Raw genomic sequence first — 62,649 nt, 5'->3', positions numbered from 1 at the left:
CTGATTACTCATTGTTCTCTCTTGAAAGACATGGTATTGTTCTTCACATACTCGTGTATGTTGACGACTTGATCATTGCAGGTAATGACTCGGCAGCCATTGCTAATTTCAAAGCTTATCTTAGCACTTGTTTTCACATGAAAGACTTGGGAACGTTGAAATATTTTCTTGGTCTTGAGATTGCTCGTGGACCGGATGGTTTGTTTATCTCTCAACGAAAATATGCGTTGGATATCATCTCTGAAGCTGGTTTGCTTGGTGCAAAACCGTGTGATTTTCCAATGGAACAAAATCACCAATTGGCTCTTGATACAAGTCCCAATCTTGAACATCCTGATTGTTATAGACGACTTGTTGGTCGTTTGATTTATCTCACCATTACTCGCCCAGAACTCTGTTATGATGTTCATACCTTAGCTCAATTTATGCAAAGTCCTAAAGAAGCACATTGGAATTCTGCTCTCCGAATTCTTCATTATTTAAAAGGACATCCAGGGCAAGGTCTTTTCCTCTCTAAGGACAGTTCATTGCAACTTACCGCTTACTGCGACTCTGATTATGCTACATGTCCTTTGACTCGTCGATCTCTTACTGGATACTTTATTATGTTGGGTGTTTCTCCTGTTTCTTGGAAGACTAAGAAGCAGCCGACTGTATCTCGGTCCTCTGCTGAGGCAGAATATCGCTCTATGGCCACAACCAGCTGTGAGCTTATTTGGCTTAAATCGTTACTTAAGTCTCTTGGAGTTCGTCATTCAATGCCTATGCGTTTGTTTTGTGATAGTCAAGCTGCTCTCCACATTGCTGCTAATCCAGTTTTTCATGAACGTACAAAGCATATTGAGGTTGATTGCCATTTTGTTCGAGATCAAATTCAAGCTGGAAACATTGCCACCTTCTATGTTCGGACAAACATGCAACTAGCAGATATCTTTACCAAAGCTCTCGGGAAGCAACAATTTCAGTTCCTACTTAGCAAGTTGGGCATTCGAAATCTTCATGCTCCAACTTGAGAGGGAGTATTGTGATAATAATTAACAGATGTACCTTATCATGTAATTAACATATAGCATAGGTAGCTCCTAGAATATCTCTTGTATTTCATTAGCATATCAGTACATATTTTCCTCATCAATATCTCCTAATATTTAGGCATGTAGTTTGGGAAATTACTTGTATATATTTCTCTATCACTGAATGAGAATAACAGACCATTACCTCATATTCTTTCTTTAAAAGCATTAAAATACTCTCATTGATTCAACCCTCGCCGCTTATTAAGCACTTGAGCTCAATCACTTAGTTTCATTTGAAACTCTTTTAATACTACTATTAGCGACATGAGACTAACATTAATCGACTTCTTAGGCATAGCAAAGCAATGGGAAAACGTCCTAGCTTGATATGTCTTTGTGACCATATATAAGTTGATAGGGCCATTGCATGTAATATGCATGGATCGAAGTTCGAACTCTAATACATTCATTTATTCACCTTAAAAAAAGGTGAAATTCAAGTCACTAGATTGTTTGACAAAAATGTTCGTGATAGAATGACTTACAATTCTTTAACTTGGTCATATGTATAGTTTTAAATTGCGGTCTACAATTGCAATTGCGGCTGCATCAGAAATCATGCAATGTAACTACAACTTAAAGTTTAAATTCTCAACATAAAGGTTTTTGGGATTTATCTAACCGCAATTGCAGCACCATTAATCTAGAACTTATTGTCATATAAAGCCATTGAGGTAACTTTTTTTTTGTTACAGCCATTGAGGTAACTTCAATTGTGACTACAATTAAAAACCATTAATATGTGTCTATGTCTTTTATAAGATTAAATTGTTCACAGATTTTGAAGCTTTTGATTAAAATTAAGAAATAGAATAGAGTGATAGAGAGACTAACCGTTGAATAGAAAAAGCAGGCTTGTGAGTGTGTAAATCATTGGTTTCAAATTCCGAAGAACTTAACTCCAAATTCAAATTCAACTCTTTGTCATGTTCCATGTTATTTCTCCAAAGATATATACCACCAAACTATATAATAATAATAATATAAAAAAAAAAATAAAAAAAAATCAAGAATTGGTAACATTAAAAACGAAAGTTATTTAAAAAAAAAAACCAATTTTAGAGAACACACAAAGGTTAAATTAAAGGCATAATCAAAGAAGAAGTGGAGATTAGGTCAAGTACAAAGAAGTACGGAGGTCACAACTGTATAGTATTTTTTATTATTTATTTCTCTTTCATAATCCAAATAACTGTCAAATCAATTAAGGTTTGTTACTCTTAAGCTATCAGATTTGTTACTCAGCTCTGTTCAACTCAAAGAATTAGGGAGAGTGCGCGCGTCTCACCACACCGGATCAAATATCGTTACATCAACGCTCAATTATATTCCAACGTTTCATGTCGGATGAGCCGGAGATGGTGAAGACTTTGTCTATATAATGACCCAGCATCAAACTTAGGTACAATTCATTTTTTGAACATGTTTGATGCTAACCTTTTTTTTTCATGTACTTCATCTACCGTGAAAGATCAAGTCACGCCATATTTTAAAGCTTTCTCCACCACGCCGAAATCTTCATATGGTGAACTTCACCATGGATTGATCTAAATATAATATACTACGTAGTTTGTGGAAAGATCAATACTTGATTTTCTTAAATTTCTTTAATTCACTGTCGTAACCCTACAAAAATATTCTTGATCTCATGTAACCACTTTTGAGCTCATCCGAAATGTAGTTGCCCTTAAGAGATGGAGGACAACAGATGCCTAAAAAATTATTCTCAATCTCTTGTAATCACTTATTGGTATTATAAAAAGTCCACACCAATTTTTTTTATCCTCTTTATATACATTAACATCATCCACATTAAGATTAAGATGTATTTAAAATACTTTTTAATTATTATATTATAATAACTCATAATTTACTAAGTATAAAATGTATATGTTTTGTTTGTCATAAAATCGAAATCAAGAGCATAAGTTTAGAATAAATAAAAACGGTACATATAAATATATAAATTATTTTTGTTATAAACTATTTCTAAGCATGAACAATAATATGAAAGAATGGAGAGGAAGAAGAGAAAGGGATAAGAGAAAGGAATAGACTCACAAGTGTTGTTCTATTCAAGGTGTGTCTTTTACATTGTGAGATAGTCATATATATAGGAGATTACATGGGCCAAGAATATGGGCCTAGACTAATGGACATCCACGTCTATATTATTCATAACACTCCCCCTTGGATGTTCATCGATGATATGTCTCATTAAAACCTTACTATTAAAAACCCAGTGGGAAAAATCATAGTGAAGGAAAAAGAGTACAACATCCTTTGTGTGTGAACTGCCTCGTTAAAAACCTTACCAGGAAAACCCAGTGGGACAAAACCACGGTGAAGGAAAAAAGAGTGCAGAACATATTTATATCTCCCCCTCATAAAGACAATTATTATACATGAGATGAAAAATCAAATAATCTTCTGTACTAGCTGCTCCAAAGTTTTACTAAAAGTTGACTCTGTAGAAAAATTTGTCATATCTTCTTTATTATAGTCTTCTCTAAATTAGCATTGCGTCTGATATTATCTTCATGTTGAGTTGTTGCAGGAACCATCATTTTGTAATAAAACAACGAATTTCTTGTATGTGTTGAATTACAATCCTCAACAAAAACATCTTCTCAGCTTGCTTGATGTAGTGCTTAAAATCTTCACATGATTGGATGATATTGTTGTTTCTTTAAAGTATAAATAATTGTATGTTTTGCTTTACTTCAACATTTGGGTTGGATGAATAGGCAAAAATAAAATACTACGAAATTATAGCAAATATATTAGTGAGCTTAATTGAATTAAGATATGGTACTTCAGGACCAATTCAAATTGTTCATCATTTTCTTGAGGCATGACGCATCAAATGACATTGCAACCATTTTTAGTATACAACAAATTAGATTTGTCAATGTCAAACTGTTTTAACACTTTTGCTATATAATCTTATTTAAATTATAAATTTAAATGAGAATATCTCATAAGCTCTTCGGGAGTCTAGATGATATTTTATCATTAATATAAGCCTCAGATATAAATAATTCATTGTCAAATATAAACTAAATCCTTCAGGGATCATCATTATCAAGTGAGCCAGTCAAATACGTTAAAACACATATTTCACATGAATTGAGTATTTCAGATGCTACTCAACTTAATTAATTTTTGAATTCACTTCAGGTGAATATGCTTCTTGAAAATCAATGATTGACATTTATCAATATACTTGAATAACAATTCAAACTCTAAACATTTTGTTTTTATTATTTTTCTCTTGAAAACTTATTCATATCGATTTATCTCCATCTGCAGATGAAATGGACTACTGATCCAAAAACATTTCGCTTTGCAAAGCTAGTTTAATTTTGTATCAATTGCGTCTATCTTATTTAGTCAATCATTTCATTGTCTATAATCCTTAATAGACTTTGATTTATGATCCTCATTGTCATTTATCACATATATAGCGCTTTATTATGTGCAAAAATATTGTCAACGTTGACTTCATCTCGGTTCCATCGTATTCCATTCATGACATAGTTTGTCGAGATCTCTATATTTTCGTAAATTACAGGTACCTGATAAGTTCTTCTGGAACTGGAAAATTAATTATGTCAAATACTATTTTCATATCCTCACTCGGGTCATCTTTGTTTTTAGCTCATTTTCTTATTTGAGGATTTTTATCTTTGGAACCGATTTGCTTACCATGCTTCACGCGTGGTTAGGAATCATTTGCAATATTAGATTGTCCAACAGGGACATTCATTTTTATTGGAGCATTAACAGCTGTTGATTGATTTCATAAACTTTGCAAATGAGTTATCTTTTGAACTTCTGGTTCATATTGATTTCTAAGAGGATCAAAATAACAATTATTAATTTATTTCAAAATATTTCAATTGAACTTCTAGTTCATATTTTTAACTGCTTATTATCTCCCCCTAATATTGGGAAAACTAATTCACCAATTGATAATCAGCCCATAAAGCTGTAAAAAATCTCCAATTATTGGCTCACTTTGGAGATTCATATAAAAATTATTTTCCCAATATTCTTTTACTACCCATTTAAATGCATTATATTGGAGCAATTGAGACGTACCCAACACATCCAAAAATGTTTATATGGGAAAATAGGTTTATAAACTAAAATTCAAATAAATTAGGGGAGAGCTTATGTATATAATAATTTGTTGGCATGATGCTATTCAATATCTCAACATACATGTTTGAGTGTTCCCAACTATAACTTAGAATGAATCTTCAGGTCCATTATTTTTTGTTTGTATGAACATATTTCACAAGATGTTTGGTATAAATTTCAATTAATATATGATATTTATCAAATACTTTCTAGAATAATATATATAAAATGATCTCTTAAAAATAATCTCACAAACTTCTGGTTGTGAGTTTATAACAAACATACATGTGACCATTAGGTTGATGCATCAATTCAAATTTTAGAAATCTAATCGGTCCACATGATCGGTGTATTGATTTACAAATATCACCTTATATATATTCTAAAAAAATAAAAGATGTTCATTTACTTAATTTATCAACTTCCTTTGGGAACTAGTAACACATAAAAATTATTAGATTAAATGAACTTCTGGCCATTCAATACATATCCATAGAAATTTTTCGCATCATAATAGACCAGAAATGACCCAACTAATCTTGCCAATGACAAAATTAATATGATTTATTTGTAAACTTCTGGTTTACTTGAACATGTGCTTAAGTTGCACTAATATCATAAGTACACCACAAACTATAGATAAAAGTTGATAATATGTCTCGTAATATAGAGATAAAATATCTCCGTCGTTTCTTGTTTCAATATGATATTCATTTATGTGAATATCCTTCGGTAACAAATTTCTTTAAGACTTAAAATATAAAATACATTAGCAAAGTGCAACTTTGTTTCTCGATATAACAATGCATTGACTCTTCTGGAGTCTTCAATAATTTTCGTACTACCAAATCTAAAATTTAATTTTTCATGAATAGTAGTATCGATGAATATTTTCAAGCTAAACAAATATGTTTCTACAATAAAAAAATCTTTTCGGTGGAACACAATAAAAAAATAGTAATAATTTATTTCTATGAGAATTAAAAGAGTAAAAATAAAGTATAACAAAATTTTTTTTATGTGGATTTAAGTAGAATTAGAAATTAAAATATAGTAACAATTAAAAGATTTTAAAATTAAAATCAATCAATTGATTTAAATATGTAACCGAATAATTAAAATCAATTTATGTTTGCAAGGAATAATTTGTTTTTTTTTTTAAGAGCAAAGAATAATCATTATTATGAGAGGAAGAAAAAAAACGTTTGAACCATGCATTCAATCACGAGTTTAATATATCAATAATATCCATCCAATGTATGTACAACAATGGATATACAAAATATTCTTGAACTTTTTTTTCTTTTCAAAGTTGCTACTTCAAGAGCATATTCAAGAGACATAAATAATTCTTCTATTGATTTTCTTTTAATTTTGGTTCACCTTATACCAAGATCAAATATATCATATAGATTGTAATCATGTTGTAAAATTTTGTAAGTTCTTCAGGAACTTAACAATATATCTCTATCAACAATGGCTATGTAAAATTTTCCAATCCTTCTGGAATACTTGATATTAAACTTTTGCTTATTCAAGAACTATATCTTTAGGGAAATTAAAATATTAGTTCTTCAAGAATTATACCACCAATATTTATAAACATTGATTATGAAAAATTGTTCTTGAGCGATACTACAAGAAATGCTTTAATATTGAATTTTAAGTTCTTTTAGAACTATACAAATAATTTTTCATTAACAATGGTTCGGGAAATTCATATTCTTTGAGTAATCCATCGGAGATCATTATTATTAAAGCATTAGTTCTTCAAGAACTATATCACAAGTGATCTTCATAATGATTAAGAATAATTTATTCCTTGTGCATTCAATTGGATTTTCCCTTTTTCTTCTTTAGTTCTTCAGGAACTAATTTGCCCACTTTTTACTCTTTTTTTTTCATTATTTTTTTCACTTCCAGTGAGAAGCCGAAATTTTAAAATTAACACAGTCATGACTATTACCACGACCATGACCACAATTTTTTTTCATGGTAATCGTGTGTTACTACATTCACTTCTGGGAATGGAGTAACATCAGTGGGTTAGATTTTATTCACTTCTGGGAATGATTTTTCATTCATTTATCATTGATATATACTATCATCAAATAATAAAATTAAGCAAATAATTAGATAAACATAGTAAACACAGTCTAATAAAAGATAATTCCAATTATTTTTATTAATACTAATATAATGTAACGTACTAAATTTTATAATGCAAATTAAATAGTAACATAATGAAATTAATAATAATTATAATGTAACATATGCTATGAATGAGATTAATTAGTATCTTATTGAAAATAAATTGGAATATTTTTATGCTTTAGCTTTACAATATGATGATACATATTAAATTATTATTATTATTATTATTTATTTTTAATCAGCATGATATGCATAGATTATACACTATTATTATTATTATTATTTTATTATTATTATTATTATTATTATAACAATAAATAAAATAAATTCAATAAAAATTATAAATAGCCAAAACTCTAAAAAAAATTGATAAAGCTATCCTTCAGGGATGCATGTATATGTATTTTGAATTCTTCTGGAATTCATAAGAAATAATTTATAACAAGTTCTTCAAGAACTATATAACATCATTATAATGTAAAATTAATCATTTATGCAATTCTTCAGGAATGCATACAAAATCGAGTTCTTCAGGAACTGTATAACATATATTATAATGTAATAGGAATACATATATTGGTACAATCCTTCAGGGATGTGTCCCAATTGAATTCATCAAGATTTCATGGAGAATAAAATTTGGATTTTTAAGTTCTTTAAGAACTATATAATAGATCAAATCAGTTATTTTTTTTCAATCCTTCAGGGATTGATATTTTAGAAGCGTAGGTTTATGAATCTTCAGGATTCATATTTTAAAAATTTCACTACGATACTTCTGGATCGTAGGCTGTGAATCAATATGAAAAAAAAACAAAAAAAATAGAATAAAAAATACAAGAAATAGAATTATCACCTCTCATGGTTGCTATACCTTTCTAGAGAGGGGAGAGAGACTATCGTGCTGATAACGTGTTATAAACTATTTCTAAGCATGAACAATAATATGGAAGAATAGAGAGGAAGAAGAGAAAGGGATAAGAGAAAGGAATAGACTCACAAGTGTTGTTCTATTCAAGGTGTGTCTTTTACATTGTGAGATAGTCATATATATAGGAGATTACATGAGCCAAGAATATGGGCCTAGACTAATGGACATCCACATCTATATTATTCATAACAATTTCAATATAAACTTTTGTTGTATTGACTACACTATTTCCAAGTAAAACTTTCTAAATTTGAATCCTTAACAAGTGCCTCTGGGGCACTATTTAGCATTTGCTTATATATATATATAATTGATTAAAATAAATAAATCAGGTATCCCTCTTTTATCATGTACCAACAAAAATAAATAAATTAAGTATGATAAAAATTTCATACGCATCGTAGATTCGTAGTCATATGACTATAGATAAAATCTATCATAGGCACGGAAAAATAGTTTAACTAATACATAAACATAAAATAAATTTATATAGTAATTAAATACTCATAAACAGTGTCGGCCCTAAGCACAGTTCGAGATGGACAACTGTCCAGAGTTCCATATTTAAAGAGGCGCCAAATACTTTTTATTAAGGAAAATGTTAAATAGTGCACCCGATGTACTGATTAAGCACATAAATAAGGAAATTTTATCTTGAAACTCGTACATTCGATGCATTGAAAGTGTAAAAAGTTATTTTTATCAACATTAACTTTATGTTTTATTTTTATTTTGGGTATGTTTAACAAGTGCACTGGATGCACTGTTTAACATGACCCTTTTATTAATATATACATATAATATGTTTAATATTTTTTTGAACAAGTATAATATGTTTAATATTGGATAAACATAAATTCATTTTAATATTATTGTATATTGTTAGAGAATATATATTTTTATTTTTCTTGTAACAATGTACTTCATAAGTTTACACTATTGTCTTTTATTTTCAGAAATGTACACAAAAACAGGAAAGGAAAGCTAAAGAGAGAACTTAAAAAGAAAATATGAAAAGAAATCATGATGCATGCAATATTACATGAAAAACTTAGGAGAATGAATTCTAATATATTTATGGTGTTAGGCATGTAATAATTGATTGTGAATATTTTTTGTGATTTATATGTACTAGTCCCATACCCGTGCGATGCACAGGTGTTATGTGGTATTTTATATTATGATGTTAAAAAATTATTCGTATAAATTGTAACAATAAGTGTTGTGAAAATGAAAATTATAATAATAATAATAATAATAATAATAATAATAATAATAATAATAATAATAATAATAATAATAATAATAATAATAAAAAAGTGATGTACTTATCACTTCCTCCAACCAATATATTTTCAACCTTATATGTTGACCCTTCTTCAACCAATTTTTTTATCTTTGAAACCAAACTCTTTCCCAAAGTAGCAAGAATCTTATCACACTGGATGATCAAAGTAAAAAAAAAAAGGGAAAAAGTCAATAATAAAAAAAAAACATCAATAGAGATTTTGTGAAAATGTGATAAGTATATCAAGATAGTACATCACCTTTTCATCAACAAACAATATATTCATAGACGTAACCTCAGTTTGTATTTGTCTGTTACATATATATACCTATATGTATAGAGAATGAGTAGGGACCATCAAAATTGAATGAAATATGATAATGATAATGGTTATATATTTCAATCTCATAACCTAACTTTTTGCATAACCTTCACTTTTCTCTACAATTATAATGTGATTAAGTCAATAATGTATACAATCTTCATATTTTTTTGTGTGACTAAATTATAAACTCTTTGTTGTTTCTATGAAAAAAATAGAGATGAGATCTTGTGACATCAACTTTTGGATAATTGGAAAAGCATAATTCTTTATTATTTATTATGAGATTGATATAATATAAAAAAAAATAGAGATGAGAATGATATAATATAAGGAAATGATGTGGCATTATTGTGTGATTTAATTGGATGTAAGTAGGTGATGTGAATTAGGGTTAAGATTGATAGTAGGAGAACTATCTAGGAATTATATATATAGATGACTCCAAGAGTCATATTTAATACATGAGAAAAAATGAAATGCGTATGATTTATTAATAATGTTTTTTTTATATATAATTTAAACTTCATAATTGGTTTGGTGGTGTCATGCATGTAATTGGTTGGTGATGATGTTCTTGATGATTGATATGTAGAACTTCAAGAGTCATATGAAAAGGAGAGGAAAAATAAACCATGTGGTATTTATATAAGGGTTTGTCAAACATGTGTAATATTGCACATGTTAAAGCAACTAAAAAGTAGTATATATATATTTTTTTAAGAAAAACAATTTTATTTATTAAAAAATTATACATATAATATAAAATAAACAAGTTTCAATACAAACTTATTATTTTGAACTTCTTAACATATGCAAATTTACACATTATAGAAAAACGCTTTATCCAATATTTAAGTTTAATAAAGTAAAGTTAGTAAAGGGTAACTTCATTAAGGGTAAAGGGTAAAACCACCATATGGGTAAAATTCCATTGTGGTTGTAATAGCCCGAGCTTCACACCTCACGTATAATAGGTGGCCTTACACTGTACATCACAATCTTCTCCACCCCACCTAGTGAAGTTTTTGCTTTTCGTGTGAATCAAACCATGTACTCGAATTCAAATACATGTTCAATCCATTCTCTAATGACATATCAACCATTCTTTTTTTTTTTCATAGCATACTATTCAATTTATTATAAAAAATTGGAAGGTCGAGATGTACATGGACTATCTCCAATAAAAAAAATAAGTGAAGAGGATCCCGATCCATCACCTTCTAACTATTTCATCAACGAACGCAGAAATATGTAAAAAAAATTAACTGAAACATATTAAATTAGGTAAACATAAATTGAAATTCAAAAAACATATGTTTCAAACATAATAACCATTGTAATGGTTTGTTCCAAAAAAATGTTGGTATAACTACCAATTATTATTTTACTCTTCACTCACTTAGATCCCTAATCATCTTTCACTGCTTCTCTCCATCCACTAATCTTTGCTTTGCTCCTAGCTGAGTTCAGTAACGCCCACTCTGCAACCAAAATGTCAAAACAATTAAATTGGGTTAATTAGCACCAACAATTAAAACCATCATATAGCTACATAAAAAAAAATGGGTCATGTATATTTTTACCCATGTTTTAAATTTCTAATGAGTTTTTTTTTTTTTTTTATAAGCAAAAATTGAATTATAAGGAGTACAATGGGGTACTCAACCCTTACAATTCTAATGAGTAATCAAGTTGCACAATTTTGTAATCGATAGAAAATAAAAAATTGGTGCATAGACTAAAAAATTTATACTATATGTTATAAAGACTAAAATATATTTAATCCAAAAATCGTCATCAAAAGTGCAAGTCATCAAAATCTTAGAATTTTTTATTGTTTGCTTTAAAAAATGTCAAGAAAAAGGACAAAACAAAAAACTGAAAGATTGTATCATTAATAAATTGTACTACCTAGCTAATTATAAAAACTTCTTAAACAAAAATCCCATAAATATATATAGCTATAGACCTATAGTTATTAAACAAAATTACCTCAGGATGAAAAGTGAGAGCCACATGAACCTCTCCACAGTAATTTTGCTGCTTCACAACATTATAAGCAGTTTCTGGTACGCTCCCACACTCAAGAACTGGTCCCAAATGAATTCTGCATATATTTGGGAAAAACACACTATTTATCTATTTCTAATAAATAGTTAAAATTATTACTAACAAAATTAATAAATAGTTAAATTATTACTAACAAAAAAATGATAATTTTTTTGGAATGATATATTATACATAAATATAAGTACAAGAAAAAGTTCAGAAAAACAGAGAGTACCAAAAGTATACTCTAATCTCTACTAGAATCTAAAAATCTATAAGGTAAGACAGTAAAACAAACGGCAAATAAAACTACAAAGAAATCAGAAAGCACACCACCAACAAACTAAAACCGCTCAAAGGTACCACAAGGAGAAGGACAAAATGATAATTAATACTCCCTCTGTGATAATTTATAAACAAATTTCATCTTTTTAGATTCATTGCATGATTAATGTATCTGAACTATGCAATAAATCTATAAAAGTGAAATTTACTTATAAAATATCACGAAGAAAGTATTATATGGAATTTTGATTTTTTTTTTTTTTTTTGTGGTATATGTAACCCTTTGTTTTTCAAAAGAAAATTATCGTGCTAATTCAAAATTAACATAAGATAAGTACTAAAATCTAATAAAAAGTTCTTCTAGTGAAACTCATTTATCATGGAATCCAATGACTTAATTAATTTTGAAAACTATAAATAAATTTAAAAGTAACTGATCTTAACTGTTGATCAGAGTTCTAGTCTAGTCAGAACAGTAACCGAAGGAGGGAGTAACATACTTTGCCTCACCAAGAAAGTCATCCTTGGTAAATGTATCTTCATCCATTAGCCTCAAATTAAGTTCAGCAACATTGTCACAAACTGTGAAGAGGAAACTTTCATTCCAACGAGGATTAGATCCTGCATCTATAACACATAATAATTAATTCAATAATAATATTTGATAGTCATATTTTTATTCAATTGAAATGGTGAAGAATTGAAAATAAATAGTGACACTTACTTTTGGCTACACTACTTTTGTGCTCTTGAGTCCGATACGTGAGGATCACATAGGGGTCCATTTTCTCTGCTTATATAAAAAAAAAATATAAAATTAACTTTTTTTTTGCTTTGATTACAATTTCAGTTATTTTAATTTTAATTGTTAAACTGAAAAAAACTATCAAAATAAAAAGGGGTAAAGACTATCATGAATTGATTTTGACTAAAGTTACTCCTCATAAATTTTGGTCAAACCTACAATGAAAACACTAACAATTGACCATTTTGTATTAAAAAAAGTATTTTTATTTTGGTTTTTACGACGGATTTATGAAAATTAGAATGTTGGATTTTCGATCATGAAGTGATTTTGACCAAAGTTACTTCTCACAAACTTTTGTCAAACTTACATTGAAACAGCAGAAATTGACCGATTTGTGTTGGAAAATGTGTTTTTAGTTTTTTTTCAAAAAAAAAAGTATTTTCATTTTGGTTTTTAGAATCGAATCATGAAAACCAGAATGTGGAGTGTTCGATCTTATAATTTGATGTATATTTTGCATGACTGATTAAAAGAAATTCAAGAACACTCATTTGATGTAATCACATGATTTAAATCATCATATCAAGATTTGACTACCAATATTTTGATTTTTGATATATTGTAGTACAAATGAAAAATTAGAACATTAGTCGTTCAATTTTTATATAAATGCGATTATAATGACTATGTGAATGTACTAAATCCAAACATATGATGTTATAGTCACCCAGTCACCGATATAAACTAAATCAAGGTCGAACAACCATGCCTCTACTTTTATTTTGAAACAACCATGCCTCTACTTTAAAATTGTGGATTTGGTAAAAAGTTGAATCGTAGATAATTTTAAACTATTGAATCAAGGTCGAACATTACGTCTCTACTTAAAACTCTGGATCTGGTTCAAAATCAAACATATACAATCACCTAAACACTAATCAAAATCATTGAATCAAGATCGAACAATCACGTCTTTACTTTAAAAATTTAGATCTCAGTCGAATGAAACCTAAATAATTTTATTTTTATTTGAAAATTCATGTGGCATATCAACATCAAATGCATAATTTGGTGACTAGGAAATTGACATAATAATATGATAATTTAAGCCAATAATTTTTTACACTATACTAAACAGGAAAAGATTTACATGATATCATTCTTATGTTTTTATCAACAATTGTGAAGGCATGAAATGATAATATAATTAAACATTGAGTTTGCAATACTTACTGAAAAAATCAGTGTCACGAAGGCCTTTGGCTCCGATGAGAACAACTTCAAGTGTTCCACGAGGCATCTTTGACTTCAACTTTTTCTTAGAACCTAGAAATGAAAATAAACTCTTTTGATGAATATCAAAACTCCCACAAGCAATTTATATGCAGTGTGAGAATTAAAGGATTTACCAAAAAAAAAAATTGTCTTAAAATTAGTGTTATTTTAAGTTCTAGATGGTTCTTTTTTTCAATTATATTTTATTTTTTCCAAATAATCTAATAACTAGACTCACGCACTTTAAATGTGAAGAAGTGAAAAATTTGTAGTTCCAACTCCGACACCTTTAATAATGTCTCTAGTAGCTACTAACTAATGTCCCCGTAAACGTAGTTCAACAAGTAGGAACATCACATTCACATTATATATGCAGAAGCTTAAATTCAAACTTTGGATACTTCATTTATTCACCTATTAAAGCCGAAATTTTAGTCACTAGTCTACTTGACAAAAGAAAAACTTCTCTAGTCCTTAATATAAGAAAAAATTTACTTTGTAGATTCATGGAATGATCGATGTATTTAGTCTAAAAAATGGACCAAATACATCTATCATTTCATGAATATAAAAAGCAAAAATTTTCTTATATAAAGGAATAAAAAGAGTAATTCATATTTACGAAACTTTTCAATTATATTTTCTACTATAATTGTTCGTGAGATGTTACCTCGATGTGATAAAAGTTGGTTGTAAAAAATTAAAATATATACTCGGAGATAATTATTAAATGACAATAACACTTAGGTCAATTGACAAAATTGATATTAGTAGTGATTTTATTACTTGATCAAAATTAACATAGTCGGTGGTTTGGGGGGGGGGGGGGGGGGGGGGGGATTGTATCTGCAAACACTCTGACGATCAAGTTTATGCGTGAAGTGAATGTTTTTGAGTTAAAAAATAGTTTACTCGATCCTTCAACATGAGAAGGGTTTATATAGTCCATAGCACGAAACCAATGTCATTCACGTGAAGGCAGTTACAACATTTTTGCCCTTAATGAATGTCGGAATAATGGCCGAGAAGCCATTAATATTGAAAGTAAATGTCAATTATTCTGATGTTGGTCTTTACTGAATGCTCACTTCCTTGGCCGTTGGGCAAGAGGATACGACCTTGGGCCTGCGTCCAGTTGGACCGAGTTTGACACATGAGAGGACGAGCTCCCGGTTGTTGGACCTTAGGTCCAGTCCAAAACATATAAAGTTCGAACCTAGAATGATGCATTTATGTGTGAGTTTCAACAATACTTACCACTTCGCGTACACGTCCAAACTTTTCTTTTAATAAAATAAAATTATAATATCAATTTGGTTTGTAAAAAAATAATAATAATAATATTAATTTGGTAAAATTGTTATTTTCTTCTTTTTATTAATATTTTCTTCTTATTTTATATATTTTTAAGATATTCCTTAACTTGTCAAAAAAAAAAGAGATATTCCTTAATTTGTTTTAAATAACCTAATATGACACGAAATTAGTATCCCCACACATAGACCAAATTCTTCTTCTTTTTTTCCCTTCCAAATTTAGTTACTAGGCTCACACATTTTATGCGTGGAAATTCGAGATTTGAACCTCGACTCCTATAAATAAAGTTATTAGAAGTTGGCTACCAATTGAACTACACCTACAAGACTCTCTGATGTACTGAATTCTATACATGTGTCAATAATATTTTGGTGCATCTAAAGATCATGCGGTCGCTCCTTCTATACACCCTTCAGACCGCTCTTAATTGAATCTCTAATTATTTATTTGAGAGACTGAAATATCTTACAATTTTATATGGATCCAGTGTACACTCTTTTTGTGTTTTGTGAGACAAAGAGTACTACTTTGCCAACAAAAAGAAAAGAGGAACTACTTTATGAGAAAAATGAATATATATTGACAGTGTAAAATAATTTTACACTATTAATTAATCATAATTATATTTTTCGTCACATCACTTTACTTAACTCTAATTTTTTTATATAGCATTAAATATTGAACAATTCTTATTAATTGTTAGTGTAAAATTAATTTACACCGTCACTAGTCACTACGTGTCCTTTAATTTTTTTTTTTTTTGTTGACAATATCTAACAAAAGAAAAAAGACAAAACAATCAATAACAAGCAAAAGAAAAAAGTTGGGCTGTTATTTCAACAAAAATAATGGGCCGAGCTCTGTCCAAAAAATCTTCTAAAGACCCAAAGAAAAGAAAAAGAAGAAAATAAAATAAATTTAAAATCAAAATTGTTGAGAGTGGGATTTGAACCCACGCCCTTTCGGACCAGAACCTTAATCTGGCGCCTTAGACCAACTCGGCCATCTCAACGTTTTGTTAAGAGTTTGCTACCTTCGTTAAATAAATATAAATAACACAACGTCATATTACAATGTACATCATGAAAAAGGCTGATACATATTATTATATTAATATAGTTTTAATCAACACAATAGAAACTATCTTTGATATTGTTTATTTGTTTAAATCAGCCGGAAAAATTAAAGGAATAAAATGGTGAATTTACACAATTAAATGACATACATTTACAGTGACACTTTAAAAATTAACCTTCATTCATCAAAGAAGAAGAATAATTTCTTAAAGATTAAATCTCATTATCGGGAAGGAATACACTATCAAGAGGAGGAAGACACCATTATATTTGAATAAATGTTACAGTTGAAGTTCAAAATGGGCTCCAACCTATTTAAATAACCGAGTTATATAGGCGGTATTGTTATGAAGCGGTTAACATACATCACACCTATCAAATAACGAAACCAATTAGCAGAAGGACTATGTTGTCCGAAATTATTCAAAATCGGGTCTTTTTGTTTGTTTGTAAAATTTGGAAGAGAGGAAGATAAATGTTTGCAACATTTATCGCAACGACATGCGGCAAGACAACAACTTCTTTACGGAGAAAAGTAACTTTACCAATAATTTTAAAATTTTCACAATAATAAATGTCGTTGCAAAATATCTTTTATCTTGTAGTGGTAACCCATAAACAATAAGGATGAAATTAAACAAGCTATAAACACAACATTGATTTTTTTTTATTAGTACACAACACAACAATGATCTCAATCTAAAGAAAAGAGAGTTCTAAATAAACATTAAGAACTTTGTTTGTAGGGTATTAACTTGACCCTCACAAGACAATTAAAAACACTTGAAAAAACATAGCTTATCAAATATTCATAAAGTCTCCTATCATAGCAAATAAACAAAATGAAGAACTAATCCCAATGAAATTCATCAGTAGGAAGGTGGCCAGTAATGATCAAGATCCACACAATGATCCATAGTACCTTGCATATTGTACCTATTAGGGTTTGCATTATTCACCTGATCTCCTCCACCATACCCTACATTATGATTATTATTATTATTATTCTCTGCAGCAATCTGAATATTACTATTTGCACCCGCCATCATCATATTGGAGCTAAAATCATGCATAGCATTATGAACAGTTGATGGCATTGGCCTTAAAATGGTTTGTGATGAAGTTGATCCACCAAGATTCAAATTAAGCCCTGAAATAGTGAATCCTCCAACATCTCCAACTCCTAAAGGTGATGTTGATGATGATGATACTGGAAAATTCAAATTGGAATATTGCTGCATCGGTATACCGGCTCGTAGAACTTCTGCAGTGTTGATGTAGTTTCTTCCATAGAGCTGGAAATGAGTTGCAGGATCTAGTCCTAGCTGCATCATTTGTGGTGGTGGCATATTGTGATTGTTGTTGAAGTTAGGATGAGCAACTTCTAGATTGATATTGTAAGGATTCATCATGACTGATCTATTAGGGTTTGATGAAGGGTACTTCTTTGCACCTGCACTTTTGCGGAATACCCTGCTAACCACCCATTCATCTTGCTGCATATATATATATATCAAATTTAAATCTAAGAAATAATGTATCAAATTTAACCCTGAAATAATGTATCAAATTTAAATGCAATCATATATAAGTTTTTTTTAAAAAAAATTCGATATCCAGTCCAAAAATTGACTAATCCGAGAAATCTAATCTACGGCCCATTTAAATCTAAGAGCTAGCCCACCAAAATTGGCATAAGAAAGAACCGTACTTGAGACCTTGAAAAAATGTCACTCTAAATCTCAAACCAACACGATTAGGCCAACCCAAGTGGATTTATACATACCTTGTTGGTTCTGAAGGTTGATTTTGAATGAATACGGTATTCATGCATGACCCAGTTGGATTTTTCTCCTCTAGGAGCCCTACCTTTGTAAAAAACTAAAGTCTTCTTCATACCAACCAACTCAGAAGTAACACTATTGAATATCTCCTTGTCTTTCCCTGTGGTTTTCCAATATCCAGTGTTTGTTGCTCTATTAGTTCTCACACCTGTTGGATATTTACGATCTCTTAGACTGAAGAAGTACCATTCTTTTGTACCCATCTTTGCCTTCCCTATTCCACAAAAATAATAACAAAATTGCAAAGTTAATTTACTAGAGAAAACCAATATATAAATAAGTCATGACAAGTCTCAATTGTAAACAACTCGATTGGTGATGAGCGGTATGGAATGTGTAGCTCAACTAGTTAAAAAAAAAACTCGATTGGTGAGTTGGCAAACACCGAAGCAAATGGGTACTAACTAGGAGATTCTAGGAGATTCAAAGTTAAAATTCTGAAAACTCATTTAACCTATTGATATTTGTCTATAAAAAAATATTCCCTAACAAATTATATAATAATTAATCATGTTCAATTTTCCATATCAATTTTATTTTGAAAAATGAAGAATTTTGAAATAAAAATAACATAAAATTTATATAGCTAGTAAATTTTAACCATATCACGAGAAATTTAAGTCATTAGGTTTGATCTAGTGGTGAGGAGTTTAGGTAGTACGCTATAGGTCTTGTGTTCGATCTCCAACTCATTGTAAACAAAAAAAAAATATCACAAGAAATATGGAGCTACATATATTGGAAGAGCAAACGATTAGTTATGATATTATAAAAGAAAATATTAGCTATGTTATAATGAAATTGGAACAATTTCAAGAAGAAATTGGTGTAGTTTATGAGATAGCTTCTGAATTTTGTAGCTAAATAGTAATTTTTTTATAGTATAAAGAAACCCTAGTTTATTGTTTTATAAAAACATGGATGGAAAATAAATAAATTAAGTAGATGAACAAAACAAATATATAGTATGGATGGATCTATGCTTGATATAGATAGAAATGAGCACACAAAAAAAAAAAAATCAAAATCAAATGATCAATAATAGAAATATATATATATATGATTAATAACTACCAGGAAGCTCCCATGGCTCGCACTTGTTGAGATCTACATCACCTATTGCTTTGCAAGTAAAATGATCAGCATCTGAAATCTTGTTTACAAGATAGTAAGTAATGAGTTCTTCATCGGTTGGATGAAATCGAAATCCAGGAGGTAGGGTTTCTTCTTTCGCACGAGTTCCTTCTTCCGTTTCCATTTCTTTCCCTTCCTTGCTAACAACTTCTTTGTCCTTCTAAAATAAGAAACAAAAAGTTTCATGATGCACAAAATAGTTGTAGTGTTATGAGCTAGCTTAAAAATTGTCCAAACTTAAAAGGATTGAGTAAATTAAATATAAGGCTTTTATAAATTTTTCAAAAAATAAAGTAAGTTATGTACACAAATTTTGAGGATCTATTTGATTGATGACAATTTGCTTACTTGCATGGAGAGACAAACTTTTTCTTTGGTTTAGGTTTTGATGATTTATAGGAGCTATCTTTTTTGCAAGAAACACTAACTTGAGGGTAACTAAAATTTATTTGAAGTATGAAAGAGATGAATCTTTCTAATTAGTAATCACACCATGCATGAGATATGTTGAAGAATTTATATTCAAGTATAAAATCATTGAAGAAAACAAGGTCAAGTGTGTTTGTGAAGTTTTCACCAAATGTGGGTCTTTACATTCAAGTTGAGTCCTACAGCTGTAATTTCCAAGAAAGATACCTAGTGAATTGAATTAAATATTTTAATTATTTTTTAGTAAAAATCATTGTTAAGTTTTTCATGTACAATATACTAGTTCCGTCAGAAAAAAAAAGTCTAACAAATCCTTTTGCCCAAATTAATTGGAAATGGATTTCCTGTTGTAATTGTGTGACGCAATTACAATTGTGGACCGTCCAATTTGAATCAACGAATAAAATTATTGTGTATTTATTCTGAACCGTCCGTCCGATCTGAATTGAATGACTGGAATTGATTATTGTGGAAACATGGAAAAGCAGTGAATCACGATCCATATTAGGCACAAATGACACTTAGTTGGCTGGGTAAATGCTCGTGGTTAAGGATTCATTATATATGATTAGTTTTATGGTGTAAGATAAGTCTTATATTTACACAAATTAATTTTTACCATTTGATTTATAAATAAATTACACTGTTGAATACAATGATATATAATGTAATTTATTGCTACAAAAGTTAAAAACACATTTTTATATATATGGTGGATGAATTGAATATATTACTTCTGCACATTAAACATAACTCATTTCTAGACTCCTTTGTAGCAAAACATGTACTCCCTCCGTCCCAAAATATAAGGGAAAATTGGTCAAAGAAAGTTGATGTATTTAGTCCAAATTTTTAATCAAATTAAATACATCGACTTTCTTTGACCAATTTTTCATTATATTTTGGGACGGATGGAGTATGTTATTTCAACCTAATTATATAGATTTCAATATGTATAACTAATTTGCAAGCATCAGCTAAAAGATACTTTGATATCACCCAAAAATGTTATTTGTTTTAATTATTTTATGAAAAATTGTTAATTTAGTCGATAAAGAATATCACTAGCTTTTTATCACTGAGTTATACTTACAGGAAAATAATATATAAAGTATTTAAATATAATACTCCCTCCGTTTTTCTTAGTGTTCATTTAGAATAGTAACACCAAATTAAAAAAGTGTATTTTTGCACATTATCTTCCTATTATACCCTAATTTTAATCCACCAATATATAAATTTCTATTTTTTTTGCACGTACGCATTTTCTTTTTCCAATACATTTAATATATTACTAACGGCCAGACGGGACGCGTTCTGCGCTTGTCACTGTTGTCAGTGGCTATTATGTAAATTTATGTAAAAAAAAAAGGCATATCTTATGTTATGGTGAGTTTGTTAATAAAAGATTTTTGCTGCTAAAAAAAAAAACATGCTTATGATGAGTTTGTTAATAAAAAAAAATTTGTTGATAAAAAAAAAATCAAAAGTATTGTTGATACTTCACCATCTTCCAAATATATAGCATTAACCACAACATGAGACTAGATGAATGTTTATATACTTTTTTTGAACCAAACAAACTTACTGCATTTCATTAATTATCAAAATTTCATGAATGTTTATATATTTATGAACTAAAGTGTGGAGATATTGATTATTCAAAGATTAGTAGTTTATTCATGACCCCATTATTATGGTTACTTAATGGGTTATTACCCTATATAGGCAACAAGTAGTTTTAATTGTCCGGTGATAATGAGTTTTACTTGCATTATCTTCTTTTAATTGTTGTTTTTTTTTTCAACGGTAGGTTAGTTATAATATGTATCAGAAAGATACTCACGGTTTTCTGGTATTTGAATTATCGAAGTTATGCATATACACACTGTGGTATTTGCATATACACCACAAATGTTACGTACGTACGCATAATTGATTAATTTGATTGCTTACTTTTCTTACACTTCAAAAGATCTTATAATCTCAGTGACTAAACTATCAAATTGATCTATGTTTCTATAACTCGTTCTCAATTAAGTATCTCAATTAAGTATCTGAACTCTTACAATTGATCCTATAATAATATATCTATTTTCTAACACTATTAAATACGTTAATATAAAGTGTTAAGTGTCACGTGGACAAATATATTTTTATCAATTTTTTCTTTGATTCAAACGTAATAATGGGCCTGTTCTTTAAGCTTCAAGGCCCAGACAAAACTATAGGAAGCTATGCTAGCATAACAACTAAATGATGGGAGTTACTTTTATCGTCCTACTAGTTACTCAAACACTGTCCTTAAGTAACATACGACATTTTTTTCTCTAAAATTTATGATTTTATAACATCCGTTACTTAAATAGCGGATGTGTAAAAATAGGATACGCGAGTAACCAGTAGGGTGACAAAAGTATCTCTTAGTTGAGTATTACATATATGATTTCTTTTTTTTTTTAATTTATGTTTAAGGGAAATTGGCTGTCCAAAAGAAAAATGTTTAAAGGAAATTATGTAACTAGGTCCCTATAATTTTGGCTGTCAATTTTGACTTAACTAGGTCCCTAAAATTGGTTCTTATAATTTTTTCAAATTTTGTAAATAGGTTCTATAAAATATTCTCAAATTAATTTTGTAAATTCACCCCTATAAATTTTCAAAAATTTGCAAATTGGTACACCAAATATTGTAAATTTATCTATAATTTTACAAATTGGCCCTTATTTTCATATTTGAAATGGGTTCGTGAAATTTCATAAAAATGAACTACCAAAGTTACGTTTAAGAATGAATAAATTTTTTACTCTATCCATACAAAAAAAAATGGAAATTATAAATGAAGGGAATGCAATTGAAACATTTGAATTTCCTAGAATTTTCATTACGTCATCAAATCGTACTCTAGGCATTGAGTATATCTCCCGAGTCCCGACCCTCGCCTTTCTTTTATACCCCCAAAAATTTCATTTTGCCTCTCGCGATTTGAAAAAATTTGGCCAACTTATTTCGGTTTCTACGAACCGAAATTTTTAAACATGAAAAAAAAATCCGGTTTATATAAACCGAAATAACATAAATTTACCCCCCAAAAAGAAGAAAGATTTATGTGAAAATTCGTGTAGACCTACATGTGGTAAATTTAGCATATCTCTCTGAATATAAGTCGTATGCTAATTATTTTTAATCTAGTGTAAAGAAGACAAAATTTACTACAAGATTGACACCGGAATTGTTAAATTTCATTAAGTATAGTATGCGAAAATCTACCTACAAGTTTGAGAAAAGTTTCTGCAAAATGTTGTAGAGATACTTGTGGTAAATTTATCATAGCTCTCTGAATATAAGTCTTATGCTAATGATTTTTAATCTAGTGTAACGAAGACAAAATTTACTACAGGATTGACACCAGAATTATTAAATTTCATTAAGTATAGTATGAGAAAATCTACCTACAAGTTTGAGAAAAGTTTATGTTCTGTTTCTGTACCAGTACCCATTATTTGGTCATACTGAACCAATTGGATAGTTAACCCTCAAAACAAAAATTATATTTGTATTCTTGATACCCTAAGCTTTCCAACGAGTGATCGTTTACTCAAATCGGACATCGTTTAGTATTTCAAATAAATTGTGGAAGTTGAGGGTCTCAGAATTTATGCAGAAAATCTGGAAAAAAATTTGGAACACAATATTTCGGTTTATATTAACCAAAATTTTTTAGCATGACAAAAAAATTCGGTTCGTATAAACCGCAATATCCCCCAAGGACAAAAACGGAAATTCATGGGGTAGAAAAGAAATACGGAGGGTCGGGAGAGAAAACTTCATTGAGTATATGTGTGTATTGGGCGAGTTCCCCGAGCTAAATGGGCTCATCACACTTGTGGTACGAGAGGCTCAATAGGCCACGGGTCGCCCATCCCAAGTGAATATGGATAAGACTAGGTCATGGACTAACGAGTATGTCCAGAAAGCGAGATCGGAAATGTAACAAGAACACCATAGTTTAGGATTTAGGGTTTTCATCCCAAAAATTGAGCTCATCCCAAAAATTACTAACTCATGAATGACTAAGATATGATGATTTTCTAAATTCTAAAACCAGCTCGAACACTCTTGGCCAACTACTATAAAGATTGTCGAAGTGTTTGTATGTACGTCGGCTCCTCAAAGAAAATATTGTCGTGTCCGGCCACATTTCCGTCCATCAAACATAGATCCAAAGAAACCAAAAAAACATTGATATATTATTGATATAGGAAGGCAAATGCATGGACCATACATCAGCAATAACGCACAATGATTCTAGAAGTAGAGGAAGACAAATGCATGGACGTGTGTATCCTACTTGTTCTTACTTAAAGAATTATGTTCCTTACCTATATAACATACAAAAGAACACATAATAAAATTTTAAAGTGATCGTGTAGACCAGAAAGATGCGACCTCGCCGGCGTTTGACGGTGGTTGAGAGCGTTTGAGACCTCTGTTGGAGCGGAGGGGGGTTGTGTACCTGCAGGCACTCCGACGCTCAAGTCAGTATGTGTGTAAGGTTTTCTCAGCTATAAAATGCGTACCTTGCAAATGAAGTGGAGATGCATATATATAGCCCCCAGCGCTGGGCTAAGGCCCTTGATGGCATTAATGGTCATCAAGTGGCTGCCGGAAAACGGCTAAGGAGCCATGATGTGCAGTTAATGCTTCATCATTCCGGTTTACGGCCGTTACAATACGCAAGGGTATCTGACCGTTGGGACATGTTCGGATGGTATGTGTGTTCGACACCCACTGATGCTCGAGCTAGACGCTCGGCCCAGAACAGGAGCCCCCCAAGTCGTTATGCTCGTAGACGAGGGTAATGACTTGAAGCTTTATCGATTCATCTCGATTTACCGAACACAACAGATCCGAGTTGGGCAGCTGAATCTTCGCAGTGTCCCTGTGGTCAAAGTCAAGCTTTGGAAAGGGAAAATCGTTTATTCCAAGTGGTCAATCCTAGGTTTCTGCAGCCGCCTCTCGCATTTATGGGATGTCAGGTGTGGTGACTGGTCCTTTGGGCGGCAAGTTTTGCTATAAATACTTGCTTATCCTTTGGCTTCCCATATCGTGAGTTTGAAGGCTAGCGATGGATAATAGGGATTCCAAGAAGGTTGTTGCTGATGGCTCTGAGTCTCGAAGAGGAAAAAAGAGAGTGGAGGTTCCTAAACCTGCGCCGGCTCGTTCTCAAAAGGGGAAAGAAGCTAAGGTGATGTTCCCTTCCTCGGATACTTCTGATACCTCAAGTTCCGACGAATCGGCGGATTTTATTGGGGCAGTCGAGGAGTTCCTGAGGGCTCATCAATCTCCCCACCTCTATCCTCCGGGCCCTGCCTCTGGTGAAGGAGGGTCCCAGGTTGGGAAGGAGGCTAAGATATGGCCAGAGGAGGTGCTGTGGACTGATTCGGATTCTGCAATTAGCTCAGGTTCCGAGCACGAGGATTAGGTGCTCGGTTTCCTTGTAATCCTCTTCCCTTTGTAATGGATTATCATTAATAAAATAATTCTCCTTTGATTTTTCCGAGCATAATTTATTTGCACTCATGCTTTATGTATGCTCTTAATTTAATAATGTCGTGGATTTTCCGAATGATTCCGAGCGGACTTTTCGATCGAAAACCGGACTTCTGTTTCGAGCATGTTTTCGACTTTATGAATTTGTCGAGGAGCGCGGTGTTCTTATTCGGTTACTGGGGCCTTCCCCGTATTTTTAGGAAAGAAATAAAGGGAATGGAATCCGAGGATCTTGCATTACCTTTTTTGGTTGCGATTTTCTCGGGATGTGGTGTCTTGGATTTCGCGAGATTTGCGCGAGCAGACGGGTGTGACTTGAAAGGACGAGTCGCTTCGTTTCCTTTCGCCACGTGTAAAGGCTATGAAATAGTACTCGAGTGGCTATTCTTTGAGATTTGAACTTCGAGGTCGTTTTGGACCGTTGGATTTTCGCGCCTTTTCGTTTCTCCTGAGATCGAATCTGGGCCACTTGATCGTGACTGATCCGGACCGTTAGATCGATCCTGTGGTTCAGATGGAAGCGGCGCGAATTTTCCTGTACGGATGCGTTGGCCTATATATAGGAGGGAGGTTTTTTCGTTTGAAACTTTACAGTTTCTTACTCATTTTCTCCATCGTTAGCCTTTCCTTTTCAAGCTTCCTCTGGTGGTTTTGTTCCTCCGGCGTTTTTCTACTACAAACTCCTTTACTCCTATCTTCATTTAACCAACAAGTAAGTGTTTCATCCTTTTAATCTTTGAAGATTTTGTTTGGATTTTGCTTTAGATTGTTGTAGATAGTTCACGCGGTAGGGGGTTGTAGTGTGTGTTTTTCATGTGGTTTGGGTAGTCTTTTTGGAGGTTGTAGATGGTGATTAGCACCCTTTTCCCCCCAAAAGAAAGGTTTTTCGTGGTTTCTAGGCGAAAAATCGCTTGTTTTCACCAACTGACGGTTGGGTTTTATCTTAGAACAGTGTCGAGCACCACATGCGTTTCGTGCTCGGTTGTTTACATGAATTTCGCGTTCGGAGGGATTATTTGTCGCCTTTAGTTTCCGCGTAATCTTTTGTTTGAGACCCTCGCCCTTTCGCTTGATTTGGCGGTGGAAGGGTGGATTTGAATGTCGAATTCATTTTTCCTTCCTCTGCTTTTTCAGGTTTTCTAGATGGCTGAGGGATCTCAAAGTGACTTCACGTTCATAGATCAACAGCCTTCCTCATCAATTCGTATCCGAGCCGACGTTTCGTGGGTGGCGGATGAACCTCGAGAGACGGCGTCAGTTTATCAGGACTGCGAGAGTGACATCCCGGAGACGATGTGCACGGATATACAAACTCCTCCCACCGAAGATTTCGAGGTGCGGATTCCCACTGCTCGCCACCGGATCTGTGGCAACTGGGCTTGGGGGACGATTCCCATGTATGAGATTGCCTTTAAGCATCTGGGAATTCGGTTGCCCTTCACAGATCTGGAGGTGTCCATCTTTCGCCATCTTCACTTGGCCCCTTCTCAACTTCATCCGAACTCGTTGGCCTTTATCAAGGCTTTCGAGAAAACTGCAGAGTATTTGGGTCTGGGCCCCACCTTGCCTTTATTCTTTTACCATTTTGGCCTTCAACGGAGCTGTCCTCGGGGGGAACAGGCGAAAGGGAAGCTCGCGAAGGGAGCCCCAGTACCGAGCACCAAGCATGGATGGGTTTCATTGAGGCAACGGAAACGCCTCTTTGATATGTTCGACGAGTCGGTACGAGGGTTCAAGTCCGTGTTTTATGGAGTTAGGCCAATCACGACGAAAGGTTGGAACAATTTCGTTCGTAGGGGGCATCGCATTGATGAGCTTGGGCAGGAGGTGCTTGATGAGCAGGGTCTCCCTATAGAGGAGGATTTTGCTAGATTCCCGTTCTACTGGCGCAGGGATCATTATTCCATGTCGACCAAAGAATTCGTGTTTACGCTGGGAGCGTTGTCAGCTGAGGAGAGAGCTGATTACAAAAAATTATTAGAGTTTGTGGAGGGCTTGCCTCCGTTCCTTCTGAGTGACTCGAATGGCGAGCCTTTGCTTGGGGAAGATGGTCGAAGGTTGACCTGCCCGAAGGTGATCGCTACGAAAGAGTTGCTCGCTTGCGACACCTCGGAGGAATTGACCGTTTTTTGGAGTATGCTCGTAGCTTTCTTTTATTTATTTTCTACCAACTGTTATTGCTTTTTCTATTCGCTCGCCTTCTGTTTTGCTAACTGATGCTCTGATTTGTGTAGGTACAATGACCAGTGGATCTGCTGCTCTCCGCAAAGCTCGTGCTGCCAAGAACAAGAGGGAGGCGAGCAGCGCTGCTACAACTGTTGGAGTAAGCCCTAAGAGCCAATCTATTTTCATAGTATTTGCTTTAGGAGTTTGAATATAAATATGGCATTTCTTTATTATATTTGTAAGGTTGCAAAATAATGAAGTCCCTAGAATAGAAAGTCCGTTTAATAATTAAGTGTGACTTAATCATGAGATAATATTAAACATAAGGACACTATTCTTAAAGTATCCGTAGTCGAGCTTTAAGGTAAAGGGGATAACCTTAAAGCATAAAGACTATTATGGAGATAGACTGATGATCACATCTCATGGATCATGGGATAAGGAGTTATCAAGTCTTGACGTAGGTATAAATATTAGGAGTAATATTTATACTGGATTGACCCGCTATGAGAGTACTACATGCAAAGTTATGCAAAGTGTCATAAGTTACTCTCATGGTGATAATGGTGTAAACCGCCCTTAGACCTGAAACCACTTTGTACCCTAGATGTGGAGTCAAGTACTTTGTTACTGATCTAACGTTATCCGTAACAGGATAACCATAAAGGCAGTTGATGGGTACTTCACAAAGCATGCTGAGGGACAGTAGTGACCTAGATGGAATTTGCCAATCCTGCATAACAGGATAAATGTCATGGGCCCAATATTGAACTGGACAAAGATGACACCAAGTATGTTTTGTGTTCAATATAGACATAAAGGGCAAAGGGGTAATTATACACACTGATATTATCACAAGAGGTTATGTTTAGATCACATGTTAATTTCTCGTAACTTGAGTAGCAGTGATGTGTTGCTAGATACCGCTCACTGTTTATTGTAATAAATAGTGATTTATTATAATTGTCAATGTTACGGAAACCTACAGGGTCACACACATAAGAACAATCTAGTGAGATTGGAACACCGTAAGGTACGGTGCACCTTGGAGAAATAAGGAAATATGATAAGGGTATTATGGTAATTAAAATGAGCATTACATCATATGGTATGATGTAGCAAGAAGGGGGTCAAATATGTACTAGACATATTTACATGAGAATGGCGCCCACTATAGCCCATTTAGTTAAAAGGGCTTTAGTGTAATTTTGCCATGGCAAGTGGTTCTATAAATAGAACCCTTGTGGTAAGGAGAAACAGTTACACACTTTTGTTACTCATTCTCATGAGCCTTTGTTCTCTCCTCTCTTGAGAAACCCTAATCACCTTTCTAGAGTTTTTGTGAAAAACCCTAATCCTTATTTTGTGCCTCTTTTCTCCTAACCCTTCAAACCATTGGAGCTAGCACTCCATTGAAGGTTGTTGTTCGTGTGGACTGGCTAGAGGCGTTATACCTTTAACGCTTGTGATCAAATTCGTTGGTGACTTGGTGGTGACCTTGTTCGTGACGGTTCGAGGTTCTTGTTCGTGACCTTGTTCGTGATTCGAAGTGTTCGATAGCCGTTCGTGATTTAAAGGGAGTTTTCGAACCAAACGGTAAAACTCTAAACACAATTCATGACCATTCGTAAGGATCACAAAAGGAAAATTTTAAAATTCCGCTGCTTTTATCGTATCAATTTTTCTTCAGTGGTATCAGAGCCACTTACGAAACCATGAATTGATGTTTGTTTAAATTCATGAATTCAGTTTTAATATGATTAAAACAGTTAATAAAAGATTAAAATCGAGTAATTAAAATTTGACGGTTGTTTGTGTATAAATTGGATGATTAACATTGAAACGGCTCCGGAATCCGACACTTGTATGGTGGAGCATGCGATATGTTGATTGTCCTAAGGTTACACGAACAAGAACGGTCAATACTTACATGTGATGTAAGTTTTGTGTATGAATTGGGTAATTAACATTGAAACGGCTTCGGAATCCGACACTTGTATGGTGAAGCATGCGATATGTTAATTGTCCTAAGGTTACACAATCAAGAACGGCCATAAAATTATATATGATATAAGTAACCGTAATGCAAAATGGTGTATGTGATATACCGTTAGTAATTTCGTTAAAATTATTATGAAAGTTATTCAATTAAAGCGAGCCGTGTTCATTTGTTTCGGAATCCGACATTTGTATGGTGAAACAATGACATGTTGATCAATTGGATTGAATTTGGTCATAAGGAATTTTGACGGCATGAAAGGGTTGCACAAATGTTGTGTCATTAAAATTAGGATTTGCAAAACGTATCAAGTGTTGATGCGAAAAGTAGATGATAAATATATTTAATTTTGAAATCGTTTCAAAATTCTAGAAATATCTTTTAAAATTGTTTTAAAAGATAATATCATCAATTTTGGAAATATTTTATTCAAAAGGGTTTTGATTAAATAATTTTCCATATTTGACAAATATATTTAATTATGAAATCGTTTCAAATCTCTAGAAATATCTTTTAAAATTGTTTTAAAAGATAATATTGCCAATTTTGGAAATATTTTATTCAAAAAGGTTTTGATTAAATAATTTTCCATATTTGGAGAATTGTCAAAAGATTTAATTCTACTTTAAAATAATGTTATTTATTTTAGCAAATTTTGATTCGAAATATTTAATTGTGAATTAAATATTTGAATCAAACTTACCTGATTTGATCAATCGCCGGATTTAATTAATTATGAGACTTTAATAATAATAAAGTTTGTTTGTTATTATTATATTTGATGATCGGTTATGGCCTTAGTTTATTTATTTTATTGCATTTGGTTTTTAAATACGGCCTGCGTGTCGTGCCTTATCTCTATTCTCTATATTCTCTTCTCATCCACTCCCTCGTATGTAAAACGAGTATTCTTTTATATTATTATGTAATATTATGAAGAAGAAGAACAATGGAGGTCAACCTTGGAGATCATGCTTGGAGAAGTATAGATCGTTTTAGGTTAGATTAGGTTCTCTCATTGGCTTGGGAGAACAAATGCGCTATGGGCCATAACTGTTTCATTTTATTATATTATGTATGTTGATGCATGTTATGAATGGAGTGACGTCATTGTATGTAAGCCGTGGTAAGGTGAGATCAAATTAATTATAAAAGCCCTCAAAGGAATTAATATTAAGTTTTATTGCTTTCCAACGAATAGCGCCCTTCAAGATCAATATCGATCAATGTAGGTTTTGCCAACGCGAAGTGCATTGTCAATATTGATAAGTTGCGGTGAGGTAATTTATTTATCCGATCGCTATTTAATGGGTCTAACTTAACTAAAGAAAATATAATAAGATTATATGACTTTAGAAGCAAGTATTGGGTCATTCCATGTGATGGATTAGAATAAGTGTTATTCACCCAATAGAAAGGATATGAGAGTTGTATGAGATACAATTGGAAAGGAGTTTCCTACCTAAATAACTAAGTTTTGTGTAATCAGCCCAACGCTGACTTAAAACGAAGTGAAATATGGATCTCATTCTCACTAGAAAATCTTCCAACGGGATTTTCCGAATCAAATGTCGAGGGTCATTTGTTTTGAGTAAAATAGTGAGAGAGCGTATTTAATTAAAGACCAAATTAAATATGATTTAGTCATAATATCTTACATATCTTTGTAATTAGAATTTCGAAATACAATACATATTAAGTTGTCCTTATGAAGGACAAGATTTTCAGAAAGGAGTTTCTGTATTGGTACAAATTGAGAATTGTTCTCAAATGCGAGAAAACTATAAGTCTTGAACTATAAACTGTGAACAACCTACCATAACTAGATTGGAAAAGGGATACTTGTTAGAAGCATCAAGTTGACGTCTAGATATAGAATATATAATAAATGATGTGATCATTTAATCTCAAGTAAGATCCTTTTGAAAGAACTTTAGAGTATGATAAATTTCTCAATGGATCAAAAGGTTGGTCATAGGATCAATCTAACAAATTATAATGGAATAGATATAGACAAAATTGTTTTGAATATCTACCGGAATTTGTTGAGTTGAATGAGAATTAATTTGCACTATCAAAGATTTGAGATATAATATAAATAAGATTTATATTCCTCTTATTTGAATAGTACAAAATGGTTGTCAAAGTAGAACGGCTATGGTTAGACCATTAAATAAAAATGACGTAAATAGTTCTTGGAAGAGTCAAACCAAAAGTATGAAGTGAGACTTCAATAATGCACATATTGTTATAGAAAGTCAAAATTTCTATTTCTACATCAAAAGTATATGATACAAGATGTTGAATCTCAATTTTTCGAAAATAGAGATGCTTAAAGAATTAGAACATTGGCTATAATTTTAAGTCAACCCATATCTAGAATGAAAATTGTTTCATTGATAATGAGAGCTTATGCAATGACTTAAAATCGAGTTTGAAATGGAACACAATAATTGTTATTGAATTCCATCTAGTAATAGAAGTAGCAATTGTATATCTTGTATTGACAATATATGAATTGTAGCCTTAAATAATAAGACAAGTAATGGTCCTATCATTTAAGCAAAGTTTTCTATACTATTACTCCAAGTCAAGTAATGGACTAGGGTTCCATGGTCTTGATAGGGTTATCTATAACAATCGTGATAAGAGCCAAATATGATTTGGACCTTAAATATATCAAGAGCATTGTTGTTTAGTACAAATATTCGATGTGTCAATAAAATAACGCATGACCTATTTGAACAATATACATGAGATGTATGTCGACCACTAAACATATTTTGTATATTGAGTTTATTTTACTTCATTAACATTGATGATTAAAATCATTAGATGTTGGTAGGTGTATGACACCAATTAGAAATCTTTGAATTTGTCAAAGAAATTCAACAATGAAGAAAATAGAACTCGACAAAAGTATTTAAGTTATATGAATGAGTCATATCAGTAAATACTTAATTAAAAGACTATAATAACTATTTTATCACATCATGTTTGACATGATTTAAGGATAGTTTAATTATATATTGACTCTTTCTATAAATCTCTTTACTTATAATTAATCTTCACCCACAATTAGTTCCCTTTTAAAATGATCATAAAGACACCATATGCGATATGGAGGTAAGAGTACCAAGTTTGTCTTTATGAGAATTTTGGATTAAAATTTATTAGATAAATCTAATTCCAAATGAATGAATGAATAAGTGGAAATATCCTAAAGAAAGGGATATTGGTCCTATATCACTCTTAAGGACAAAAGGTTGTTTTGTTGCTAGGTTTGAAACATTCCTCTAGTGGGAGTGTGTCTCTAAAAGAGACAGTGGGAGTGATATAGAACTTGAATAAATTCAAGTACCACAAAACATATTTATTTAAAAGGGAATGCAAACCGGTTCCTCAAGGTTGTTGAAGAACCATTGTTTTAAAGTTGCACAAATCCAAGATAAGTCTAACATATCACATATGGCTACAAGGTATGGTTTTATCATGACTCAGCAATGTGATATGATTCTCATGGAAGATGAGTCTTTGACTTTCTAAAAGGTCGTAAGACGATCTAGATTATGAGAAGTGGCTAAATGCCATGAAATCTCATACAGAATCCATATACACTAACCTTATGTAGATAATGGTTATGTCTTCAAGATGAGTAAGACTCATACGATGAAAGTGAGTATTCTTTTTGAACACTGATATGGATGGTATTAAGAATACCTTATAATATTTGATTGCTTCTGCTAAATGTTGTACTACATGTTTTGGTAGATGGATAACAAAGTTGCATTCCTTAATTGGAATGACCTCATATATATGCGTTGGACATATACGTAAGGGTTTTGTTGATCCAAATGATGCTAGAAAGGTATATAACTTGTAGCTATCTAATTTTGATTAGATAGAGTTCTCAGAAAATTAAATTATTGTTTGTTCCTTTTATGAAGTTTTATGAAAACAAATTAACAAGGACAAACCTATCTAACTTTGATTAGATCGAATAAATTTGAATATTTGTTCCTTTTGAAAGTTTTGTGGAAAACAAATGAAGGACAAATATAAATCTTGTGCATACAAAGTTTTAGTGGGAGTGATAATATCTGATATCATATTAATCATCAAGACATTTTTCTTATACATGTGAGACATGACTAAGAAAATAACTCTTGATGAAACACTTAGGCAAGAATTCCTAAAGAGTTAGGAATAACCTATGTACCAAAATTGAAATTAGTGTTTGACACTAACTTACCTTCAAGAATATCCCTAAGGACCTTAAAGGAACTAAGGCCTATTTCTTGAAATAGATAGGTATGGGAAGGATCATTATAAGGAAGTTATAATGAAGGAAGTTTCCATACCAATGTATTGTATATCATGGCTGAATACAAGCATTGAAAGCTATAAGATAAGCTTCGTAATATGTTTGTTTCAGTTAAATAAGTTGAGTATTTAAGATTGGATCGTTTGGCTCATGATTGAGCTAAAGATATGTTTCCGGTGTTACAAGTCACATTAATCACATTAGTGATGGTAATAGTTTAATCTTGCAAGAACACTTGAAAATAGATCTCACCGACGATTCATGAATATACTTAGACACTTATATATTTCGATAGAGATCGAAATAGAACGTTGGAAGATACGTAAGATACCAACATAGGAAATAGTTCCTTATCCACTAACAAAGCCTCTTGCGCAGTTGAAGCGTGATGGGCATACTAAGTCTATAGGTATTAAGAGAAACCTAGATTGGCTTTAGTGCTAGTGGGAGATTGTTGGAGTAAGCCCTAAGAGCCAATCTATTTTCATAGTATTTGCTTTAGGAGTTTGAATATAAATATGGCATTTCTTTATTATATTTGTAAGGTTGCAAAATAATGAAGTCCCTAGAATAGAAAGTCCGTTTAATAATTAAGTGTGACTTAATCATGAGATAATATTAAACATAAGGACACTATTCTTAAAGTATCCGTAGTCGAGCTTTAAGGTAAAGGGGATAACCTTAAAGCATAAAGACTATTATGGAGATAGACTGATGATCACATCTCATGGATCATGGGATAAGGAGTTATCAAGTCTTGACGTAGGTATAAATATTAGGAGTAATATTTATACTGGATTGACCCGCTATGAGAGTACTACATGCAAAGTTATGCAAAGTGTCATAAGTTACTCTCATGGTGATAATGGTGTAAACCGCCCTTAGACCTGAAACCACTTTGTACCCTAGATGTGGAGTCAAGTACTTTGTTACTGATCTAACGTTATCCGTAACAGGATAACCATAAAGGCAGTTGATGGGTACTTCACAAAGCATGCTGAGGGACAGTAGTGACCTAGATGGAATTTGCCAATCCTGCATAACAGGATAAATGTCATGGGCCCAATATTGAACTGGACAAAGATGACACCAAGTATGTTTTGTGTTCAATATAGACATAAAGGGCAAAGGGGTAATTATACACACTGATATTATCACAAGAGGTTATGTTTAGATCACATGTTAATTTCTCGTAACTTGAGTAGCAGTGATGTGTTGCTAGATACCGCTCACTGTTTATTGTAATAAATAGTGATTTATTATAATTGTCAATGTTACGGAAACCTACAGGGTCACACACATAAGAACAATCTAGTGAGATTGGAACACCGTAAGGTACGGTGCACCTTGGAGAAATAAGGAAATATGATAAGGGTATTATGGTAATTAAAATGAGCATTACATCATATGGTATGATGTAGCAAGAAGGGGGTCAAATATGTACTAGACATATTTACATGAGAATGGCGCCCACTATAGCCCATTTAGTTAAAAGGGCTTTAGTGTAATTTTGCCATGGCAAGTGGTTCTATAAATAGAACCCTTGTGGTAAGGAGAAACAGTTACACACTTTTGTTACTCATTCTCATGAGCCTTTGTTCTCTCCTCTCTTGAGAAACCCTAATCACCTTTCTAGAGTTTTTGTGAAAAACCCTAATCCTTATTTTGTGCCTCTTTTCTCCTAACCCTTCAAACCATTGGAGCTAGCACTCCATTGAAGGTTGTTGTTCGTGTGGACTGGCTAGAGGCGTTATACCTTTAACGCTTGTGATCAAATTCGTTGGTGACTTGGTGGTGACCTTGTTCGTGACGGTTCGAGGTTCTTGTTCGTGACCTTGTTCGTGATTCGAAGTGTTCGATAGCCGTTCGTGATTTAAAGGGAGTTTTCGAACCAAACGGTAAAACTCTAAACACAATTCATGACCATTCGTAAGGATCACAAAAGGAAAATTTTAAAATTCCGCTGCTTTTATCGTATCAATTTTTCTTCAACAACTTCTTCTGCCCCTCAGTCTCCCACGGCTTCCAACGTGGATCGCTCGAAGAGGACTCGACTGGAGGAGGAAACCTCTTCTCGTCAGGATCATGTGGTTGTGGATCTTTCTGGTCAGGATGATCCTCCTCTCCCCGGACCTCACAGGTTGACTGCTGGTGTCTCTGCTGAAAATTTCGTCCTTCCTCCACTTTATGCTCATGAGAGACTGCTGTCCGGAGAGACCAAAGTGAAGGTTGATCCGGCAGATGAGGCCATCCTCTCGGATATGGGTCCCGAGGGTCTCCGGACCGAAATTGCCGCTCAATCGATGGCTCTGCTCAAATTAGTCGGGGTGGCGACTTTTTTGAATGGCCGGGAATGCAAGTATCTGGAGGAAAGGGACGAAGCTCGCAAGGAGTTGCCGTTGTTGCAGCGGAGGTTGGCAGAATCCGAGGCCTCCTGCGAGGTGTTCAGGGAGGAGCGTAAGACCCTCTCGGCCAACCTTAAGGAAGCGGAGGATAGGCTCAAGACAGTTTCGGAGGAGAGGGACAGCGCTGTGCAGAAGGTTGAGGAACAGAAGGCTATGATTGGCGAGTTGACAGGGAAGTTGGAGAGGCTTCAAGTCACCGGGGTCGTTGAAGATCGGGAGAAGGAGCTCGATCCTCAAGGGGAGTATGCTTCCTCCTCTCGTGCTGATCTGCTCGCCAAGATCCAGGAGCTTGAGTCGAACATGGTGGCTGCTGCAGCTTTTAGCTTTAACAACGCAGTGGCTCAGCTTAGGATTCTCAACCCCGGTTTGAACGAGGAGGGTTTAGATGAGGAGAAGGAGGTGAGAGATGGAGCCATTGTCACCCCTCCTGATGATGATGTGTAAATTTGTTTTTCTTCTTTTATTTTGTCCGGGCGTTTGCCCTTCTGATGTAATCGACAATTATGGCCCCTCGGGGTCTTTAACTATCAGTACTTTAATTTATCCACCTGCTCTTTTACCTTTATCTCGTCTAGATTTAGGGTTTGTATGGCGACGTTTTTAATTTCCTCTGAATGTTCGAATCGATCGTTTATATGCTCGACGCTTTTAAGCTTATGCTTTGATTGTCTTTTTGTTTGCGCTCGACCAATTTTGAGGTTTTTAACTTGGTAATTTTCCAAACATTCTATACGCCGAACTATTTGTTTCTTCGCGCTAGTGTGTGTTTGGATGGTGGTCATCGTTGTGGTAGCTGGTACCATTAGATGCCGGGCTTAGAAGGTGCGGGGAACCATTCTAAGTGTTTGGAGATGTTAATCCAAACTAACAACGAGGAGAGGGGCTGTTGTTAAGCTTTCCTCCTCGGGGTGTGAACATCCCATCGCGAGCTGGGGTTCTACCGGGCGTGTACTTCGACGATGGTGCTCCGTGGTCTAGAGCTTTCCTCGCCAACATCATCGAGCTCAGAACGTCTCGACTTTGTTTTAGATTTTAAGATTCATGCCCGTACCTAAGCACTCCTCCGTTGTATAGGCGCGCTTCTCATGGGCGAAGACACAGCCTTCGTTGAGAGACGGTTTTGAACTTCTCTCAACTGTAGTATTGTTTGAGCTTTTCGGCATTCCAAGGTCGAGGAACTTCTTTTCCGTAAAGATCTTCCAAATAATAGGCACCGTTTTCGGTTTTGGCTCGAACACGATAAGGTCCCTCCCAATTTGCCGCGAGTTTACCTTCACGAGAATCTTTTTGATTGCGTCGGAGTACCAGTGTCCCAACGTCAAATTCTCGCTTGATGACCTTTTTGTCATGCCGTTTTGCTATTTTCTGTTTCAAAGTAGCTTCTCGGAGGGCTGCGCCGTCTCGGAGTTCTTCCAAGAGGTCGAGCTCCTCTCTGAGCATTTCGTGGTTGTCTTCCCCTTCGAGGGGTACTTCCGTTCGGAAAGATGATGCTCCGGTTTCTACTGGAATTACGGCCTCTGTTCCGTACGTCAGTCGGAAAGGCGTTTCTCCCGTTGTAGAATGTGGAGTGGTTCGGTAGGACCAGAGTACGCTGTGTAGTTCTTCTGTCCATTTTCCTTTTGCTTCATCCAACCTTCTTTTGAGTCCTCGCAATATAACCCTATTTGCAGCTTCGGCTTGGCCGTTCGTTTGAGGGTGTTCGACAGAGGTGAAGTGTTGGGTTGTACCTATTTTTGCCATGAATTCTCGCACTTTCTTGTCCGTGAATTGAGTCCCGTTATCTGTAACGACAACTTGAGGGATCCCAAACCTCGCAAGTATATTGCGTTTGAAGAATCGCAACACGTTGAATGTTGTGATGTGGGCGAGAGGTTCGGCTTCGATCCATTTCGTGAAGTAGTCGACAGCTACTATTAAGTATTTATTTTGTCCTGCTGCCGTTGGAAACGGTCCTAAGAGGTCCATCCCCCACCAAGAAAACGGCCACGGGGATGATAGCGTCTTTAGCTCGTTTGGAGGGGCCAAGTGCATATCTCCGTGGCGTTGGCATTTGTCGCATTTTTTGACATGCTCTTTTGCGTCTGCTTGCATGGTAGGCCAATAGAATCCTGCTCGCAAGGCCTTTCTGGCCAAGGAGCGTCCACCGATGTGTTGACCGTTTATTCCTTCGTGGATCTCGCCGAGGATCGAGGCTACCTCGCTTTCCTCGACACATCTTAGCAGAGGGATGGAAAATCCTCGGCGGTACATTTTTCCATTTAGGATTACATATGCGCAGGCTCTCCTTTTTACCTTAGCCGCCTCCTTCTTATCAAGTGGGAGGTTTCCAGTGTTCAGAAATTCGAACACGGGTGTCATCCAGCTGTTGGCGTCAATCTCGCATATCAGGAATACCTCGGTGGGTTTTACTATGCTTGGTTTGGATAGCGTTTCCTGAATAAGTGATTGATTTCCGCCCTTCTTTTTCTTTGTGCTTGCGAGCTTTGATAAGATATCTGCTCTTGCATTGTGTTCGCGAGGAACGTGCTTGATTTCGGTTTGTCTGAATTTGGTTAATTTTTCTTTGATCAAGTTTAAATATTCCGTGAGTCGCTCGTCTTTTGTTTGGTATTCCCCGGTTATTTGTGATGCGACGAGCTGTGAGTCCGTGAATATTTTAATTTCCTCAGCTTCCATATCCTGAGCCAACCTTAATCCTGCCAAGAAAGCTTCGTATTCGGCTTGGTTGTTTGTGGTTGGAAAGGCGAGCTCGAGTGAAACTTCTATGAGCGCTCCTTCACCGCTTTCGAGTATGATACCCGCGCCACTCCCTTGTGGATTCGAGGATCCATCTACGAAGATGGTCCATTTGTTTTTGTTCGGGGTAGATGATGTGGTCATCTCGGCTATGAAGTCTGCTAGCACTTGGGCTTTTAAAGCCTTTCTGCTTTCGAAAAAGATTTCGAATTCGGACAACTCGAGCGACCATTTTAGCATTCGTCCTGTCATATCCGGCCTCGCAAGGAGTTGCTTGATCGGTTGATCAGTTCGAACCACGATGGAGTGAGCTAAGAAATAGTGTCTTAGCTTCCTCGCGGCCATGACTACTGCTAAGGCCGTTTTTTCAATCTGTAAGTACCGGAGTTCTGGTCCTTGCAGAGCCTTGCTCACGAAATAGACAGGTTTTTGCCCTTGCTCGGTTTCTCTTATGAGAACGGTGCTGATGGCCTCCGATGCTACGGCGAGATAAAGATATAAGGTTTCCCCTTCGTTGGGTCGCGTTAGGACTGGGGGTTCGGATAATGCTCGTTTTAAATGTTGTAGCGCATCCTCGCATTCCTTTGTCCATTCGAATGCGGATTCTTTTCGAAGTAATTTGAATAAAGGTAGCGCGTGTTGAGCGGATTTTGCGACAAAACGAGATAAGGCGGTGAGCATCCCGTTTAATGATTGGATAGATTTCTTTGAGTCCGGCGTAGGGAATTCAAAGAATGCTCTGCATTTATCGGGGTTAGCTTCGATTCCTCTTTCAGTTAAGTAAAACCCGAGGAATTTCCCAGCTTTTACGCCGAACGTGCATTTTTCAGGATTGAATCTCATGTTATACTTTCTCGCTTGGTCGAATACTCTTTTTAGATGGGCTGTATGATCGACTTCCTCTTCGGATTTGACGATCATATCATCCATGTAGACTTCGAGCATGTCACCGATTTCATTATTGAAGACTTTGTTCATCATCCTTTGGTATGTGGCGCCTGCGTTTTTAAGCCCGAAAGGCATTACGTTGTAATAATAATTACCGGATTCGGTCATAAACGCTGTTTTCTTTTTATCGATTTCAGCCATTTTTATTTGATTATAACCCGAGTACGCATCCATAAACGATAGTAATTTAAATCCTGATGAATTATCTACTAATTTGTCTATGTTAGGTAAAGGGTAAGCGTCTTTAGGGCAAGCCCTATTAAGATCGGTATAGTCAACACACATGCGCCATTTTCCATTCGATTTCTTAACAAGTACAACATTGGATAGCCAGGTGGTATACCTAGCTTCCGAAATGAAATTTGCCTCGAGGAGGTCTTTTACAGCTTTTTCGGCAGCCTCCGCTTTTTCGGGAGACTGCTTCCTACGCCGCTGAACAACGGCACTAGCCCTAGGATCTAAAGTCAGCTGGTGACAAGCGACCTCAGGGTCGATACCAGGCATTTCTGCAGCGCTCCAGGCGAACAGTTCAGCATTGTCCTTAAGGCAGGCGATCAGCTGCTTTTTGACCAAGTCGGGGAGTCCAGTTCCAATCTTGATCCCTTTGAGGGGGTCTTCGCCGAAGGGCACCAGTTCGAAATCTCCGTCCGGGATGGGGCGGTAGATTTTCTTTTCAGCATCGGCGAGGTCCTTCTGTTTTTCTTCTTGATGCTCCTTTTTTGTGAGCCGAGCATCTATGTCGACGGAACCTCCAATAGTGTTTACCCCCGGACTTTTCTTTTCGGTTTTCTTGGGGGTTGCCACGGTGCTCAGATTCTTTGCCGCGGCCTCGAAGCATCTCCTCGCAGCAGCTATGTCGCCGTTGATAGTGGCGACCTGGCCGTCCGGTGTGTAGTATTTCAGCTTCAAGTGAACAGTGGACGACACAGCAAATAGCTCCGCTAAAGTAGTTCTGCCGATGATGCAGTTGTACAGCGAGGGACAGTCGACGACCATGAATTGCGTCCTCACGGATTTCATAGCCTTTTCCTCGCCGAAAGTGACGATGAGGTCCACGTATCCCCAAGGTTTGGTAGTTGACCCATTGAACCCCTGAAGGTCGGGTCCTACATATGGAACCAAGTTCTTCTCCGACAGCTGTAGAGTTTTGAATAGCCCCGAGTACATTACGTCGCACGAGCTCCCCTGATCTACGAGGATGCGGTGGACGTCGAAATTTGCCATGCGAGCCCTCACCAACAGTGGTACCTGATAGTTTGGTGAGCCCCCATGAACTTCTGATTTGTAGAAGGCCAGCGGGTCGGAGTCTCCCTCAGGTTTGGTGACGGTGATGGGAGTCACCGAGCAAACGTTTTCCAGCTCCTCGAACTTTCTTTTTACCGATCCGAGGGTGATTTTGTTTAGCCCTCCACCTGTTATCACCAGTGCTTTTGGGAAATTTTCCCATGAGCCATTCAGGTGGGCGTTGAAATGCCTCAGGAGCGCTCCCTCGTCTGACCCCGGGGATGGAAGTGGAATTTCAGGAGCTGAGATGGCAAGCGCCTGAGGGACGATGCCTCTGTTTTCCTGTTCGGGAACATCAATGGCCATTGCGACCTCTTGAGGCTCCCGCCTTTGTTGTTGTTGTTGTTGTTGTGCTTGTTCGTCGTTCTGAACATATCTTCGGGCATAACCCTTTTGTATCAGAATCTCGATGGCATCTTTTAAATGGACACAGTCCTCAGTGACGTGTCCGTGGCTTTTATGATAGCGACAAAATTTCGTCCTATCAGTATTTGCCTTCATGGGCTGCTGTCTCGGGAAGTGGATCCCAGCCTTTTTGAAGTCCGCAGCGGAGACTTCGGCGAAAATGCGATCTCTTGACGCATTCAGCGGAGTATATGTTGTGAATTTTCCCCGAGGAGGTTTGGAATCTTTGATCCTTTCCTCCCTTTGCTTTTCGTTACCTCTTCGCGAGGTTCCAGCTTCGTCCTTTTCATGGTTCCTGGTTTTTTCTTGACTTTTAGGCCTTCTGACATCTTTGGCCCTTTGTTTCTCCTCGTAAGTTATGTACTTCTTCGCCTTTTCGAAGAATGCATCCAGCGTTTTCGGCTCTTCGATACCGACAGCTTTAGCAAAGTCGCTGTCCGGATGTAATCCCCTATCGAGAAGATACAGCTTCATGCCCTCCTCGACCTTCACTTCTACGGCTGCTTTGTTGAACCGTTCGAGGTAGGCCCTTAGAGGCTCGTTCTCGCCTTGGATAATGGCCTCGAGGGTTGCTTCAGTTTTTGGGTGACGCCTCGAGGAAGTGAAGTGAGCCCGGAAGCGGGCGCACAGGTCCGACCAAGAGTCCACGGATCCTGGCGCCAAGCTCTTGTACCAAGCCATAGCACCTTTCCTCAGAGTTGTGGGAAAGAGCTTACACTTGATAGAGCCTCGTACATTTCTGTACTCGAGGAGAGCTTCAAGATTTTCGATGTGCTCGTCGGGGTCTGTCGAGCCATCGTAGGTATCCATTGCCGGTGGTTTTTCGAGTCCGACCGGCAGGGGGAGTTCTCGGATCCTTCGGGAGAGGGGGCCTTGGTGATTGTCCCTTTCTTCCGGGGATCGGTTCCTTTGGCGGCGAGGAGGGTTGTCCCTTCTAGGGGAATGTCTCCTCGGCGGGGTGGAGTTTCGAGATATAGCCTCGTTTCTCCTTGGGCTCGACCTCCTTTCGCTTCTGTGGCGAGGTGGTGAGCGAGACCTGGAGTAGGTTCTGCTCCTCACAGGTGTGGGTGAACGGCGAGCTGGGCGAGCTTGCGCCGTGACCCTCGACTCAGCAATTGCGTCGATGCGACGGCTTTGTTGCTCGAGCCTTTGATTCTGCTGCTCGTATCGCTGGTTCTGCTGCAACAGTAAGTCCGACTGGCGGTTGATTGCATTGACCAGCGCAGCCATCATTTCTTGCATGGGGACGCCCGGAGGGATAGCCACTGCCGGAGTCGCCTGTGGCGGGGTAGCCACAGGGATCTGCGGTTCTTCTGGGTTGTAGGGCTCGTAATGTGCGTCTTGCCCTCCCTGGCCATCTTCCGTTACGGAGGCGAATTGTCCGTCCTGCGGATGGTACGCCGCGTAGTCCATCGGTGATCCATGGTTCTCCGCCACGTGCTCCGGGATTTGGTGGTTGTTAACGCCAGCCATTGGTCGTGAAGAAGGTGTTTTGAAGAAGTTTTTTAGTTTTTGGTTTGAATAAACAGGGAAACTATGTTCCCACAGACGGCGCCACTGATCGTGTAGACCAGAAAGATGCGACCTCGCCGGCGTTTGACGGTGGTTGAGAGCGTTTGAGACCTCTGTTGGAGCGGAGGGGGGTTGTGTACCTGCAGGCACTCCGACGCTCAAGTCAGTATGTGTGTAAGGTTTTCTCAGCTATAAAATGCGTACCTTGCAAATGAAGTGGAGATGCATATATATAGCCCCCAGCGCTGGGCTAAGGCCCTTGATGGCATTAATGGTCATCAAGTGGCTGCCGGAAAACGGCTAAGGAGCCATGATGTGCAGTTAATGCTTCATCATTCCGGTTTACGGCCGTTACAATACGCAAGGGTATCTGACCGTTGGGACATGTTCGGATGGTATGTGTGTTCGACACCCACTGATGCTCGAGCTAGACGCTCGGCCCAGAACATAAAGCTTCATGCATACTCTATAATTTATTCAATAGTTAATACAACGTACTAAAGTTTGTAATATGCATGATCACAAAAAACGATTTTTGTTATATGGCTACTTTGTCATGTTGTAATTGGAGTTTTTAAGAGTTAGGTTAACCTTTTTTATTTTTTAACTAGGTTAACCTATACAATCAATCATATATATTATTTCTTAATCATATATCAAAATTATTAAGATTTCTTTAAAGCACTATCATCATCTTATCATGAAAACAAATTAGACGAAAGCCATCTATTTGGAAACAGTTATATGTTTCCATTGAAGTATATAAATCAAGGTTATTGAAATGATAGGACATCTTTTCTTTTTCATAGTAAAATATTCATCACACAACAAAGTTACATTTGAATTCTACATTAAATTATATATTAGTAAGATCTATTTGTTGTTTCTTTGAGCATCATTCAGTTGATAGTGACTTGCAATATGCAGGAATTGAGTTCGAATATGAAATTTTCCACTTATTCACGAGTGAAATTCTGACTACTAATAAGCTACTTGACAACAAAAAAATCTATTTGCGTAATTATATATATAATACTATTAATAGACGTGTCTTTTGATATTGATTTCTTTCTCCATCAAGGTTAATTTAGATTGTGTATTCTGCAACGACTATTTGATTTTAATGGTGAAGTAGTTGAAATGCAGTCGTCACTAAGAAGCAAAGAAGATCCATAACTTAAATTGCTAAAAAGTCATGCTTGTTGTGCTACTTGTCAAACACTTCAAATTTAAATTAAACAAAAAATACTATGGGGCTGGAAAAAGTTACAGTTAGGAAGCAAAAATAGACAAGGTGATTGTTGCTACAATCATAATTTTAGTTTCCACGAAGGATACAAAGATAGTTTCTTGTTATATAACTTGGATCTTCAACAACCTGTTATTACACTAGTGACTTATGAGTTATATTTTTTTCTTTCTATTCCTAATTCCTAAAAATAAAATAATAGTTTGTTTTCATTCATTTTCTAAACACAAGGCAAAATTACTTTGTAGTCAATTAGCTTAATTTCAAATAACAGTTAGTAGTTATATTTCAAAATGTTAACGCAATTATATTTTTTAAAAGAATATGTTACACCTCCTTTAAAAAATTGTTGTGATGTGAGCATAGTTCAATTGGTATGGATGCATGAATCGGGATTCGAACTCTTGTACACCCACTTATTCACTTTAAAAATATGAATTTGTTAGTAAAAAAAAGAAGAATTTATAACCACTAGACTACTAGACCAAAAAAATATTTGTTGTGGTCATTACACGGCTGATGTGTTATAATGTTCATGTGGGCACTTTATCTTGTGAAATGTGTTTCATTCAAAATATTTTCTTCGGCACTTTAACTTGCGAACTGCGTTTCATTCAAAATATTTTCTTCGGTACTTTAACTTGCGAACTGTGTTTCATCCAAAAAAATTGATGATAGGTGAAGGAATGATGAGGGGGACAAAAACTTTGATTTTTATAAGGTTCTCTACCTAGGTGGTAAACTTTTTTTCCCACCCAGTTTTTTCTATTTTACACACTCGCTATCTAAACTGTGAGGGGTAAAATTGGAAGTTCAGGGGGTGCGAATAGAGATACTCTTACACTATGTTTGGATGCCAAAGAGATGAGAAAGAGAGAAATAGTGAAGAGAGAAATAAGAGAGAAGAAAGATATAAGAGAAATTGGATAGAAATTTTATATGGTTTGGATGAATAGAAAAGTGAGAAGAGATAAATTAATAAAAATGAGAAAATAACAAATTTACCCTTTTCTACAAGAAAATAAATTAGTTGAATTTAGGGTATTGTTGTAAAATTGTTTATTTCACTTCTTGTCACACAAATCTCTCATAATATGGAGAGATTTATTTTTGACAGTTATTAACCATTAGGGTCCGTTTGGTGCGCAGAATATGATAGAGATAGGATAGGATAAGAAGGTGGATAATGATAGGATATGATAGTGACATGATAAACACATATCATGTCATATGTTTGGTGCACACAAGATAAGAAAGAGGATATCATTATTTTATCATATCATGTGTTTGGTGCACACTTGATATTAACATGATAACATATATATTTAAATGAAAAAATTATTCTTGTAAAACAAATACATTTTTTTATAAAAAAAAAAAATTTATATTTGACATGTTGAAGAAAAATTATCCTATTGTATAATAAAATTTTACATAATTTAAAAAGAAAAATTACGCTTGTTGACATAGCAATTAAAAAAAAAATAATAGTAACAACAGGTGACGACGATGAATCAAAATCAACCTGATTCCACCCAAATTTCAATTTGATTCCATCTAACTTAATAAGAAGCAATTGATGGCAGTAAAATAATAACAATAATAGGAAAATCTATGATGAATAATGAAACAAGTCAATTGAATAGAGATCAAGCAATAAAAATGGGTTCATTGATTCTGCCATCGTCGTCTTCATTGTCATTCTCTAGCTTTTTTCCCTCTTTTATAAAGGCATGGCAGACTCTTTCAATGATTACAGTGCTTGGGGGATTAAAAAATTCTGGAACAGATCAGCGTCGATCGATTAGGGATTGTTGGGAATTAGAAAAGTATAGAATAGAGCATCGATTGGGGGAAGTATGTCGACTAGGGATTTATGGAGAATAGAGATAATTAAAAGGAAAAATGTCGGTAAAAATTGTAGAAGCAGTTGCCAGAGAGAATCGAACAAGCGTCTTTGAAAAATAGAAAATACAAGCGGCTGATAATATTATGCTATCAGGTTGCTAACCCACCAAAAAATAAGGATTAAAATAACAAAGGAATAGTAGGATAGGATTAGTAATAGGTTATATTTATCCTTTCCTCTTAGTGCACTAAACAAGGGATTTAAACAGGATAAGATAGTGTTATCATATCCTGTTTCTTTATCCTGTACACCAAACGGACCCTTATATTTCTCTCTTTCCTTATTTCTCTCCTCATCCAAACCATAGAAATAACTAATTTATTTGCTATCTCTCTTTCTTATTTCTCTCTTTTATAAATCTACCTAAACAAACACAGTGTTAATGTGATATTGGTCTGGGCCTAACAAGTAGTTCAAGCCCAATTTGAAATTATCCAAACCCATTAAGCAACCACTTGGATGGTTGACACTGTCCATGAAGTTACCCTATCCCCCCTATCACCATCCATCTAGATTAATCTCCACTAATCATTTTAATAAATCGATCATGCATTTTGTAATGACTTTAGCAGTCCTGCTTAGTAGTAAACATAGGAGTTCCCCTCAATGTATTTTTCATGAATCAAGTAATAGAAATTGATACAAAGTTAGAAAGATAGACAGACATATAGATATTCAATCTTGACCAAAAGCTAGCACCAAGATACAAGTAAATCATGGAATCATAATGATAGGCTAGTTCAAGGAGACCGAACCAACAGACGCAAGAAATTCAAATCACTTTTTGATTGAAAGTTTTACAAATTGTGTGTCGAGGATTATAAGTTAAAAAATAAAAGAAAATTGATGCAAAGTTTCATGAATCATGAACTATCTTTTCCAGCTGCATGCTTGCATGGTATTTGTTGGGTTGGATTCTTTAGCTCATCACCAGCCACCAAAAAGTATGCCGTGTGCCTGAAAAACAAGAGTATTGTGGATGTTAATTGTTATCATGTATTCACGGGTAACCATTTAGCAGGAAGTTTCATTTTAAATCAGAAAATAAACCTAAAGAACTTCATCATTTTGATCTTTGAGTCGTCATCTATATCTGGAGTAGTGTCCAATGCTTGTTGCATGTGATGTAACCACCTCTCTGCAGCTTGATGCGTGACAGGAAATGGTCGATGTCGACCAATTAGAGCAGGATGTCCTGCCATATATCAAGAAAGGAACCAAGGTTCCATGTTCCAAATTCAATAACTTAGTTGGTGAATAAAAGCAGTAGGTTCCAACCAGAATGACACCAATACACAACTTTTTGCACATATCTCATTCTCATCTGCCTTTTATGTATGACATTTAGTTAGTTTCAAACTTTAAATTATTTTTTTCCAACAATGTGCTTTCGACTCGAAAAAACAAGATTCAATTCAACCATGCCTTTAAAATGGAAGGACGCAGAACAGAAGTGATATAGAAAATGGTTATTGTAGAGAAACTTCTTCACAATCATGTAAATATTTTTATCAGCAGCTCAGTTAAAAAGCTGCAACAACTCATCTAGTGTAGCTTTATTCATAATGGATTTGGATACTAACTTTTCTCCAGGAATAGGACATGGTACCAGTTTTGATTAACTTATAGAAGCTTCTCAATTAAGATAAATTCATGTGTCTTTACAAACAAACAAAAAGTCGAGTTATGTTATGACTGTTTATAGAAAAGTTAAATGAGAGTTTTTCTAACTTATAAAAGAAGTTGTTGTTTAAAATACTCATAAGTACTTTAGATTCTTTTAGTTGAGTATTTGCAGAGTGCATTTTATCCAAACTTACTCACTAGAAAGAAAAGGACATTTTATCACTCAAGAACCCTCCAGCCACAACTGATAAGAGGATCCAGTAGTAATTATAGTTATTGTAGGTCGCTATGGTGAAGATGTGTCTCGTGTGGTCTACCAGGGTGCAATCACTCAAAAAATTTGACGGCAAAAATAAGAGAAAACAAAACTAGGTTGAATTTTCAGTCACTAATATTGAGTTTTGAGGCAGGCAGTAATGTCATGAACTTTGTACTTACTAAAAACCTAATCAGTCTTTGTTAGAGCTCCAACGATTTTCAAGTGTTGGTCCACCATAGTCTATATGAAACACTTCAGCCGCCATAGTTATTATTATATTAAAAGAAAACTAGGTTTTTCTCTCTGCAATAAGTTCATATCCTATTATTCAAAATCATAGAGGGGAAGTTCGCTGGTAAAAGTGAACTTTCAATAGAACAATCCACATTTAACATACTCGCTTCGCTTCTCTGGATTTTTAATTTACATTGGTCAATCTAACTCTTTCAATAACTACACTAACCAGAGCTACACATTTTGAATTTGCTTAGCAAACATCATTTTATGATAGCTATAGGCTATAGGCTATAGCATGGGTTTAGAAATTACTCCCTCCGGTGCTATTATAAGCAATTTTGACTTTTTTGGTACATTAGAAAAGTGAAGAATTTGGTTCATAATATGGTTCACAATCCACGTTGAATTTTTCCAATGTACCAAAAAAGTCAAATTTACTTATAAATAGTGACTAGAGGGAGTACTGATTAACATCCCATCAACAAATATATTGTATGTATACAGAAATAAACAACATCATCATTTGGCACTATACTATGACCTCTCATTCATTCTTTCCATCACAAAAAAACTATATATATATATATATATATATATATATATATATATAGAGTCAGGATCCGTTGACACCAACTAGTTTGACACCAAATGTTACACCTCTCAATAACGTTTTAACCGATATAAATTTTATAAAATCCACCGTTGGATTGAAAGTTTACATCATATAGATCATTTGTGTAAAATTTCAAATAAATCCAAAATCATTTGATATGTTATTGAGATACATCAAAATTAACGGTTTTTGTATTTTTTTAAATGCCGTTAATCTTTATGTGTCTCAATAGCATATCAAATGATTTTGGATTTGTCTGAAATTTTACACAAATGATCTATATGATGTAAACTTTCAATCCAACGGTGGATTTTATAAAATTTATATCGGTTAAAACGTTATTGAGAGGTGTAACATTTGGTGTCAAACTAGTTGGTGTCAACGGATCCTGACTCATATATATATATATATATATATATATATATATATATATATATATATATATATATATATATATATATATATATATATATATATATATATATATATATATATATATATAATCTAATACGATAAATACATCAATAATTTAAAGTGCAAAAGTATGATCTAACAGCAATAAAAAAATAAAAAACAAAGTTACCTCTTCTCTGAGAAAAAAGAGGAGGACCTCCCATTCTTTGCACGAAAAACTCATACTGATTTTGAATAGCTTCTTCTTTCTTAGAATTCGCAAATATGGAACGAAACCATTCTTCTTCGTCATCATAAACCCTAACAAACAAACATATTAAATAATTTTGTTATTGCTTTTGCAATTATATTATTATAATAATAATAATAATAATACATTTGTTGTAAAATTGAATGATTGTAGAAATTGATTATACCTGGTGTAGAAATTGGTGGAGAGGTTAATGAAGGTTTGAAGACCGAGTTTCTGGAAGAGATTTGTTTCATCGATGGAGAAAGCTTCGTCTGTTGGAACTCCGCTCCATTCTGAAGCTTTTTGTTGTAGAGACTGCATTTTGAAAAACGACAAGAGCTTTTGAATAAAACGGCGATGAAATGTGTTAGTAAGTGATGATGAAAGAGTTTTATAGGGGTTGTGGCGTTCGCGTGGATTGCACGGTGTTAATTTATTTGAGTTGAGTTGTGTGTGGAAACAAGACAGATTCGATTCGATTCGATTCAAAAATCACCAAACTGTGGGCGCTGAATCGCTTATTCTGTTTTGCTTAAACAGGTAGTAGTAATAGTGTTGTTGACCCTCTGTGTCAAAATAAATGACATACTTTTTTAAGGGTAAAATGTGATTTTTGGACAGTAAAGTTATCGAATTTGGATTTTAGTCCTGGTAAATTTTTCTTTTTATTTTGTCCCTGAAAATTTAAATTAATTTGGTTTTTGTCCTTAACATAATAACATGGTCATGTGCACAAAAACGTTGACATGATTAGAATCTATTGACTAGACCATTGTCATGTGTTCAGAAGGCGTTAACCTGACAAATTACATGGATGAAAATCAAAATTCACACAAAATTCAGAAACGAAAACCAAAATTCGTTCGAATTACAGGAATGGAATTTAAAATAAGATTTAATAAACACCTCTAATTATTGTCACTTTTTTTCCAACAATTATTGTCACTTGTTAGATACTTAGTTATCAGTGTGCACGGGAAACAATTTGTTTATACGATTCAATTATATATAATTTACTTTAATAAAATAGTTTCACAAATGTTAATTATGTCTTGCTGAAATCCTGTGAAGCTGTTTTTATGCCTCCGCATTCGGTAGTAGTTACGCCCGTTAACCCGCGTTTAGTATCTTGGTCCACACCTATGGAAGGAACTGTGTGTCTCAATGTTGATGGAAGCCTTTTCGGCGCTACAAGTTCAGCTGGTTACGGTGGTCTGATTCGGGATCATAACGGTGTTTTTATTTTGGGTTTCTACGGAGCTGCTAATGTCCGGAGTATCTTATTCGTAGAACTCATGGCTGTGTTACATGGTTTACATATATGTTGGGAAAGTGGGTTCCGTCGGATTACATGTTACTCAGACTCGCTTCAGTCAGTTAACCTTATTCGGGAAGGTGTGTCTGCTCACCACAGGTTCGCTAATGAAGTCTTCAGTATTCGTCAACTCCTCGCTAGAGATTGGGAGGTTGCGATTAAACATACGCTACGGGAAGGTAATGCGTGTGCGGATGCCTTAGCAAAGATGGGTGCGTTATCTGACTCATCTTTAGTGAAAATCTCTACGCCCCCAAGTGACCTCTCTATGCTCTTGCTCGCTGATGCGCAGGGGATAGTCTTCATCCGGGAGTAGCTTTCGCTTTTGTTTTGTCTTTTTGTTTTGTTTTCTCTATTGTAACAAAAAAAAATACAGTTATATCATAACTAAAATATAATACAAAAATTGTCGTTACATTAGAAACATAAAAGGTCGCATAAATTCTATTCCTATACCGTTGAAGTCAAGTTTCAGTTTTTTTGCCTAGGCGCGACGTTCAACGCGTTCGTAGACTAAAAAAAAATGAAAAATGTACTGGCAAGTCGGAATTTTACGAAATTTTGTTGACTCATTCTATGTATTTTGATAGTACTCTAAATTTTATTCCTACACCATTGTGGCCAAGTTTCAGTTTTTTGACTTGGTCGCGACGTTGAACGTGTTGCCGATGAAAACAAATTTCTTACGATACATAAAATCCAAAATGTTTGTGTTAAATTAATACCTCAAGAAGTAAAAGGAGATGGGACTTAACACTCTCCATTGTGTTGAAATTGAGAAAAGAATTAAATAAATTGAATTTGAAATTAATCAAAAAGAATAATCCATATACATTTTTTACATTGGATCATAAATTAATCCAATAAATGTCTTGGTAGTAAGATCCTATTCCTAGATGGGTCAGCATATCTAGAAGAGAATGAACGAGGGAGATTATCTGGCTCCATCCACCCACTTCCTTGATCAAAGTTCATTGAGTATGATTCTTCATCATAAATACCTTCCATTGTTGGAGTTGAGCCAAAGATTTTCTTCTTGTCTCTTTTAATCTTTTTCCAAAGTTTTTGCCACACTGGTTTTGTCCCATCAATATTGTTGCTTTGATAGTGTGGTTTTGTGTAGCTTCTACCTAACCTTATGGTTTGAGTTGTTGAATTGCTTGAACTAAATCTTTGCTTCTTGAAATCCATTTGTAGGGAGTTTTATTGTACCTAAGTTTCTTCCAATTCTTAACCTTTTAAAGCAATGTTAGAGTATTTATACTTTTCATATAAGAATGAATATGGTTTTTCATATGAAATTATGATATGCATATATAGTGTCATGAATAAGTTGATTTGTGTATAATTTATTGAAGTTTGGGGACCATGAGGAAAGATAGTGGAAGGATTCATTAGCCTCCAATTTAGGCTTCATTTCTTTATGAAATGACTATGTCCCACTTTATCAAATGAGGTGTACTCGTCTACTTCATAAATGTTTTGGATTAGTTTATAAATGCTTATACAATACACCAACAAAATTCCTTTTTTTGACTTTTAATACAACAAAATTCTTATTGAAAAATAAAAAATATTCGCTAACATGTATTTTAAAGACACATGTTAAAGAATTTAAAAATATAAATTTACATTAAAAAAATAATATTAACTTTTAAAAATTAAATGTACAATTTCTAATAAGAATATGTATACTTGTTTTTTTTGACATACCGTAAAAAACCAATAAATAAATAATTTAATATATTAAAATATAAATAAAATTATAACCAAATTTGGATTTTTAGTTTTGTTTCTTTGGAGCTTGACCCATTGAGATGGTAGCTTGCAAGTGTGTGAACTCAACCTTAGCTAACCAAGTGTGTCAAAGTAAGACAGCTGAAAGAGTCATCTTTGTTTGCCGTCTACCTCTCTTTACACTGTGGACCTTTAAATATAAGAACATTAATTAATCACTAATTAATTTTATTTGTTACATCTAATTTGCTCAGTCACCACCTCTCAAAGAATAAAAGTCAATACTCACCAAGAGTACAAAATATCAAGAAGAATAGTTGGTGACTCATTCATTGACCATATTATATTTATATCAACAAGAATAACATAATTCTTCGACCATGCATTTTGTGATTTAAATGTGTTACTATATCTTGTTTTGCTTGGTCAAGAAAATAAAATAAACTATTTCAAACACTACTTGCACAAACGTCAATGGCATGAGGAGGCTATTCTCTAAAAGTAGTCAAGAAATTTTGGTAGTAATTGCGTGGACTTTGTGGAACAATCGGAACAATTGAGTGTGGCAGTTCTAAAGAGCCGGCGAAGGAACTAGTAGTGTGCACTATGCACTTAGTGGAGGACTGGTGAGCAATTAATGTACAGCAGCAACGCAATTTGGAACCTGTCATGACAGCAGGTACTGTGCCTTACGCGTTGCAATGGCAGCGGCCTAGAGTTGGATGGTGGAAATGCAATGTAGATTCGAGTTTTTATGGAGGTTCAGGGCATACAGATGGGGCTGGTGTGTCCAAAATGCACAAGGATCTTTTGTAGGAGCATGATGTAATTTCAACTGTCATAAACTTGCAACAATTGAAGGTGAAGCTATGGCGATCTTAGATGCATTTACGTGAAATTATTGCTAAGTGGATCAACATTGTGTTTGAAAATTGAAAGTGACTCCAAAATTGTGGTAGATGCTATACATACAAATCATAGTGGACCTTTTTATAATAGCTCTATTATTTCCTCTATTGAGTATTTTTTTTTTTTGAAACATTCCTCTATTGAGTATTAAAAATCATGGAAAGTTCCAAATAAAATAACTGTGCTTTCCTCCTTTCAACTAGGTAAATTCGAATATAAGTGATTTTTAAGAATCATGGGAAGTTCCTTAATAAACATGGGAAGAAGCTCCCATATACTTATGTGTTGTATAAAATGTTACTTTTAACTTTTAAGTATTAATGTAGAATACACGTGAGAAACACATGTCATAGACATTAAGCTGTGTCCACCACACCAACATATAACTACTTCAATTTAATGACAAACTAATTGCAGATATAATGGAAATGAATAGAACCTGTAATAGTAATTAACATAAATTAAACAACCAGAGATCATTTTACCATAATAGGCCTTGCACTAAGCCAAATCACATAATTAGATATATGACTTCAAAGATACTTCAAATTTGCATGATAATAAGGAATAGGGTGAGATTCCAACAATTAACACACACATTGATATAAGATGTTACACTCTTATTGGTGTATTAATAGCAACTAAACTTTGAGAGAATATTAAAAAAAATTACTTAAATATTCTATCAAAGTTATACATAAACCCATGATGCACAGAATTTTCCAACCTCATGCACACAACAGATCCTACGAATTTTTTAAACAAAAAAACAGAACAACAAGCAAAATCAGCCAAAGAAGCATGAATAGAAGTGTTTTTCACTGCAAACAAACCTTCTGAAACTTTGCATGAGAGTCAAGTTACTAAAACAATTGCATAATTTCATACCAAATATTTCCTATAAATCCACAATTCAAAAGGACATCTAAATCACAACATATTCCACACAAAAAACTAACATTTTGATAATATCATCAATTGATTAAACACAAAATGGCCTCAACTCAATCCAACAACCCTCCCATAGTCATAGTAGTTGTGGTTGTCTGTTCTGGGGGCCTTGTCTTGCTTTCTTTGATTACTTTTGTACTATTCTGCTTCTTTCAGAAGAGGAAGGAGAAGAAGACACAAGAAACCGATGTCATACACATCGATGAGCATAAAAAGGGCAATGAAACCATTGTGTCTGGTCCATTTGGACAACAATCAGTGGCTATATCAGTTGAAGATGATGTGCATGTAGATGAAGAAAAGAAGAAAGAGACGCTTGATCACGGTTTACATGCCGAATCATCCTCAGATATCATACGTATTGATGAGCATAAAAAGGACAAGGAAAGCATGGTGCCTGGTCCTTTTGGACGACAAGCAGTAGAGATTTCAGTTGAAGATGATGTGCATGTAGATGAAGCAAGGAAGAGTGAGAAACACGGTCATGGTTTACATGTCAAATCATCCTCAGCTGAAGCAAATCATAACAATTCTAGCAGCCTAGAGGTTGGAAGTTCTGATGATCATCATCACCAGCTTGAGAACAAATCCTGATTGGAAGATTTGTGTAAATTCACATAGAAACAATTATTCTTGTACATGGACTCCTAACTAATATGCCATTTCACCTAATATACTTCAATGAATAAACATTCTTCATTTGTTTTTCTGATATTTTTTCCTTTTGGCGTGATAAACTCGTCATTTGTTGAATCCTTCTACAAGTTGACAAAAATAAGCTAGAAGCTCCTTCAATGCAGCATTTGAAGCTCTGTGTATACAATCAATCTGACATAAATAAACAACCTCAATTTATATGCTAATAACTAGCTATGACTTCTTGCTTTTAAATATATTCAAAGCTTGACCTACATCATAAATAATCATGTCATGTATCCTTAACACAGATCCATCATAACACATATCATTCATTTAAAGCTAATCGTATACTTATAATCGATCTGACCGCATCCGATGTGCAAAATTTTATCAGCATGAAAGTCAAGTAAAACGGTGCATAACATGCCATCCTAAGATAAGAACACGACAGCAAATAACAACAAATGGAAAGAAAATGAAATACAATAAAACATACACCCCCCATCAATGTTATCGATTGTGGATGGCAGACCATGGCTCAAAGCCAAAAAAATCCGTTACTTTGAACTTCCATCCTTCACAAATTAACTATGTCAGTTGTTAAAAATTCAGCAATCCGCCATAGCCGATATTGGACAACAATGCACCCGATACATGTATAGCAGATTTCCTAACCATGACACCAATCACAGAGCTGCGAAAAATGGAAATGGATTCCCTGAAATTGCAAATTAACGCAGTTGGCGACCTCAGCCATTGATAAAGATCCATTCGCACATGCATATTATATGCTGTGTGACTGCATGATTTGCCTGAGTGCAGGGAATCTAAGTACGCTAAATACACCCTATATTTAAGTCCCATAAAATGTTATCCATAATTTTATAGGTGCAAACCTAGCAGGAACCAAATGACAATATAGAAGAAACATCAATTTGTCATAAATAAACAGTCCTCAATTATTTACTAATAACTAGCTTTCATCTCTTGCTTTCATTTAAACATTACCAAAGCACGGCCTACATCATATATAATCATGCCTATTATCCTTGAAACAAATCCAAAACTCATATGATGCATTTGAAGCCGTAAATACCATCAATCTGACATAAATAAACAATCCTCAACTTATTTGCTAATATCCAGAGAGAAAGATAACAGTCTACCAGCACAATGATTGACCACATTAGTTGTGAATGGAAAATCTAGAAAACCTAAAACCTAACATATAGGAAGCCATGAGCTGGCTCAAATGCCTACATTTAAGTTACAACACTCCTCAGTCTCTACTAAATAATAACGATGGTAGTAAGTGAACGTATATGAAACGCATCAACCTACAAAACTACATTATTAAAGGCACCAAATTTCATAATCAAATATCACAAGCACCAAACTTCATATTCAAATATCACACAAACACAATTTCTACAGCGTCTAGGAAACTTCCTCTGTCATGAAAACAATTGAACCTCTGAGTAATTTTCTTCTAAGAAGGTTTTTACCCCATAGTGATTTAGTATTCCAAGTAAATGTAACATCCCCTTTCTGTAACTAATATAACATCATATTTGCCAGATACTTTTTAACTACATGCTGACTATTTTTATTACTCAGAAAAGCGACTTCACTACTTTTCAAGGCATTCCCAACCAACTCCTTTCTTGTATATATAATGTTTTACAGCAGCAGCAAGCTTTTGACTATGCGATTTTGTTAAATAAGTTCGTAACTGCAACAACAATTTGAGAAAAAAACATACCATAAGATTTTCTACAATTCAAAGAAAAGAAGTGACTACCAACTAGTCCAATATATTCAAATACATTAGCTAGGATTAGTCTCACATACCTTCCATTCCAACACTCTTGTCATCTACCTCTTCCACAATTTTACGCTGCCCAACATCAAAGTAGCGATAGAACACAAAGTCAGCTTTTTGAAGTGTTTCATCCGATGGTTGGGGATTCCTAGCATCCTTTGAAATGCAAACAACATTGCATTTCCCAGCAATAGATTCCTGATATGCCATACAAAAATAGACAATTCAATCAGGGTTATAATAATTAATGGTCTCTTCCAATCCAAACCAAGCAAAATTAAATAACATTTTTTTTTTGTATTAACCCTCTGGTTCCCATGGGAAGGAGGCCACAGTAATCCAGACTTCGGTCACGAGGTAAATAAAGTCTGGCCAACAATTGTTCCCACCAGAAATTGAACTCGGATTCTCCCGAACTATTCATCCTAGGGGGAGCTCATTAACAACTTGAGTCAAATGTCTAGGTTAAACAATTTGAATAACTTACTCAAATAAAGAATTGGTTACAAAAGGAACACGCTAATTACTAATTAGTCGTCAATATTACCAAACAACTTTCACCATACCTAACTCCAACAATTGCAAGCAACAAATTCTCTAACAATCACTTTTCAACACTCTCACCATATAATTGAGTAAAATTCACAAGGATTCCAACTAAATTCCACTAAAATTCACTCAAATCAACTAAAATACAATAAAAATTGTTGAAATTAAGAAGTGAATTATTACCAGAGGATTGATATTAGTGAGACCAGTTCCATCACCACAAGCAAAGAACAATTCATTATAATAAATCTGAATCCCTTTGAGAAACTTAGAAATCTCACGAGGACGAAAGAACCACTGAACTTTAATTTTCCTCAACTTGATCCGAGTAGGAGTTTCCCAAATCTTGATGATTTTAGCGATATGAGGTTCAGATTGAGTTCCATTTTGAAGATAAACAGTATCGTAGAGAGAGTAATCTTCACCGTCTAAAGTGAATGATTCATAGAATTGTGTGTCTTTCTTTTTGCCACCTTTGCCGCGCATTTTTCCCCATTTGAATTCTAGGGTTTCTGTGGGAGGAAGAGGATCGGATTCTTGTGGTTTTGCCATGGAGCAGTGAAGTGAAAGCTTCCGATTATAGTAAGAATTTATTATATGCTGCGATTTTTGTAAGAAAGGTGATAAGGTAAGCAGTAGATAAAACGTTAAATAAGCAATTGTTATCGGTCAAATGATTATTGACGTTGGATTTGATAGAGATGATCACAATTCGATCCCTCGCAACTGCAATTGAGATTAGGCTATCACTTGGTGTTAAAACTAACTCTCGAATTAGATTAGGCTTCAGTGAGCCAAATATTGATGGTGAAAACAAAAATGTTAAATAAATGAGGACGCTCCACATATTTGGTGTTCTCGTGAATCACATCCAACTGAATAAGAGTGGCATTTTATATATAGAGTCGGGATTCGAATCTCAAACACTCCACGCATTCTTCTTACATGGTAGAATTTATAGTCATTAAACTACCTAACAAAAAAAAGTTAAATAAATTTAAAATTCAATTTGATCCAACCGTTTTCACATAAGAACATAAAGACGCATCCAAAAATATTTTATTTTGGGCAATTTTTGGTTTTTTAATAAGTGAGTCATATGTGTGTCTGTGAGTAGATATTAATGAGGAGAAAAATGGTGTTTATCGTAGAAGTGATACTTATTAGGTACTCAATTTTGTTTTTCTTTAATGGAGGTACCTAATAGGTACTAATACTTGAAGAATTGGTATTCTCCATTTGAGATAGTCTCATCGTGATTTCGGTGAATATATGCTGATACGGGCATGCATTTGGAGGGAGGCAGTCTAGCTTCGTAAAAAGTCGAAGTTGTAGGGGATATCTTAAGGCTTTTATTGGAGTCAACGTCCTTGATTGCAGTTATTCTTTTATCGAAATCTTGTTCACAAAAGCAACGAATGATTGATGTTTCGAACTGTGGTGTTTGGTCAAATCCACTTAAATTATGAATTAGAGTTAAAAAATAGTGCACTTGAACTTAAACTACGACTTAGGTTTTATAGGAGGAGGATTACAAATTTAGGACTCAAATCCTTGGCTTGGACCCCTAGCTCAAATAGTTGAAGATAAATCGTGATTTGATCTTGTCAGACGGTTCTAGTTTGGTCAATGATTCTAATTCAATCAGAAAATTCTTATATAACATTCCATCGTGTCTCTAGGGCAACTTTATGTTGTGGTCCGCCTATGAGCAAGCGACTCGGTCCATTAGTTGATTAAGCATAGATCCATTTGAGAACAACAATGGATTAAAAAAAGAAGATAGGAGTAGTTATTTTTCGGCAAAATTACACTACAGGTCCTTTATCTTATTTTTGTAACAATTTGGTCCTTTATCTTTTTTTTTTGTAACACTTTGGTCCTTATATTTTTTATTTATAAAAAAATAAAGGACCAAAGTGTTACAAATAAAAAAAGATAAATGACCAAACTTTTACAAAAAAAGGGACTAAAGTGTTACAAATAAAAAAAAATAAAGGACTAAAGTGTTACAAATAAAAGATAAAGGACCAAAGTGTTACAAAAAAAAAGATAAAGGACCAAAGTGTTACAAAAAAATAAGATAAATGACATGTAGTGTAATTTTGCCTTATTTTTCTCTCATAAACTTCACTCCTATTTATTATTGGTTTTTTCAAATCTACCCTTTTATGATTCGAGGGTATTTACTCGTCAACCAATAAGAACAAGTCATATGCAAATCAACATATGCAAATTCAAAAGTTTGTTACAAGTTAGTTGTGAGTATCACATACAAATCCACTTATATGGTTTGTTTTTATTAGTTGATGAATAAAGGGTAAATGATCATTTACCCCCCGCAAAATAAGCAAATTTTCGTTTACCCCCCTATGCAGATTTTTTTTTTTGTTTACCCCCCTGCAAAAAATAGATTCACTCATTTTGCCCCCTGTGTGTACAGCAGGACATGTGATTGTGCAAATTTGCTGACGTGGCTTGTACACGTGGAAAAAAACATATATATTTATTTTTAAATTCCACGTCAGATAATATTTTTTCCAAAAAAAAAAAAAATTCCTACAAAATTAATAAAACGATTTTTTTTTTCCAAAATTAAAAGAAAATCCTACAAATAAAATTTTTTTCCTTACAAAATTTTAAAAAATTCCTACAAATAGTTTTTTTTCGTACAAAATTATTATTTTTTTCCTAAAATAAAAAAACGAATTTTCATATTTTTCTCCCAAATAAAGTTTATTTTCAAAATAAAGATTTTAAAAATTTATTTTCAAATCTTTTTGATTTAAAAAAAACAGAATCTTCGTCGGTTTGCTTCCACCGTCGTGATCATATTCGTCGTCGTCTTCTTCAATCACCGGAATCGTCTTCTACTTCGTTATTGTCTTCTGCTTCCTTCTATTTTTATAGTTCTAGGGGAAATGATTTTGGTATAAGAGGAAAACACGAATAAAACTTCTTTTTCTATTTTTTTTAATTCAAAGAGATTAACAAAAAAATAATGTTTTGTTTATAAAAAATAAAGATCATGTATTTTTTTAATTCAAAAGGATTTGAAAATAAATCTTTAAAATTTTTATTTTGAAAATAAACTTTATTTTGGGAGCAAAATAAGAAAATTCATTTTTTTTTGTTGGAAATTTTTTTAAATTCTTTGTAGGAAAAAAAATTTATTTTTTTTGCAGGAAATTTTTTAAAAAATTTTGTAGGAAAAAAAATTTATTTGTAGGATTTTTTTGGGAAAAAAAAAATCCGTTTTTTTTATTTTGTAGGAATTTTTTTTTAAAAAAAATATATTATCTGACGTGGAATTTAAAAAATAAATATTAATTATTTTTTCCACGTGTACAAGCCATGTCAGCAGATTTGCACATTCACATGTCCTGCTGTACACACGGGGGGCAAAATGAGTGAATCTATTTTTTGCAGGGGGGTAAACAGAAAAAAAATCTACATAGGGGGGTAAACGAAAATTTGCTTATTTTGCAGGGGGGTAAATGATCATTTACCCATGAATAAATACCCTCAAATTATGAATGAGTACAGTAAGCCTCACCTTATTGCAAATTATAAATAGGTACAGTAGGCCTCACCTTATATTTATTCTTTTGATATTGGTTTAGTGTTCAACACAAATTATTTTTTTTTGGTAGAGGTGTTCAACACAAATTATATAAAGGCTAAATTATACTTTGCGTCGTTTAACTATTATTTTTTTTTGTTTCACTTTGATCTCACAAGTATTTTTTGTTACATTTAGGTCCCTTATAGCTTAAATCTTAATTATAATTTTGTCAGTCAAATCAATCCCTTCTTTTAACCTTTTGATTTTTTTTTTTCAAAATAAAAACGGTTGAATCAATCCCTCTCTCCTCCATCTCATTCAACTCCAACATTAAACTCACCATTGCATCTATTCAACTCTTATTTTGGGGTTTAATACCCACCATTGTAAGTAGTCTTATAGGTTATTATTGTATTTAATAGTAGTCCACCAATGCTTGTAATTTTGTTTTTCTTTTCTTTATTTTCTTCTCATTCCTTCGTTATCATCTTCATCACCATTGTCATAAGCTCATCGGATAAACCCAAAAATTTTAAAAATTCAGAAGAGTAATTTAAAGACCAAAAGTGAATTGACTGACGAAAGTAAAATTAAGAGATGAATTCTAAAATATGATTTATTTATTTTTTTCATAATCTCCGTTAGCCTATTTAACACAACATTTTTATGTATTACAACTAATTAACATTGAGTGAATATAAATTCTTCAATAAAAAATAAAAAAATAGAGTGAATATAAAAGAAAATTACATAGATATTGGATCAAAGTTATACATTGCAGCTTATAAAAAAAAAAAAAAAACTAATACATTGCAATTTGCATGTGATGCACAATTTTTATAAACAAAGCAACAGATCAACAAGCAAAATCACTGCAAACAACCCTTGTGAATTTTGCATAAGAGACAAGTTACTAAAACAATTTGCATAATTTCATACCAAGTATTTCCTATAAATCCATAATTTTCAAACGGCCACCTAAACCACAGCATATTCCACACAGATAACCAACATTTTGAGAACATCATCAATTTGATTAGCTAAACAGAAGAACAGATGGCCTTAACTGAAGCCATAGTCATAGTAGTTGTGGTCATCTGTGCAGGGAGGCTAGCCTTGCTTTCTTTGCTTACTTTTGCTCTATTCTGTTACTTACACAAGAAACCGACATTATCCACATAGATGACATAAAAGGGCAATGAAACTGTTGTGTC

The 62,649-nt window shown here is 34.2% G+C and overlaps 5 protein-coding genes and 1 non-coding gene across 8 annotated transcripts; 1 reads left to right on the top strand and 5 right to left on the bottom strand.

The window, feature by feature from the left end:
* Window positions 1–11,342: 11,342 nt before the first annotated feature.
* Window positions 11,343–14,302, bottom strand: LOC123905550 (16 kDa phloem protein 2-like). Its single transcript, XM_045955204.1, has 5 exons — window positions 14,236–14,302; window positions 12,979–13,044; window positions 12,755–12,881; window positions 11,913–12,027; window positions 11,343–11,401 (listed from the first exon to the last, which is right to left on the bottom strand). Exons 1-5 carry the CDS (start codon window positions 14,300–14,302, stop codon window positions 11,387–11,389), a joined length of 390 nt encoding a protein of 129 aa, XP_045811160.1. The 3' UTR covers window positions 11,343–11,386.
* A 2,223-nt stretch (window positions 14,303–16,525) lies between these two features.
* Window positions 16,526–16,606, bottom strand: TRNAL-AAG. The gene has a single exon. It is a non-coding gene; the product is annotated as a tRNA-Leu (tRNA).
* A 709-nt stretch (window positions 16,607–17,315) lies between these two features.
* Window positions 17,316–20,212, bottom strand: LOC123905534 (NAC domain-containing protein 26-like). Of its 2 annotated transcripts, XM_045955185.1 has the most exons (5): window positions 19,997–20,157; window positions 19,589–19,808; window positions 18,457–18,728; window positions 17,496–18,166; window positions 17,316–17,462 (listed from the first exon to the last, which is right to left on the bottom strand). In XM_045955185.1, the coding sequence occupies exons 1-4, from the start codon at window positions 20,000–20,002 to the stop codon at window positions 17,540–17,542; spliced, it is 1,125 nt and encodes a 374-aa protein (XP_045811141.1). In that variant the 5' UTR covers window positions 20,003–20,157; the 3' UTR covers window positions 17,316–17,462; window positions 17,496–17,539. The 2 variants fall into 2 exon arrangements, with proteins under 2 accessions (XP_045811141.1, XP_045811149.1); XM_045955193.1 differs by having other exon boundaries at window positions 17,316–18,166; window positions 19,589–19,805; window positions 19,997–20,212.
* A 27,115-nt stretch (window positions 20,213–47,327) lies between these two features.
* On the bottom strand, window positions 47,328–50,515 carry LOC123905527 (two-on-two hemoglobin-3). Its single transcript, XM_045955174.1, has 4 exons — window positions 50,133–50,515; window positions 49,886–50,016; window positions 47,618–47,762; window positions 47,328–47,524 (listed from the first exon to the last, which is right to left on the bottom strand). Exons 1-4 carry the CDS (start codon window positions 50,267–50,269, stop codon window positions 47,431–47,433), a joined length of 507 nt encoding a protein of 168 aa, XP_045811130.1. The 5' UTR covers window positions 50,270–50,515; the 3' UTR covers window positions 47,328–47,430.
* Window positions 50,516–51,090: 575 nt separating this feature from the next.
* On the top strand, window positions 51,091–51,579 carry LOC123893541. The gene has a single exon (XM_045943268.1). The coding sequence runs from the start codon at window positions 51,091–51,093 to the stop codon at window positions 51,577–51,579; it is 489 nt and encodes a 162-aa protein (XP_045799224.1).
* A 3,982-nt stretch (window positions 51,580–55,561) lies between these two features.
* On the bottom strand, window positions 55,562–58,497 carry LOC123905515 (protein ANTI-SILENCING 1-like). 2 transcript variants are annotated; one of them, XM_045955160.1, is made up of 3 exons: window positions 58,054–58,497; window positions 57,351–57,519; window positions 55,562–55,688 (listed from the first exon to the last, which is right to left on the bottom strand). In XM_045955160.1, the coding sequence occupies exons 1-3, from the start codon at window positions 58,420–58,422 to the stop codon at window positions 55,684–55,686; spliced, it is 543 nt and encodes a 180-aa protein (XP_045811116.1). In that variant the 5' UTR covers window positions 58,423–58,497; the 3' UTR covers window positions 55,562–55,683. The 2 variants fall into 2 exon arrangements, with proteins under 2 accessions (XP_045811116.1, XP_045811108.1); XM_045955152.1 differs by lacking the exon at window positions 55,562–55,688 and adding an exon at window positions 56,604–57,231 and having other exon boundaries at window positions 58,054–58,496.
* Between the last annotated feature and the right edge of the window lie 4,152 nt (window positions 58,498–62,649).

This window comes from Trifolium pratense, linkage group LG1 (assembly GCF_020283565.1).
Source record: "Trifolium pratense cultivar HEN17-A07 linkage group LG1, ARS_RC_1.1, whole genome shotgun sequence".
NCBI classification, from domain to species: Eukaryota; Viridiplantae; Streptophyta; class Magnoliopsida; order Fabales; family Fabaceae; genus Trifolium; species Trifolium pratense.
This window is presented reverse-complemented; position numbering and strand designations above follow the sequence as displayed.

What these genes read in the sequence shown, in the direction of transcription:
- LOC123905550 (XM_045955204.1), bottom strand. Translation starts at nt 14,302, where the DNA reads ATGCCTCGTGGAACACTTGAAGTTGTTCTCATCGGAGCCAAAGGCCTT. An exon ending in TCGTGACACTGATTTTTTCA is followed by an intron (nt 13,045 to 14,235) that starts GTAAGTATTGCA and finishes TTATATAAGCAG; the next exon opens with AGAAAATGGACCCCTATGTG. An exon ending in CAAAAGTAGTGTAGCCAAAA is followed by an intron (nt 12,882 to 12,978) that starts GTAAGTGTCACT and finishes TATGTGTTATAG; the next exon opens with ATGCAGGATCTAATCCTCGT.
- LOC123905534 (XM_045955185.1), bottom strand. An exon ending in CGAGCCATGGGAGCTTCCTG is followed by an intron (nt 18,729 to 19,588) that starts GTAGTTATTAAT and finishes TTTGTGGAATAG; the next exon opens with GGAAGGCAAAGATGGGTACA. An exon ending in CAACCTTCAGAACCAACAAG is followed by an intron (nt 18,167 to 18,456) that starts GTATGTATAAAT and finishes ATATATATGCAG; the next exon opens with CAAGATGAATGGGTGGTTAG.
- LOC123905527 (XM_045955174.1), bottom strand. Translation starts at nt 50,269, where the DNA reads ATGCAGTCTCTACAACAAAAAGCTTCAGAATGGAGCGGAGTTCCAACA. An exon ending in TCTTTTTTCTCAGAGAAGAG is followed by an intron (nt 47,763 to 49,885) that starts GTAACTTTGTTT and finishes GATATATGGCAG; the next exon opens with GACATCCTGCTCTAATTGGT. An exon ending in AAAATGATGAAGTTCTTTAG is followed by an intron (nt 47,525 to 47,617) that starts GTTTATTTTCTG and finishes CTTGTTTTTCAG; the next exon opens with GCACACGGCATACTTTTTGG.
- LOC123893541 (XM_045943268.1), top strand. Translation starts at nt 51,091, where the DNA reads ATGGAAGGAACTGTGTGTCTCAATGTTGATGGAAGCCTTTTCGGCGCT.
- LOC123905515 (XM_045955152.1), bottom strand. Translation starts at nt 58,422, where the DNA reads ATGGCAAAACCACAAGAATCCGATCCTCTTCCTCCCACAGAAACCCTA. An exon ending in TCACTAATATCAATCCTCTG is followed by an intron (nt 57,520 to 58,053) that starts GTAATAATTCAC and finishes ATGGCATATCAG; the next exon opens with GAATCTATTGCTGGGAAATG. An exon ending in CAAGAGTGTTGGAATGGAAG is followed by an intron (nt 57,232 to 57,350) that starts GTATGTGAGACT and finishes TTGTTGTTGCAG; the next exon opens with TTACGAACTTATTTAACAAA.